Source organism: Erythrolamprus reginae, chromosome 1, assembly GCF_031021105.1.
Source record: "Erythrolamprus reginae isolate rEryReg1 chromosome 1, rEryReg1.hap1, whole genome shotgun sequence".
Classification (NCBI taxonomy): Eukaryota; Metazoa; Chordata; class Lepidosauria; order Squamata; family Dipsadidae; genus Erythrolamprus; species Erythrolamprus reginae.
The window spans coordinates 232,736,035-232,808,123 of NC_091950.1; the positions used below are offsets into that span (position 1 = coordinate 232,736,035).

At 38.9% G+C, this 72,089-nt stretch overlaps 1 protein-coding gene across 2 annotated transcripts; it reads left to right on the top strand.

Moving 5' to 3' along the window:
- The first annotated feature begins 27,450 nt into the window (after positions 1 to 27,450).
- On the top strand, positions 27,451 to 45,788 carry LOC139156650 (uncharacterized). 2 transcript variants are annotated; one of them, XM_070732526.1, is made up of 9 exons: positions 27,451 to 27,574; positions 29,262 to 29,301; positions 36,009 to 37,556; positions 39,446 to 39,505; positions 40,078 to 40,178; positions 40,960 to 41,048; positions 41,410 to 41,555; positions 42,348 to 42,509; positions 45,098 to 45,788. In XM_070732526.1, exons 1-9 carry the CDS (start codon positions 27,566 to 27,568, stop codon positions 45,430 to 45,432), a joined length of 2,490 nt encoding a protein of 829 aa, XP_070588627.1. In that variant the 5' UTR covers positions 27,451 to 27,565; the 3' UTR covers positions 45,433 to 45,788. The 2 variants fall into 2 exon arrangements, with proteins under 2 accessions (XP_070588627.1, XP_070588626.1); XM_070732525.1 differs by lacking the exon at positions 27,451 to 27,574 and adding an exon at positions 28,432 to 28,812.
- Positions 45,789 to 72,089: the final 26,301 nt, after the last annotated feature.

Consider the following 72,089-nt stretch of genomic DNA (forward strand, 5'->3'; position numbering starts at 1 on the left):
CCAAATATTTATAACTGGATTATATGGTAGTAAACTTCTAATTTCACAATTTGGTCCATCATGGTTTTTTTTCTTCTACTCCAATTTTGTCTAATTCTTGGCAACTTCCTGAACAATTTTGTTTTATTTTGCAGTTTTATGGTAAACTTCTTCAGAACTGGTTCTCCATTGCCTCCTTCCTAGGGCTCAGAGAAAGTGACTGGCCCAAGGTCACTCAACTGGCTTTGTATGCCCAAAGCAGGATTAGAATCTTCCTGTCTCCAGCTTGATGACTTACCAAACTGACTCTCCCAGACATATTAGCACCACCCAAATCTCTTGATTAATTATTAGTGTTGAAATGTCCTTTGGGTTCTCCCAACTCCACAGTATTTGAATACACTGCTGAATAATATTATTAAGGAAGATACAAGTTAGCAAGCATAATTAAAAGAACAAATGAAACCACTACCCTTCTAAGGTGTGCCCAGAATGTTACTATGGATAGAGTTTTGGCAACCATGTATTAGGAGTTAAGAGGCAGAACAAGAAAACGACTCATGTGAAGAACATCACTGTTCTTTATGGGTGCTCCCAAATGATCACTGTTTGCTTTCATAAAACCAAGGGCAACAGTTTTATTTTTCAGCTAAATTACTTTTTTTTTTCCCCTGTCACCCAGAGGAAAGAAGTGCTTGGGAAAGTAGTAGTCTTAAGAATTGCTGTCTCCTTCAGTTAAGAAAGAATGTTATTCAAAGAAAATCAGAGATAAGGAAAGACAAGCTCTCCAAAAATCAACTGCATCTCTAGTAGCTAGAGAAGAATGATCTAGCTTATCAGGTTGACTCAGCCTTCCAAACTAAACTCACCTTTCTCCAATCTAGCCTTCCTTGTTGATTAGCACTGCTGCTAATGAAAAGCTGTTGTACCAGTCAAAGTTTTCCTGCAATCAAGCTGTGAAGATGGAAGAGGTCATAAATGGAAAACAAGATTGTTAGGATCCCACTATCACATTCTATTGAATGACACAAGGCAACCTTCTCCCAAAGGTTACTAACGTACTATGTTGCAAATGTGGCCTATGCTTTCAAGGTTAAAGAATGCAATCAGAAACAGGGAAATAAGAGTTCCAAAAACACTACATGGAGCAGACATTGCAAATCTTCAGGCAAAGCAGCTGTTGTTTTATAAAAATATTTTAATCTAACCTTAAATTATTTCCCAGCTATTTGATGCCCCCCTCCCCCAACTCGGAGGCCATTTAATCTCATTTACCAAGCTCATCTCATAATCAGCAATTCTCATACAAGGAGATTTGTCATAGTTTTTAAGTTCAGCTCATGTGGGAAGATGATTGACTGATTATATGTCATCAAGTCAGTGTTTATTCTTAGCAACCACACAGATAAATTTCCTCTGTGGTGCTCTGTTTCTAGGAGGAGAGCTTGGTCATTTGTACCTCAGGTGGGAACTCTAGATTGAGTTATTGAATAATCTTCAAACTTTTTCCCCTTGAATATACATGGTATTTTCAGTAGTTTATTCCAACAACAAAATTCAAAAACTTCCTGCTTCTTCAAAGTCTACATTTTCCTTCCATTGTCTACATTAGTCTAATCTTTGTAGGTACTGTATGAACACATCCCCACACCTGAATATCTTTTCCAATGTTTCATGGCTACTCTACCAAGGGCTAGTCTGATGTTTTTCTTAACTACTAGTTCCCTTAGTAATGATAGTTTATCATTAAAAAAAATCTTTAAAAAACCACTTCTGTATCTTCATTGCTAATTTTAAATCTGATTGCTGTGGCTATTGTGATTATTTTGGTCTTTATATTTAACCTTAGTCCCATTTCGCTCTCTGATCTTTTGTTTTTTATTAGTAGGGCTTGCAGGTAATCGGCATTTTCAGCTATCAGAATAGTGTCATCTGTATACATCAGTTATTTTTTTCTTCTCTCAGTTTTAAAATTACATTCACCTTTCTCCAATCGTACTTTTCTTTTATTGGTAATGAATAAGGGGAAAGAATACCTCCATGTATTATTCCTTTCCAACTCTGTTTTGCCAAGCTGTGCCTGTGATATGGATTCCTGATCTGTCTGTGCATTCACACATGGACAATCACCCCTAACTCACAAAGAGGGGGTCAAATTATTCTCCAAAGTACCAGAGGGCAAGACAAGAAACAATGATGGAAACTAATCAATAAGAGAAGCAACCTGAAATTAAGGAGAAACTTCCTAACAGTGAGGACAATTAACCAGTGGAACATCTCGTTTTCAGAAATCGTGGGTGCTCCATCACTGTATGGTTTTTTAAATAATATTTTTATAATTTTGCGAAAACAAGACATTACAAACAAACATTAGAAAACAAAACAAAACAAATAACATGCAAAGGAGCTACAGTTGCTCTGCTCAAAAGTAGAAGTCTTCTTTATACAAATAGGAAAAACTAATTATAAGTTAGATCAAATCAGAGAAATAAATTGTAATGTAAAGCATCTCTACATAGCTTGTTCTTCCTAGTAAGTTTAACTCTTTGACTTTATATTTCAACATCCGTATACATTTTTTTTATCCCACCAGATATATACCATCTGCCAAATATTATAGAATTCAGATTCTTCTTGGTTATTTAACCACCTCGTCATCATATCTAGCTCTGCACATTCGATAGTTTTCCTAAGTACTTCTTTCGATGTTTCCATTTCTTTCCATCTTTGTGCAAAAACAATCCTAGCCGCTACTAATATATGAATTATTAAGTAATATATTTCTTTTTTGTATTTATTATTTGAGATACCTAATAGAAAAAGAGTCTTCTTAATTTCTTGTTGCGTAATTTCTCTTAACCATCTTTCCACCATATTCCAATAACTTTGCTTTTAAGTAAGTCCACCATAAATGATAATATGTACCTATTTCTTTTTTACACTTCCAACAGTTAGGTGATTTGCTGGGGAACATTTTTGAAATTCTATTAAGTGGCAAATGCCATCTATAAAACATCTTAATTTGATTTTCTTTGAAAGAAACTGATTTGGTTATTTTCCAATTGTGTGTCCAGACCTTTTCCCAAGTATTTAAATCTATTTCTTTACCTAGGTTTCTACACCAACTAAATCATATTATCTTTTAATATCCAATCTACAGTCTTACAACTAATTAGATATTTATATACTTTCCCAATCTATTTTCCTTGATTTATAATTAACAATTTCCCTGAGATGTTGTTATCTTTCCTAAATATATATGTTCTTACGTCTTTTTGGAATCTGGACTTAATCTGTGCATATTACCACCAATCCATTACTACACCTGTTTCCAGTAATTCTTGTCTCATTTTCAGATTCCATTGGCTATATAATATATCCTTATATTTCCATATTTTACCTTCTTGTAATAAATTAGGGGGACATATAGCTTCAATCGGAGATATTCATTCTGGCATTACTAAAAAGTGGTCTTTTTAAATGTCATTCCAAACCTCCAGTAATGCCTTTCTAATTGTATGCCTCTTAAAGTAGGAATGAGTTTTATACTTCTCATACCATATAAAAGCATGCCAGTCATGGCCTTCCAGATTTAATAACCTTCTGTTTTCCAAAGTAAGCCATTCTTTGATCCAAGATAAAGCTGCTGCTTGATAATATAATTTCCAATTTGGGAAAGTGAGGCCAGCCATCTCCTTCACATCTTCTAATGCGCATTGTTTTATTCTAGTTTTTTTCCCTTGCCATATAAATTTTTTTGTTATCTTCATTAATTCTTTTAAAAAGTTTCCTCTTGGGTTTATAGGAATTACCTGGAATAAAAGCAAAACTTTGGGTAAAATATTCATCTTAATTGTGGAAATTCTTCTGAGTAATGATAGCTGTAAATTATTCCATATTTCTAAGTCCTTTTTAATTTGGCTTAAAAGTTTCATATAATTATCATTTTTTAATGACATAGATTTAGCTGAAATTCAAATACCTAAGTATTTTACTTTCTTTGTAGTCTTCATTTTTGTCAGTTTTTCTAATTGTATTATCTGGAAGTCCATCATATTTTTGATTAGTAATTGTGTCTTATTTTTATTAATTTTCAAACCTGCTAAACTCCCATATTCTTCTATTAAATCTATTAATTTTGATATTGAAGTTAAGGGATCTTCTATTATAAAAGCGACATCATCTGCAAATGCCTGTGCTTTATAGGATTCTTTTTTAATCTCTAATCCTTTAATGTTATTATTTATTCTTATTTTTATTAATAACGTTTCTAATGTTAAGATAAATAACAATGGTGAAATAGGGCAACCCTGTCTAACTCCTCTTTGTATTTCAAACTTTTTCTGTTTGATCATTGTTTAATATACACTGTATGTTTTTAAGACAAATCTAGTCACTTATCTGAAATAGTATAGGTTCTTCTGCTTAAGCAGGGAACTGAACTAAAAGCCTTCCAAGGCCCCTTCCAGCTTCTGTTCTGTTCTATTATTTTATTCTATACTCTATTCTATATTCTATTCTATTCAACATGTTTGGGGGCTCCCATTTTTTCTGCAACTTGATATGAGAGACAAAAATGAAGGCCCCTCCATGTTTTTGACCTTTGCTGCTCTGTGCAGGGGAGGATATTGATTTTGTCCTATGCATTGCCCAATATTGACAGTCAATATTAGATTTAGAGGTGAATGTCAGTACTGTAGTAAACTCTACACAGGAGAAACAGGGTTGTCTATCTCTTAAGTCCTATCTTTAGATTTTCTTGAATTCCTGGATCGCTACGTTTCCAAGCATTCTCAATTTGAAATAGCATAGCAAAGAGAGATAGAATTCTCCAGTTTATCAAAAGATATGGTCCAAATGCTGTATTAATTATGCTTGTTTTCATTTATTATTTCCTAATATATCATTCAAAACTGGAATTGTCAAGAACCTTTTGTTTCAGAAACAATCCCAGTGCAAGTGTTCTCTATAAACAAAGTGACATGTCAGAAGACCTTACAGCAGTCACATCAAGAATTGGAGACAATACAGTGGCTTGATGTTTAGTGCAGTAAGCACTTGAGTCACATAGTTAAGTATTTATTCAAGCTTTTGTCTGGAACTTTGATTCAATCCATGTGAGGCTGTCTGAATTTTTTTCATTTTCCCCCAACATTTTCTCTCTGGTTACCTGCTTATTTTTGTCATCTCAAGATTGCTGAGCAACAACCTCTAACCTCACCTTTGGAGCTGAACCTGGTCACCAGTAGTGGTTTTGGAGCTGAACCTGGTCACCAGTAGTGATTTTGGAGCTGAACCTGGTCACCAGTAGTGGTTTTGGAGCTGAACCTGGTCACCAGTAGTGGTTTTAGAGCTGAACCTGGTCACCAGTAGTGGTTTTGGAGCTGAACCTGGTCACCAGTAGTGATTTTGGAGCTGAACCTGGTCACCAGTAGTGGTTTTGGAGCTGAACCTGGTCACCAGTAGTGGTTTTGGAGCTGAACCTGGTCACCAGTAGTGGTTTTTTGTAGAAGAGATTTGTCTTCATCTAGGCCTTCTGTGATTCTATCGCCATTCCTCATTTCTCTGTCTTTCCTATGCAGTTCGGTATCTTTCCTTTTTTTCAGTTTATAACAGTATGGTCAGGGAAGTGAGTACACCTCCTCACATTTTGTAAACGTATTCACTTTTGCTGCCAGCAGTTTAGACATGAATGGGTGTGTGTTGCATTATTTTGAGGAAACAATACAGTACATTTATACTGCTATACAAGTTGTATAGTCACTGCTTTACATTGTAGCCAAGTGTCATGTGTGTCTTCAGTGTTTTCACTTGAAAATATATACAGTACTTAAATATTTACAAAATGTGAGGGGATGTACTCACTTCTCTGATATATGGTATACAGCATTTATAGTTGTCAAAGCCTTGGCTACTACTATTCATTTTTTGGCTGAATTAAAAGTTTAAACTTCCAGCCAATCCAAAACCTAAAATGACTCTGAAACCCTAATACTTAAAAAACAATCATCCGCATTCATCCCATCATAGTATACATTCACATCATCGCCGGAGTAAGATGTTAACACTCAATGGTCAGTGGTGGACTGCTGCCAGAATGGCTAACTGCGCACAGCTCCGTTGCTCTGGTGCTCGAGTGTGGGATCAAGCGCAACTTTGCTTCCCACACCTGTGCGGGTAGCAAAATCTTGCACGGGGATGCATGAGTGCGCCATTTCGGCAAAGCTTTTTGCTTGCAGGGAAGCAAAAAAACCTGCCGAAACACACACACTCGTGCATCCCCATGTGAGATTTTGCTACCTGCACAGGTGTGGGAAGCAAAATTGTGCTCCATCCCGCACTCAAGCACCAGAGCCATGGAGCTGTGCACAGTTAGCCATTCCGGCAGCAGTTCACCAGTGTACACGGCCCCAAGCCTGCCTGCAATGGTGAGTTTTTAAAACTCTGCCAAAGGCCAAGAGAGAGGGGGCAGTACAAATCTCTGGAGAGAGTTGATTCCAAATAGTTTAATGAAAATGGTAGTTCAACATTTTAGGATCTTGGCAACCTTAAAATCTGTTCCCAAATATTCTAATATGTAATCATATATGCATATTTGAATGCTACCAAAAATTTTAAATGTACATAAGTTGATTTTTTGAGGGACATTAAATGTCACGTTGCTGTAATGCATTTTCAATTAATGCATCCTGCATGTAAATTTAAAAGCAAACTCATACTGTAAAATTGCAAAATTTGAGGTTGCTAAAACTTGTCCTTGTTTGTGGGTGAGGGCAATGTTTAAGGAAATGTTAGCACCAAAGAGCTAAATTTAGACCATTACAATCACATGGCAGAAGACAATAAGGAAAGAGGAACATATTGAGGAAACGGAAAGTTTTCTGCAAAAATGAGGAGGGAGAGAAGAATTATTGTCTGATGTACTTTACATGGAAACTATCTGAAATTGATACAGTACCAATTGCCTAACTAGGACTTTTACAATATAACAAAACGATCAGATTTTGCTTCAGTAGGCTAACAAAGCTATTGCTCTGGAAATTTTAGGGTTTTCATTTGTAACATCATCATATGATGGAAAAATGCATTTATTTCTGGAGACTAGTCGACTTGAAGAATTATTGTTCTTTATTATGATTAACTTGTCTTTTATTTTTAACTTTTCTATTGAGCATTAACAAAAGAGCTATGTTTCTCTTTAACTAGATGCCTACAGTTTAAGTATAAAGTCCATCTTCATTAACTAAAAAAACATTGTGTGATTCAATGTGCAATAGTAGTTCAATGAGTTGAATATCTGTATATTTGTATGCAAGCCTTTTTCTATTTCAAATTGTCATTATGACATTCTATTGGTGGAGGGGATATTGAATAGGTAATAACAGTTGGCCTAAGGTTTGGGTTTTTGCTTATTTCTAATTTACAGCATTCCACTGTATTCAGTAGTAGCAAAATAGTTGTTGGAATCAGCAGAAAGTCGCAGCACTAAAGCAAAACTTAAATATTATAGCTTTCCCTAAGGTTGAAAATTATACCGAACAGGAAGAACTTACTTGGCAGTTCTTTCCATTTTTAAAAAAATTATAGCTCAGATAATCCCTCAATATTGGCTAAGGAGCTGGTAGGGATTGAAGTCCAAAATGTCTGAATGTACCAAATTGCTTGCTCCTTTTATCTTTAAATAAAAGATTAATCACTCTGATAATTTGACTCTCTTGTCTTTTTGCAATGCCATAGTATGATTTAACAAGGCTGTACAGAAGTGTATTTGACATCAGTCTGGTGAATCAAGCAGTGCAATTCAAGCATCTTATGTGTGTATTGTCTCCATTATGTATGCTTATGCTAAACTTTTCCATAGGATATGCAAACAGGAATGGCATATGATTCTAATAGTAGTAAATTACATATTACATCCAAAGGCAAAGTGCCATAGAAATTCTTTAGTTCCATGGCAACAGAACAGGAAAACATAAGCTTTAGACCTGGGCTCTTCTGCCTTCGTCCTAAAATTCTATAGATGTTGGCCAATTTGTATCAGTATATACCCCCATATATTCATCATAGTCATGTATTTAAAAGAAGCAAAGTACGAAATGAATTGGAGAATGAGATCATGGTTATTCTGAAGTTATTAAAATGTGTAGAATATTCTTCACTTGACTGTTTGTTTGTTTGTTTGTTTGTTTATTTTTTTATTTATACTTCTGTGCCACCCTTCTCGAAGCAACTTACAATGTATTTTTTTTACCTACCAATTATAGTAAAGGGATATATCCTATGATGTTTCACATATTCTACCCAGTGTATAATATACATGGGGGTTTTTAGTGGAAGTGTCATCAAAATGGCACGAAATGCTGGAAAACATACTGTATTTTTCAGACTACAAGAGGCGCTGACGTATAAGACACACCAAGATTTTGAAGAGGTAAGTAAGAAAAAAAATCTTTGTTCTCCTCAGCCCCTAGGAGCACTCTGCAAGCCTCACAAATCCTCTGTGTGCCCCATTTTTCACCAATTTTTGCAAAAAACAGGGTGTGCAGAAGGTTTGGGAGGCATATGGAGTGCTTTTGGGTACTGGGAGAAGGCAAAAACACCGCCATTTTTGTAAAAAAACAGCCTGTTTTTCACAAAAATGGGGGTGTTTTGCCTTCTCCCAGTCCGCAGAAGCAATCCGCAGGCCTCCCAAAGCCACTACACACCCTGTTTTTGCAAAATAACTGGTCAATTTTAGCAAAAAAGTGATGCAGGGTGGGGCTTCGGAAGGCCAAAAATGGCTGTATTTGGTGTATAAGATGCACCAACATTTCTACCTTCTTTTAGGGGGGGAAACGGTATGTCTTATACTCTGAAAAATATGGTATTTATGGTCCCAGACAGAGTGACTATGCTTCCTACAGGCCAAACATCTATGCAATTTATAGGTATACAGGAACAAACAGAGAAAGAAGTGGACCTTTTCAGAGATGTGATGCTCACACTACCAATTTGTAGGTTGAATTTCAGTAATTTCATATTTATTCAATAAATAAATATGGAATAGTTAATTTAAATAAAGGTACTGCTCAACTTCCAATTGTCCGCTTAGTGACTATTTGAAGGAATTGTATAATGGCACTGAAAAAAGTGACGTATGATCATTTTTCACATTTATGCTCATTGCAGCATCTCCATGGTCATGTCATTAAAATTCAGGTGTTTCTGACCTGCATTTATGACAGTTGCAGAGGCCTAAGGTCATGCAATCACCTTTTGCAACTTTCTGGCAAGCAAAGTCAATGGGGAAGCCAGATTCACTTAACAACCGTGTGGCTAAGTTAACAACTGCAGTGATTCCTTTAAGAACTGTGACAAGAATGGATGTAAAATGGAATAAAACTCACTTAACAAATGTCTCACTTAGCAACAGAAATTTTGGGCTTGATTGTGGTCATAAGTTGAGGACTACCTGTATTATCACTTACCCTCATACTATTTTAAGACTGAAGCCTAGAAGAAGATACGTTACAACAACTTGGGAAGAGAACATTTTTTTTGTGGTGGTCCATTTTAGATGACAAATTTCTGAAGAGAACAATTTATAAATGTGTAAGTGTTCAGGGATAGCAATAGCATTTAGACTTATATGCTGCTTCATAATACTTTTACAGCCCTCTCTAAGCGGTTTACAGAATCAGCATATTGCCCCCAACAATCTGGGTCCTCATTTTACTTAGCAACAGAAATTTTTGGCTCAATTGAAGACTACCTGGATAAAATTCTGTAATATATCATCATCTATTGCTATTATCTCCATCATTCAATCTATAGGGGGGGAAAAACTGGGAGGAAATTATCTCCTTATAAGAATATTTAATTTCACATTTGGGGGGAAACAAGTACAGGTTGTATGTATTTATGGCAGTGGTTCTGTTCCGAATCATTGGTAACATTTCCAGCAAGCAAAGGCAACGGGGACACCTGATTCATTTAACAATGACATCATTCACTTAACTGTGGCAAAAGAAAAGATCTTCAATAGGGTCAAACTCACTTAACAACTGCCTTGCTGAGCAACAATTTGGGGCTCTATTGTGGCTGTAAGTTGAGGACTACCTGTAATTTTGCTCAAGTTATTATTTCTTCTCTAGGATGTTCACAGAGAATAAATGTTTCGACTTCCAACAGGATTCTGGGCTCCAGTGACTGAAGCAAATATGCAAAGAGAACCATATCATAGATGAGACAGAAGAATAATTCCCTGCACAACTAAGGAAAAGGTTACAATAATAGCCATAAACTTCTCAGAAATGGTAAGTTTCAGCAGATGCAGAAGGAGAAGAATTCCCCCTCTATTTTCAAGTGGATGAAAATAATGCGGAAGTCTCAAGGGATTGCCCTTGTGCTAGAGAAGAGAGAGCAAAGAGCCTGGGATGCTGCAAAACCACAGAGCAGCTGGGACAACTGTCTCACAAGCAGTGATTCCATTACTGTGCATTTAAGGCATTCTATATTAAGCCAAAGACGTTGGGAAAAACCCTTTCAGACTTTCATGAGAAATGATTCTCAGCCTCCAGAGGTTTCAGGAAGCCGTGCAATAACCATCTGGAGAAGAGAAAGAATCTAAATAAAATTTAAAAAAATATTGCAAGTCATCATGGAAAAACTACACATGCCTGTCCATCAGTGCTTCTCAAAATTTGGTCTAAAGATCGCCAGGCTGCCTTCTGAGGGCCGTGCAAAATCAAAATTATTATCCAGCCTATATTAAAAATATAATGCAGGAAGTCCTCGACTTACAACATTACATTTAGTGACTGTTCAAAGTTTCAATGGCACTAGAAATGCCACTCATGAACCTTTTCCTACTTACAACCACTGCAGCATTCCCATGGTCACATGATCAAAATTCAAATGCTGTGCAACTCATATTTACAACAGGTGCAGTGCCCTGAGTCACCTCCTGTGTTTGTAGGACTCAAGTCTCAGCTGGATTAAATGTTTTGATTAGATTGTGGCGGCTGGCAGCTTGAAGGGAAGGCCTGGATCAACAAGGATATTGTAGGTTTAGGGCTGTCTTGTTGGTGTGGGACAAAAAACTTAAATGTGTCAAAATTTGGAAGATCACAGAACTCAGTGAATCCATATTCTCTATATCTGAAGTATCATATTAGAAAGGCATGCCTGGATACAAGATTCACTTAAAGTGCAAGATCAACAAATAGGTTTTAATGTAATCAAATTCAAAAAGTTCATATAAGTTCACAGTATATCAGATTCCACATTGCTCCTAATGTTTAAAAAACTAACACAATGAGTTTTGGTGTAGTATCAAAAAACCTATTCACAATTATCTGAAAAATACACAAAATATCTCTCCCTTTTTCCAAATGTATCTGTGTTGAAGCCAGGTGACACACTTCCACTAAAAATGTATTGCAGTAAATTAATTGCAAAACCAACCATGAGAAACTAATTTTCTTCTATTAAGCCAGATAACAGGCAAACATTTAAAATGATGTCTTTCATTTGCATTTTTTATTTATTAAAAGGTTTCCTGTTATGAAATATATTTTGTGTCAACTCAGGAAGCCTTGCCCACCTGCTTTCAAATTGCCATAGGCAGGGGGGTTGAGGAATCGAGACTTGCAGCTCTATCAAAGAGTTTGCACTTCAGTCAAAACAAAGCACATTCCAGCCGGCAAATGTCAAGGCCATCTCCAAGGAAAACCACAGTGGCTGGAGGAAGTGACTTCTACAATCTGCAAAATTGGTTCATTGGGGATTATGACTGATGACACACCTTGGGGGGAGAAGGAAACAGGGTCAGAGCCAAGGCGCAAATTAAGTGATATCAGAGTTTGCTTTACTTGGTACATGCCAACATGACGCTTCTAATAAATAATAAAGAGCCGGGGTGGCGGAGCAGGTAGAGTGCTGTACTGCAGGCCACTGAAGCTGACTGTAGATCTGAAGGTCAGTGGTTCAAATCTCATCACCGGCTCAAGATTGACTCAGCCTTCCATCCTTCCGAGGTGGGTAAAATGAGGACCCGGATTGTGGAGGAAATATGCTGGCTCCGTTAAAAAGTGCTATTGCTAACATGTTGTAAGCCACCCTGAGTCTAAGGAGTAGGGCGGCATAAAAATCAATCAATCAATAAAATAAATAACTGGATTTCTGGATTGCTTGAGATTCATGTTTTAATTAGGGCATTGGTCAGAACCCTGACACTTCGTTAATGTTAATATCAGAGAGTTAAATATATATTTTTATACAATTCAGTAAATACATATTCTACAAATGTGTCAATTTTATATTTTCATACTATATTAAATATATTATATTAATAACTATAACCCATAGAAACAAAAGCTTTTGTGGAGTCCTCCAAAATTTTTAAAAGTGAGTAGGTGTCCTGAGGGAGTAAAAAGATTTAAGAAGTAGCAATACAATGTAAGAAGAAATATGTTTTGCATTTATTTTAAATTCTTTATTTTAAATTAAATACAGGCAGCAGAAACGAAAGAGGAAGCAGGCAGTTATTTTGAAATGCTAACTGGCTTTCAAGACTGTAATCTGCCAAACATTTAAGAGCAAGAAACTGGTCTCAGTCAATAATCTACTTTGAAGTTTAGGCAGAAAGAGAGGGAAGGTTTTGCATGCATAGGTTGGGGATCATTTGCAACTCCCTTAGGAAAGGGAGACTAGACTAACCAGTTATACTACATTCCCTCACTTCTCCGCAGTGTCAGAAAAAAGCAATACAATGTCATATCAAAGGGGCTATAAAGCGTTGTTGGCCTTGATTCTGAAGCCGCTTCAAATACACTAGGAGTGTATTGAATTAAATAATTGTAAGTTTATCATTTACTTTGCAAATGGAGAGAAAAAAAGAAAGAACTAACCTCAGCAGGGAAAGGCTTGGTAAAATTGCACAGTGCCATTCATTAGGCAAAGGAAAGGTTCTCTGGGATGGAGATTTCAAGGCAAGTCAGCTTACAGAAAAATATACCACAGAGAAAGGGTGTAACACAAGACTTAAAGGCAGTCTCGAACAGAGGATTGCTTATGGGTAGCAACCTCCAGGAAAATGGACCGTTTTAATTAAACTGTGCAAGAGACAAAGCAAGGGCAGGAAATAACTGCAACCACAAATGACATAGAAGAATTGAGGACAGAGATCTAAATGCTCTACGCTCACATTGGCAAAAAGAATCTGAACCTCATATATAAACTGAATGAACAAAATATCACAGTCCCCACTCAGTAAAATACCTTGGAATACTAATATCAAATGGCCTAAGTGTCAAAGCCCACTGCAACAATATCGCCAAAAAGGCTTCTAGAGTTGTTAACCTGATCCTACGCAGCTTCTGCTCCTGCAATCTCACACTGCAGAGCCTACAAAACCTTTGCCAGACCCATCCTTGAATATAGTTCATCTGTCTAGAACCCATACCACATCTCGGACATCAACACCCTCGAAAATGTCCAAAGATACTTCACAGCCCTTCATTCCTCCTCTCGAAACAGAATACCCTACAAAACTAGACTCACAATCCTGGGTCTAGAAAGCTTAGAACCACGACGCCTAAAACACAATCTAAGTATTGCCCACAAGATCATATGCTGCAACGTTCTACCTGTCAATGACTACTTCAGCTTCAATCGCAACAACACAAGAGCACGCAACAGATTCAAACTTAATATTAACCGCTCCAAACTTGACTATAAAATATATGACTTCAGCAATCAAGTTGTCGAAGCATGGAACTCATTACCTGACTCAGTAGTGTCAACCCCTAACCCCCAACTTTTTTCCCTTAGACTATCCACGATTGACCTCTCCAGGTTCCTAAGAGGTCAGTAAGGGGCGTGCATAAGTGCACTAGTGTGCCTTCCATCCCCTGTCCAATTGTCTCTCCTTTATCTCCTTTATCTTTTCTTTCTTTCATATATCTTCTCTATTTTTATATCTTCTATCCTTTTCTTTATATATATTACTACTTGTCTATTCTCTTCAATGTGTATTGTGTATTGGACAAAATAAATAAATAAATAAATAAATAAAACAATAAATAAATAAATAAAAAATAAAAAAAATAAATAAAACAAATAAATACTGTACATTAAATAAATAAACACTGTTGTAAATTAGAGAACATAGACAAAGGACCAAAGCTGTAGACATGTGTGAATTGCTGCAGGTGTGTCAGAGGTCAAAGGTATAAATTCACCCTTATGTGAAGGGAAAAGAAAAACAGAGACACCATTGGAACTAGGTCAAAGTGCCTTTTGAAAGCTGAATGGATGTCACCTCCCAGTAAAAGGCCAACTGCTGCTTGACTATTTACCATAGAAAAGAGACACAAGGTTGTAGAACCTGCCACAAGCCATTAACATACACAGCACTACTTATTTTGATAAGATGGGAAAGATTATAAATCAAAGTTCTATCCCACTGTATCATTGGACATCTAAATTTAGTATAGTCTAACAACAATTGCTCAGAAATAATTGCTACAAAGTTATCATTAAAAGAAATATTAAACCTTTTAGTCCTGGTGGAAATTCCAAAGTACTTGTACTCAGTGTTCCCTCTAATTTTTTTGGGGGGTGAGCGGAAAAGTATAGTGTCTGAGCAGCAAATAAACAAACAAACAAACAAAAAACCCACCCTGTTTTGCCTCAGAGAATTTCAAAATAAAATACTGTACTGTGTGTCTATAACAGTGAGCTCATAATAGGGCAACTCTATCAATATCAAAATGCCACTTAAATAGTTGAGCTAGTTTCAAACTAGATTTTGATTTTCTTTCTCTCTTCCTTACTCCCATTGTTTTTCTTTCTCTTTTCCTTCCTCTCTTTTTTCTATCTGTTTCTCTCTCTTCCTCTCTTCCTCTCTCTCTCCTTCCCTCTCACTCTTTCCCTCTCGGCTTCTGGGCAGGTTTGGAAAACTCTGAGTTGATGATGATTTTTAAGTGAGCGATTGCTCACTGCTCAGCTTAGAGGGAACTATGCTTGTACTACCAACCCATAGCAATGGCAAAGTTATGTTTTAACTGAAGATATCAGGAAACCAATTCTCTTGAGGTCAAAAATCCAGAAATTGAAGGTTTGTTTACCTGTCCTAAAAGCTTGTACAAACATTTCCCAAGGTGATTCAATCCAGGTAATTCACCGGACAGGAGTTAATGTAATTAGAACAGATCACTGTTCTGTTGCAATGGTCTTGCTGCACTGCTTCAAAGGATCAGGCTACCAGGAATCTATGTAACTTAATTGAGATGCAACTACAATAATTCAACTGCTGAAATCAACCATTGGCAGACCATTTGACCAGCCTGATAAGAGTACTAAACACAATATACTGTAATAGGAGAAACATGAACTGATCAGACGTGAATTCTGGATCATATTAACATAAATTTTAATCACCTCCCAAGAAAAGCTGCAGCCTCCTGAAAACACCAAAATTCATTGAGAAATCAGACTCAACAAGACATTCTAGCTCTAGCATCCATGTATTAAAAAAATAACAATCACACATAACTTCTATCATCCAATTCAAGTATAAATAACAATTCTCAGTCTTTAGAACAAATAGGAAACCAATTGGGAAATTTTAATGCAGTCTGTATGTAATTAGTAGAAATTGGTGAGATGTATATAAACAACAGCCTTAAGCAGAATTTAGTTTCAGTTGTGATTTCGAAGTCAAATGAATAGAATTATTTCCTTGCCATGTAGTCCAATTTTAAAAAGACAATTCTTCATTAGCAAAACAAAAACAAAAACCAAGATGCAAAAATAGAAGTGGAAGCTTATTCTATAATGCTATTTTTTTATTAATTGCCATAAAGGCTATAAAGGAATATCATAAGTCATTCAAACTGAGTCCTTGATGTTCTTGAGTTTTTCTTGATTGCAGAGGAGGAGGAGGAGGAGGAGGAAGGAAGAGGAGGAGGAGGAGATTATTGCCAGATCATGATGTTACTAGTTAGGTAATGAAACACCTACAAGCAAATAACCCAGCTTCAAAGAGTATCAAGCGTTCTGCAATTCAACCTTGAGTTACAGATATTTTCTTTGGTGAAATAACTACGTACATTACATCTAGCGGTCAAATTATCCTGTGGTTACTTTTTGCTGAATATTTCAAACGTTTCCAAGAATTCTGAAAGGAAGCAGGACTGAAAACATTCCTTAGATTAAGAGTCTATGTCATAGTAACAGGAAGGTTTTTTGAAGGCCAGTTTGCAATCTTGTAATATACCTCTAAAATTCTTGTTAAACTAGCCCTGCATGAACGTCATATTATTTTCCCTTTGTTAACAGGGTTGAACTTCTTCTGTTCCTTTTCAGCTCTTCAGCTACTCTGACTCAATAAAGAATCTATTTATGATGGTCATTTTTAACTTATATGTTAGAATACACAAAGACAAGGACAGATCTAAGGAGGAATCAGTTCTGCAGTACTGCAGTATGCATGTATATACTCTAGCGGAAAGTGATAGGAGCATTTATTCAGGGAAGCCATTGTTGTCAACATAGTCACTGAATGTAGCATACATGTATTAAGGACATGTTGCAAGTTGCAAAATATCTTTTTCCAGCAATTTTTTAAAAAATATATTGGCTGCTCAAAAATGATCAAGAGAGACTACTTTTGATCACTAAGGAAAGCAAAGAAACCAAATCTATAGTTGACTTATAGCTTTGCTTTACATCCAAGATGGCTCAACAACATGAGAGTTTTCAAATTCTCCAGAACACTTTAACACAGTGTTGGTGAACCTTTTCGGCACCAAGTGCTGAAATGGGAGTACCGGGAACCGGAAGAGGAACCATAGGGGGCACATGGGAGCACTAGGAAGATGATCTTCTGGTTTCTGGCGTGCACATGTGCACTGGTATGTACACCTGGTATTCTGGTTTCTGACATGCATGTGTGCATGAAGACCAACCGAGCAGTGCACATGCATGCACCGGAAACCGCAAGAGCAGCCACCCATGCGCGTGCCAGGAAGTTGATCACCCGGTTTGTGGCACATGCATGTGCATTGGGAGACTGCTCTTCTGGTTTCTGGGGCTCTTGCATGTGTGAAGACCAGCTGGCCGATGCACCAGAACCCAGAAGAGCGACGGGTGATGGTTCGTGTGCCGGAGAGATGGCCCTGTGTGCCACTTCGAGGAAACATGCTATATTATTATTATTATTATTATTATTATTATTATTATTATTATTATTTAGATTTGTATGCCGCTCGGAGTGGCTCACAACAATAAAACACAGTACAAATCCAATTATTAAAAAACAGTTTAAAAACCCTTAATATAAAACAATCATACATCCCAACATACCATGCATTAAATGGAACGGCCCAGGGGAATCAGTTATCCCATGCCTGATGGCAGAGGTGAGTTTTAAGGAGTTTGTGAAAGGCAAGGAGGGTGGGGGCAGTTCTGATCTTCGGAGGGAGATGGATCCAGAAGGTCGGGGCCACCACAGAGAAGGCTCTTCCCCTGGGTGCCACGAGACAACATTGTTTAGTCGACAGGACCCGGAGAAGGCCAACTCTGTGGGACCTAACTGGTCACTGGGATTCGTGCAGCAGAAGGCGGTCCCGGAGGTATTCTGGTCCGATGCCATGAAGGGCTTTTCAGGTCATAACCAACACTTTGAATTGTGACCAGAAACTGATCAGCAACCAATGAAGACTGCGGAGTGTTGGTGTGACATGGGCATACCTAGGGAAGCCCATGATTGCTCTCGCAGCTGCATTTTGCATGATCTGAAGTTTCCGAACACTCTTCAAAGGTAGCCCCATGTAGAGAGCATTACAGTAGTCGAACCTCAAGGTGATGAGGGCATGAGTGACTGTGAGCAGTGACTCCCAGTCCAGATAGGGCCGCAACTGGTGTACCAGGCGAACCTGGGCAAACACCCCCCTCGCCACAGCTGAAAGATGGTTTTCTAATGTAATGGCTTTACTGAAGGCAAATCATGTCAGACTAATCTCATTGATTTCTTTGACTATGTCACAAAGGTGTTGGATGAAGGTGGTGCCGTGGATATTGCCTACCTGGATTTCAGCAAAGCCTTTGATACGGTTCCACATAAAGAGCTGATAGATAAATTAGTGAAGATTGGACTTAATCCCTGGATAGTTCAATGGATTTGCAGCTGGCTGAAGCGTAGACATCAGAGAGTTATTGTTAATGGCGAGTATTCTGAGCAGAGTCAGGTTACAAGCGGTGTGCCACAAGGATCTGTTCTGGGTCCTATTCTTTTTAATATATTTGTGAGTGACATAGGGGAAGGTTTGGTAGGGAAGGTTTGCCTATTTGCCGATGACTCTAAAGTGTGCAATAGGGTTGATATTCCTGGAGGCATCTGTAATATGGTAAATGATTTAGCTTTACTAGATAAATGGTCTAAGCAATGGAAACTGCAGTTTAATGTTTCCAAATGTAAAATAATGCACTTGGGGAAAAGGAATCCTCAATCTGAGTATTGTATTGGCAGTTCAGTGTTGGCAAATACTTCAAAAGAAAAGGATTTAGGGGTAGTGATTTCTGACAGTCTCAAAATGGGTGAACAGTGCAGTCAGGCGGTAGGGAAAGCAAGTAGGATGCTTGGCTGCATAGCTAGAGGTATAACAAGCAGGAAGAGGGAGATTATGATCCCACTATATAGAATGATGGTGAGACCACATTTGGAATACTGTGTTCAGTTCTGGAGACCTCACCTACAAAAAGATATTGACAAAATTGAACGGGTCCAAAGACGGGCTACAAGAATGGTGGAAGGTCTTAAGCATAAAACGTATCAGGAAAGACTTAATGAACTCAATCTGTATAGTCTGGAGGACAGAAGGAAAAGGGGGGACATGATCGAAACATTTAAATATATTAAAGGGTTAAATAAGGTCCAGGAGGGAAGTGTTTTTAATAGGAAAGTGAACACAAGAACAAGGGGACACAATCTGAAGTTAGTTGGGGGAAAGATCAAAAGCAACATGAGAAAATATTATTTTACTGAAAGAGTAGTAGATCCTTGGAACAAACTTCCAGCAGATGTGGTAGATAAATCCACAGTAACTGAATTTAAACATGCCTGGGATAAACATATATCCATCCTAAGATAAAATACAGAAAATAGTATAAGGGCAGACTAGATGGACCATGAGGTCTTTTTCTGCCGTCAGACTTCTATGTTTCTATGTTTCTATGTAAGCTGTGGATCGAGGAGGATGCCCAAGTTGCGGACCCTCTCTGAGGGGGTCAATATTTCCCCCACGGGTGATGGACAGACAGATGGAATTGTCCTTGGGAGGCAAAACCCATAGCCACTCCATCTTGTCAGGGTTGAGTTTGAGTCTGTTGACACCCATCCAGACCCCAACAGCCTCCAGGCACCAGCACATCATTTCCACTGCTTCGTTGACTGGCCATAGGTTCACCATCCCAGTTTTAACAGATGAAATGACATTAAAGCCAGGAAGAAGCAGAAGATTTTAAAGATTAAGACCAATGTTTTTGTTTGCCCTGAGAGCTGTGGTAAATAATTGGTCTCCAGATGCAGACTGTAGACCTAAGGCATTACTCACCAGCAGAGTTACACGAATCAGATTATACCTATCATTCTGGGTCAGAGAAGTAATGAATGGCCTCCTGATTCTAACCTTGGGCAAAGTACACATGCTCTGCAATTAATAATTAAACCATCCCTTGAGAAATAATTGCCTTGAGTAATGAGTTTAGGAATCAACAAAATAGTTTCTAACCTACCATTTCAGCAGGGAGTTAACTGGTGATGGAGGAATCTTTTCAGATTTTAGGGAAGCTATGCTTCTTTCCCCTTAGTTGGTATTTGTCAATTCCGTATGAAGACAGCTTCAAATTAATTTCCTTTGTTCTGCCAGATTTCATATATAAAGGACAAAGCAGAGGAGAACTGTAACACTGTCAAGGCAAGTGCTCCTTTGAGCTGAGCTTTGGGTGACTTCAAGGATATTTTTGAGCATTTTCTTACAAGATATTCAATTCCCAGCATTTCCTTTCAGTGCCTCTCTGCAGCAGTGTCTCCTTGGTGATAGGGCCTGAGGTTATAGAATATTTTTTTTTACAATGAAGTACAGCTTTTTATATTTTTATTCTGATTCCTAATGCATTGATTGGGAATTGATTAACCTGAAAAAAAGGGTGTTGTGGGTCAGGAGCTCAACAGGTAGTTATATTCAGTCACTCTGGAAAGGAGTTTTTTTTCCTTGGGGGGGAAAAGAAATCAGAATCAGACTAGGAAATTATGCTAAATCTGACTCTAATGGCCTTCATGGAATTATGTCATAAGCCTGTGAACAAGGTTCTGCGTGACTTCCACTCTTCTTGGGAGTGGATGATGGAGTGGAATCCCCTCTTTTTATACAGTATACCCTGTGTGATTTGGGTATCACACAAAGCATATAAAAAAAGAGAAGGCCCATAAACATGTGGCAGACACGGAAGAAGATAGAGAGACGACATCAAAGATACTCTCTTTCTGGTGAGAAAAAACGTTCCATGAGGCTGGGCTCCAGCCAAGGTTGGAAGACTAAACCTCTGGTCCTGATGACTGACCCAGATTGGATCCTGCAGCATTATCCTGGGACATGTATATTTGCCTTCATTCATCTTCAAAGACACACTACAACAGTATCAAATTGCAATGGCTGAGTCCACCAGAAGTGCAAGAACCAGAAAGTAGTAGTAGTAGTAGTACTGGTACTAGTGAAGGAAGCTGGGGAAGAGATGTTTGCTCTTATGTTGACCACCAGAAGGCAAGATGTGACAAGTTTTATCCTTATTGGGAATCATTGGGCTTTCTCAAAACTTTTCTTGGCCACTAACTATTGTATTCTATAATGCAACCAGTCTTGGGTAATTGTAGTGTCCTTTATACCTAGAACAAGCTAATCTGGCTTTGCCCACATATTGGGCAGATGTGGGAGGCAGCCTCCCAAGAATGGGAAATATTAAAAAGGCAGAATATTATATTTCCTTAAAGGAGAAAAGGAGAAACATGCTCTTAAAGACAGAAAGCAGACTCAGACTTTCTTAATGGCTCCCAGCAAATATTTTGTGTCCATTAAGAAAGATTGGGCCAGCCTATTCAGAAATAAAAGACCTTCAGCTCCAGTGATGGGATTAAAAAATTAAATTATCAGCTTCCGGTGGTGACAAGTTTGTGGTGCGGGCAGTGGGAATGGGACTCTGAACCCACAGCATGAACTTAACTTATTTTAATTTATGAGATTTGTAAGCCGCTCAACTCCTTCCGGACGGTGAGCTGCGTACAGTTTCTGCACTCGGGAACCTGATTGGGGCATCACAGATCCCAGAAAGATCTGGGAAAGTGTGGGGACACTCTGGAGAAGGAACAGGTGTGAAGCAGACACCTGTTCACATCCAGTCAACGAAGCAGTGGAAGTGATGTGCCGGTGCCTGGAGGCTGTTGGGGCCTGGATGGGTGTCAACAAACTCAAACTCAACCCAGACAAGACGGAGTGGCTGTGGGTCTTGCCTCCCAAGGACAATTCTATCTGTCCGTCCATTACCCTGGGGGGGGAATTATTGACCCCCTCAGAGAGGGTCCGCAACTTGGGCGTCCTCCTCGATCCACAGCTCACATTAGAAAAACACCTTTCAGCTGTGGCGAGGGGGGCGTTTGCCCAGGTTCGCCTGGTGCGCCAGTTGCGGCCCTATTTGGACCGGGAGTCATTGCTCACAGTCACTCATGCCCTCATCACCTCGAGGCTCGACTACTGTAACGCTCTCTACATGGGGCTACCTTTGAAAAGTGTTCGGAAACTTCAGACCGTGCAGAATGCAGCTGCGAGAGCAATTATGGGCTTCTCCAAGTATGCCCATATCACTCCAACACTCCGCAGTCTGCATTGGCTGCCGATCAGTTTCCGGTCACAATTCAAAGTGTTGGTTATGACCTATAAAGCCCTTCATGGCACCGGACCAGAATATCTTCGGGACCGCCTCCTGCCGCACGAATCCCAGCGACCGGTTAGGTCCCACAGAGTTGGCCTTCTCCGGGTCCCGTCGACTAAACAATGTCGTCTGGCGGGACCCAGGGGAAGAGCCTTCTCTGTGGGGGCCCCGACCCTCTGGAACCAGCTCCCCCCTGAGATTAGGATTGCCCCCACCCTCCCTGCCTTTCGTAAACTCCTTAAGACCCACCTTTGCCGTCAGGCATGGGGGAACTAAAACACCTCCCCCTTGCCCATGTTGTTTTGTTGATTGATTGACTGTGTGCCTGTTTTTATATATACTGTTTTGTTTTTGTTTTTTTTATGAGATTATTAATTTCAATTGGAATCTGGATGGGTGGGCATTGGATTTGGTATTGTGTACTGTACTGTTTTTTATTATTGTTGTGAGCCGCCCCGAGTTTGCGGAGAGGGGCGGCATATAAATCCAATAAACCTAAACCTAAACCTAAACCTAAACCTAAGAGAACTTCCTCAAACCAACGGGAGGAAACTGGCCATTTTGACAGATTTGGAGCAAACGGCACCTACACAGAAGGAAGCTGAAAAATGAATTAAATAGCAAAGATAAGAACACAAAGTATCTTAGAAAACTCTTGACAAAGTGGCGGAATTGATATCAAAAGATTGAGTGGTAAGATATACGCTCTAAGCATGGAAGAAAGTGGTGTTAGAAAAGGTGACAGAATGGAGAAATTGCATGAAGAGTGACAGCTCAAAAAAAAAAGCAGTGGAAGAGATCAGTGAACAAGAAACTTGAACGGCATCCCTATTTGATGTGAGTTTTCCCCCCCAGAGGAATTAGCAATTAGCAGTGACCCTCGTATTCGGAAGAGTGAAATTAAAAGCAATCAGTAGTGAATGCAAGAAGTGAGAGTGCAAGGTGCAAGTTAATCTTCCAGCAGGGAAGTCACAACATTAAAGAGCTAAAGTCTATGGAGAGGGGCAGCATACAAATCTAATAAATAATAATAATAATAATAATAATAATAACAACAACAATAATAATTAAAAATAAAAATAAAAAAGGAAGAATACAAATTGCAAACATTTGCTGACAATCTGGTTTTTATCTTAGAAGAACCATTAGAATCTGGAGTAAAATTAATCAAAACGATTGAAGAATTTGGCAAAGTGGCAAGACTAAAACTAAATAAAAATAAAACAAAAATAATCACTAAAACATGTCAAAAAAGCAAGAATTAGAACAGATAACAAAAATGCAAATAATCAGAAAAATAAAATTCTTAGGTGTATGGTTGTCGGCAAAATATTCTTCAATTAAGGACAATTATAATAAATTCAACAAATAAAAAAGATTTAGAAAATTGGAACAAACTTAAATTTCTTTAATTGGATGAATATCAGTGAAAAAGATGAATATATTACAAAATTTTTGTTTTTATTCCAAGTCGCTCTGATAAATCTAGAAAAAAACATTCTTTTAAAACCTTCCTTAATTTTACCCCACATTCTAATGATTCTTCTAAGATAAGAACCAGATTGTCAGCAAATTAAATTATAATAAATCAATTAAGATACAAAGAGATATTGGCAATTAACTTCATATCACAAAATCCCATAAGAGAACGTCAAAAACATGTTTAAAATAACCCAGAAATTGGACATATATGGAGGAAAACTGAAACCACAAATGTACAAAAAATGTTAAAACTAAATGATAAATGTAAACAAACTAATAGACCTATCTAGAGCCATTGTATAATAGGAACTGTGTTTCCTATATATGTGTGTTTGTGTGGTTTGTGATGTCTATTTATAGATAATAAAAAACTTTATTTAAAAAATTAAATTCTCCTCCACCAGAATTCTAAGAACAGGACATGATCATTTAGGATTAACCCACTACCATTTAGCAGAAGTCAGAGAGCTCACTACATTGCACAATTTTCTAAGGGCATTTCAGACATTGCACAATCACACACACACCACTACCCAGTAGCATTTCAGAAACTGTATAAAAATCTTGACACCTGATTCCATCAGAAAATGTGTTGATGGACAAAATATATAGGTGTACTGTGATGGATATGTTGACTATGGAACTTAAAGGACAAAATAATTCAGACTACTATGAAATATGGACTAGATTGTATGATTGGATTAAAAAGAAAAGGAAAGATTGTGAGACAACGTGAGATGAAGACAAAGATATGACAATATGTGAACACAGAAAATATTGTATATTAACAAATAATAACTGTAAGAAATTGGGTGTAGATTTGTATCAAAATAATATGATGTTTAAAGACAAAAACCAATAAAAATAAATAAATAAATCCTGGAACTCATTTAGCTAGTTGTTCAACTGACCCAGAAATGCTGTGGTTGGGTTCTGTTCATCATTAAACTTTATTTCCAATCAGCCTCCATGTTGTTTCCAGCGTCTTGGAACTGCACCAGAGGGATTTTCCTTGCAACAACATAGATATTAGCAACCCAGATTCCCTCACACTGTCAGGACTAAATTCTACCCAAACTAGAACAGTCACACAACATTAAATCTTGTGGTTTGATAAGGAATATTGTTGAAGTAAAAAAGGGATTGGATTTTAATTTTCCTTTCAAATTCAAGTTATGAAAATTGGGAAATTTCTATGTGGTATTATAGTTCTCCTTTGAATATTCACTCTGAAGCTAAAAAGAAATTACAATGTTTAAAGTAGTATATATTAAATTTATCTTTTAGAAAAACAGTTCTTCCTTTGGCTTGCTCTAAATTTCAGTGCCACTGTTATTGGATTGGTCTTAGTCTTTTTTTATATATAAATATAAATACAAATACATATAAATACACATATATGCACATATTCATACATAGACACATTTTTTCAGCATTCCATTCTCATGTGCCATCTTACTGGTTGGATCACGCATCTCACTAAACCAGGTTAGCTTAATGTTTAAAGTATAAATGGTGTAATTTATACCATGAGGTGAATTCCTAATCCACAGTTTCCTAATTCCTAATCCACTACAGTTGGTCATTTCACAGAACATACTAAATTAAAATTAAATCACACTCTGGCTTAGCATAATGTGTGCACCCAATTTAGAAATGGAGCCAATCTAGTTTAACCAGAATTACCCAAAAAACACCGCCTTTCCATCCGTAGTTCAGCAAATTTGAAAAGCTGGAAGGGGGGGGGGGCTCTATCCTCATTTCTGGAAATTCTCCACTCGATCAGCCTTCAAACAATTCATTCACCCCATAGAGTTTCAACATATTGAAACTTGCCTTTTTTCTTCCCTCTTTCAGGAAAAATCCCCCCTCCCGACAGTTCTCAGATCCAATCACTTCCACACTGTAGTTCGCAAAAAAAAAAAAAAAAAAGCAACGCCCTCTCAGATTTTTTTAAATTTTTTTTTGCAGTGGTACCAAAACATACGAGAGAGGCAGGGATATTAGTAATGTCCCCCCCGCCCCCGCCCCCACACATATACACCCTTTTGCTTGGAGATAGGAAACATCCTTGTTGCTCCAGGATCTGTGATAGCTTAAAGAAACTAGGATGCTGATTGGATACTATTTCTTGCAGTCATTTATTGGTAACCTCCGACTTGCTTAATACGTGTTCTACATATTTCAAGATTGGCAAAACGAAGACAAAAGCTGAAGATGCTTCTTGGACGACAAGCGAAACGTCTTCAAAAGAAAACGAGACATTCCAGTTGCCTCGTGAAAAAGCACCGACAACGAAAGCAAATGGAATTCGGCTTTAAATTGCGGAGGAGGAGAAAGCTGCTTGATGTGGAAATGTTCCCATTTACAGATTCTAATAGAGATATATTTGCATGGGGAACACCCTTATTTGCATTGAAATTAATTAGAAAACAACAACAAAACAAAGCACGACTACCTCAGAGCGTGAACAATCCGGGAATGATTTTTGAGCACCTGATTTAAATGCTAGAATGCAATGGCGACACCTGCTGGCCTAAAAGGAAAAGGAGAGAAAGTACCGGCGCTTTGAGGCTTAATCATATTCATAAATATAGCACAGATTTTCCTACACTTTTATATATGTATATATACATAGTATATAAAGTGAGGTATGTCTTCAGGAGTGAAGATCACTAATCAAGACCTATGTAATGAAGGCCTATGTGTCTCTAAATAGAAACACCCACACCCACACAAACACACAAATACATTTTTATTAAAGCGACTTCTAACAACATGAAAACAATACAAATGTTAGAAAATAGAGAAACATTGTAAATATATTAAAAAAAGAAATAGAAAAATATTGTTTTGTAAAGAATCAACTTCTAATCTGCTTTACATCATAATTTCCCCCTTTCCATAGTCTACTTTTCTAATCTTCAAACCCATAAATTACAACTTTATCTTTCTTTTCTTTTTTCAGCATGAACATTAGCCTAGCATTTACACTCTTTTTTTTGTCCAGTTGAAATAGATGTTTAAAATAGTGGGGGGAATGTGCTGTGTGATAGCCACCTTGGAGCAACCAAGGTAATATGTTACTATACTCTCACTTCCCAGAGATTACTGAGGCACATCAATGACTAACCAGGTGCATATTTGCAATACAACTACTTAGTTTGTTCAGTGGTTATTTAGCCCTGTGAACCTACCAACATATTAACATTGTGAGACTGCTTCCACTGAAGAGCCACAACTTTAAAAGAGGATACAGGACTCCAGTGCAGCCACAAACAACCTTAGGCAAATTATTATTTACCAGCAAAAACCAGCACAGAAACTAGAACCTCTCCTGAGACTGGTATCCAATAAACTGAGATTCATAATTAAGGAAACCCTAGTTTCTTCTTAGTCAACATTTGCATGTACTTTTTCTAAAAGGAAAAGAATTTTCAGACAAACTGTTACAGTTGATCTCTTGAGTACAGCTGTGAGTCAAGTGGTGTATAAATGTAATAATCACAGTGAACAGTGAAATCACAGTTGCCACAGCATTGAGTTTTCCTAACAATCTAGGATGTTGTAATACACCAGCATAGTATACATGCAGATCCAAATAGTGTGGCCTTATGTAATTGACAGATGTAAACTTTGCCAATGTGCACATTTTCTAATTTAATAATTTTCATTGTGTATTGGACAAAATAAATAAATAAAAATAAATAAATCATATATCTTTCTCAACTCCTTATCAATTTCAGAGGCATTTACCTTGGATACTATGTTAACAATGTTTCTGTTTGAGCACATCCGTTTGAAAAGGAAGAAGAAACCAGGGCATTGACCATAAATAAGCCCCCCCCCCAGTTTTGACCCTAGTTCAGTGTTTTTCCAGTTTGGTTTCAGCGAATGCTATACAATGTGGAATCAAAGTTAAAAGTATCAAATCCCGGCTTCCTGCTTGGTTTAGAGCAAAGGTTATGACCCTTTAGAATTCCAAGTAGTAACTCACTCTGTTTTCCTTCTCCCCATAAGATTTTAAAAGCAAGAGTTGCCATGACTCACTTCTGGCTCCAGGCCATAACGTCTCACCTGAAAAATACGTCTTCCAAGCGCAGCTAAATTGAATAAGCTGTTATTACTCAGCAGGATGGGACAGGTATTTTTTCTTTTATTATCAACATAATCTAGGCTTCAGCATTGCCATTACTGTACTAATAAGCTGCTTCAAGTACAGCTCTGTCCTCAGCATGCAAGCCAATAATTGGGTTCAAACAACATATTTGGGTTGCTTAACCATTGGCTTCTTGATTATGTGCCATAAAATTGGTCCTGATTCAGCAATCATGATCTCTCCCTAACCTGATCTTTTAGATCAGGGATCTTCATACGTGGCAACTTTATGCCTTGAAATTTCTGGGAGTTGAAATCCACAAATCTTAAAGTTGCCAAGTTTGAAGACCTGTTTTGACGTCTATGCTTACTTCATGATTCTTGCTATACTGTATAGCAGACAGCCACAAGAGTGTGCTACAGGGCCACTTCCTATTCATTTGTGTGTGTGTGTGTGTGTGCCATTTAAAAAAAATTGACCCATTCACTGCCATTTCACACAATTGTTTGATGGGGTTTTAATATTGATTAAATATAGGTTAGCAAAAAATTTGATTTCATGGATTCCTAAGAGGGTCTTGGGTCTGCTTTAAAGTCATGTATGTGAATATTCTGATCTTTATTATTTACTGAGCAAATTTTACTAAGCATTTTCACCTTTCAGAAGGCATTCAGAGAATCTACTTCTGTTATAAGTCTTCACCCTAAACTTAATCACCATTAATGGATTATAACCCAAATCACACTGGAGTTCCTTATGCTTGCTAACCTATTAGTTGGGCCTAATTAACCAATAAAAGCATAAAACTCCAGAGTAAATGTGCAAACACTTCTTTTCCTCCTGTTTTAAGATCTTCCACAGTAAAGAGGCCTTTACTTGTTAATTGGGGCACCTTTAAATCTGATGAGATAATAGGGAACATTTGAGCAGAGGACATGCTCAAAGAGAAAGACATGCTGAGAAAGAACAGTCTTTAAAGTTTCCTTTTTTCTACCTTTCCCTGCCTAGCTAAGCATAAAGTTAAGAGCAAGAGGCTGGGAAACAAAGGAAGATAAATGCTCTAAATTTAAGGAGCAGAATATATCATGAATTCTGTAGAAGGAAAATAACTGAATTCATTCTATCATATATAGGCATCTATCTTCAGTTAAGGTGCTAGACAAATGATTGCAATGCTGTTTCTTCTGTTATTTTTTGCTTTTTTGTTGGGAAATTGTGCCACCACTCAAGTTTCAAGGGTTTTACAGACTCCAAATGTTGATGGAGTAAAAGACAAGGAACTGGTAAGTAGAGCTATAGCACTAAATGTCAGAACAAAGCACATTTTTATATGAATCTATTATGAACATTCCAAGCATCTAGGAGACCCTTATCTCAAGTACAGGCTAAATAAATGCATCAGTTTGTTGGCAAATGTGGTCTAACCTGACTTTGTAGTAAGCCAGAATAAGTTGAAATACTATTGCCATGAGTGGTATCAAGGAAAAATGCTTGGATCTTGTCAGGGGTGGGTTCCTCTTGGTTCAGACCAGTTCACCCAAACTGGTAGTGACCCACTGATGATGTTATTGACCCAGTTCGATCGGTGCCAGTCTGTGGGTGCCGCCATTTTAAAAATAAATTTTTATTTTTATTTTTTTAATATATTTTTTCTTCTGAGCATGTGCAAAAGCAGAATTTCTGGCATGCCTAGATAAGAACATGATTTAATTCTGGGCTTTTACTTATACAGACAAAGGTTTCTCTTGAAGTACCCCAGCAAGTCCATCCAGGTAAGCTTTAAAATCTCTAGAAATGAAGCATTAAGTGGTTGTTTTTATATGAATTAGCTTAAACTTGAAGTGTGGCTTAGACATTTAAAACATATGAACTCCAGCAAAGCTTTTTCCTGTTCCTAAACTACTTGGATTCAGATAGCAGGATCAATTATTTCTTCTGATTTCTATTAGAGTAGTTCTTTCCTAACTAAACTGTAAGTTTGGCATCTTTTGAAATAAGTACAGTATATAAGTACAGTAAGTACAGGAGGAGTTTCCAGTCTAAATATATAGGCAAGAAGGAGAGGCTCTTTTCTGTATTTATCAACATTCACCTAAAACAGGGGTAGGCAAAGTTGGCTCTTCTATGACTTGTGGACTTCAATTCCCAGAATTCCTCAGCCAATCATGCTAGCTCAGGAATTCTGGGAGTTGAAGTCCACATGTCATAGAAGAGCCAACTTTGCCTCCAGCACAGAAATGCTCTCAGTACAATTATTTCACTCAATCTTTCTAAACTCTCATGCCACTTTCAGGTTACAAAGCCATTCATCATTGCCATACAATCTCTGGCCCTTCTTATGATCTTGGTTTTTTGGGGTTTTTTTTTGTTAGTTGGTTGTTTTTTCAAATTGTACTAATTCCTCACCATTTTCCTGTATTGCCATTCATTTTCTTTAAATGGATCCTATTAGTAGAATAAGCCAAGGAGAACTACCGTATTTTTTGAAGTATAAGATGCACCATAGTAGACCTATCTTAGTTTTGGGGGAGGAAAACAAGTAAAAAAGGCCTCTGCCTCCTAGCAATTTGCCAAATAGCAAACAGAACATGTGATATACACTGTTTGCTGTGTATTTCTGTGCATGTGTGCCTGACCCATAGAAATAGCAAAAAATGGGAGAAATGTATATTATGGCAGTATATTAATGGCAGAAAGTTTTCTTAAATGTAAGAAATTATTACTTACCTCCCAATTATTTAAAAATATCTACTTCAAACATGACTAAATCAGGGTTTAATTCAGCTGCCTTATCTTAATACAAAACAGGACAGTGTTACATTTCAGATTATACTTTTACAGATCTTTAAAACTGATGTGGCTTTCTTGAAGTATACCAAGTTATTTTCCATGATCTTAGGAACCGAGACACTGTTCCTCTATCTGTCTCCATGTAAATAGATTGCTGCAAAAATAAAATAAAAAAATCTGTACCCTAGGAACTTCTGAGCATGCACGGAAGCCACATTTCTGGCACTGCACATGCATTGCCATCTTGTTTTCAGGTTTCTTTTTTCTTTTTAAAAATTGGTACTGTGCATGTGTGTGCGCGCAAAGTGCAAGAGGAACCAAACTGGCCGGCAGTTAAGTTAGAACCCACCCTTGAGTTTCCTAATACTGTAGTTTTATTATTTTATGGTTGGAGGTCACCACAACATGAGGAATTGTATTAAAGGGCCACGGCATTAGGAAGGTTGGGAACCACTGGTGGGACCAAGACAGAGGGCCTTTTCCATGGTGGCTTCCTCTCTATGGAACAACATCCCTACAGAGATAAGATTTGGCCCCCATCTGGATACTCTCTTCAAATGACCTGAAGACAGAGTTTTGTCAGGCCAGGGGATCCCAGGTTGATTCACAGCCCATCAAGTGATTTGTCTGAATGTTGTTCCCAGGAGAGGTAATATCAGGTACAAAGAACCAAACACCACGCATGAAGGTTCAATTTAACTTGATTTATTGCTAAAAGACTAGGCCTATTTGCCTCTCTTCAACTAGGTCAGCACCTGGTTAGAATTAGATAAGGATCAATGGTACTCAAAGGGAGTTGGACTTGCCAATATTTTTCGGTCTATAAGACAGACCAGACTGTAAGACACACCTAAATTTACAAGAGGAAAACAAGAAAAAAATAGTTTTGGGGCTCCACATATCATGTTTTTGCCCTCCCCGACCCCCAGAAGCACTTTGCACTGCTCCACATGGCCTATTTTAGTAAAAAAAGCAGGCCTGTTTTTGCCAAAAGAAGAGTCCATTTTTGGCATGCAGAATGCTTCTGGGGGTCTGGGAGGGCGCAAACATGATGCAGGGAAGTTTCAGAAGCAGTAGTGGGTTCTACATTCCGTTGCTAACAGTTTATGCACATGCTTTCTGCTTCTGCGCATGCAGAGGTGAGCAGAGCCTCCCGCCATTGCTATTACTGGTTTGCGGAACCGGGCTGAACTGGCAGCAACCTACCGCTGTTCAGGAGACCAAAAATGCCTGTATTCAGTCTATAAGATGTACCTACATTTTCACCCACTTTTAGGGGTGAAAAAATTCATCTTTGACTCCAAAAAATATGGTAGTTTGCTTGTTGGCTATACAGGGATTCTAGACTGATCCATCTGTTCACTTGGCCCCCAGGTTCTGCCATTCTTCTCCTACAGGTGGGAATGTACTGAGTCCTACATTGGGGTCTTTGTAAGTTGTCTGGAGTTCATAAGCTGTCCAGTTGTCCAGACAACTTACAAAGATAAGACTCCAAATGCATGAGTGAGTTGGGCAGTTATATAACTCTTTTAAATAAATAATAAATTTGACATAGAAACTTAAATAGCCTGTTTTGACAACATTCATTGTGGTATCTACATGCCAGTGTTGCTTAAACTTAAGAAAAATTTTGTTTATGTGGTACATTAGTCAATATTAATATGCTAATATAGGTTTGTCAAGAATAACAAAATAAATATTATACACCTCCCCATGCTTTTTTCCAAAAACAAATATCTGCAATAATATTGAAAAAACAAAATAATTATATACAATCAACCACAAAAAGGCACAAATAGAGACAAACACACATACTGTAGATACAAATATAGATAGATTTATCTGCATATTTAAAAATCTAATTGCTTATAAAATGTATTTAGTGGTTTGGGAGTCCCAATGTGAGTGCCAAAGATTAGATAGCTTTTGTCATCATAGCAATGTTTCATACGTTATACAGACATTTCTTCAGTGAAGTGGAAGGAATAAAGTTCCACCCAAAACAGAATACCCTACGAAACTAGACTCACTATCCTGGGTCTAGAAAGCTTACAGCTACGACGCCTTAAACATGATCTAAGTATTGCCCACAAGACCATATGCTGCAACGTTCTGCCTGTCAATGACTACTTCAGCTTCAACCACAACAACACAAGAGCACACAACAGATACAAGCTTAATATTAACCACTCCAAATTGGACTGTAAAAAATACGACTTTAGTAATCGAGTTGTCGATTACCGGACTCCGTAGTATCTTCCCCTAACCCACAACTTTTTACCCTCAGACTATCCAAAGTTGACCTCTACAGATTCCTAAGAGGTCAGTAAGGGCCATGCATAAGTGCACTGGCGTGCCTCCCGTCCCCTGTACTATTGTCTCTCCTATATCTCATATATCGTATCTACTATTCTTCTATTCTAATCCTCTTATACTACTCTCATAATATCCTTCTATTCTCTAATTGATATATTCTATTCCTAAATTTTCACTTCTATTCTTTCTCTAATATATTTTACTCGAGTATAACCTCTATGACCTTCATTGTGTATTGTTGTGCATTGGACTAAACAAACAAACAAACAAACAAAAACAATTCTTCAGTTTCTGGCAGCAATCTCTAGATTTTCATTACTTCTTCTTTAAGTGTCTTCTGTAACTAGGATATGTTCCTCTAATTCATGCTTCCTAGCACCTCTAACATCATATTTATTTACAAGTATGCCTCTGGCTACCGAAAATTAAAATGGGAGGGGTTTGTAGCTCGGTGCTAAAGCTGGAAATGTCTTCCTCTGTCCAGGAGAAAGTTTAGAGTGAAGCTTGCCAAGCCCATCTCTGGCAGTGCTATTAATATTTATTCTGATAATAGTAACTTAAAATTATCAACCTTAATCAAGTCTCCCAGTGCCATACGAGAAATGGAATTTAGAAGTCAAATTATATAAATTCCAGTTTGGAATTATCATAATCACTTTATTATGAACCACCTGTGATCAAGTAGCAAATTGGCACAATTGGATTGTCTTACTTTGGTTGCACATTCTCCATCCCCCCTGAAGGGAAGGAATAAAACGACTAGCTCTCAGAGTTTTGAACCAGTAGGGCTGAGAAGTTCTCCTCAAAATGTTCTATTTCATGAAACAATGAGCTGAGAAATTGGCTTGCATCTTGCTACCAAACATAGAACAAAATTGGAGAGTTATAAAATTGCAGTTATTCTTGTATGAAAATGACTTACTTTTCTCTTTGGAGACACACACAAAAAAGTGAATTGATAGGTCAGCTGTGTAGAACTGTGCCAGTTTTCAGTAATGCCAAATCTGCTACTGAATGGAAAATTGGAATTGAACCCATCCTTGATGATAAAGCCACTATCATGTTGGATAATGTTGGTACTATTGTAAAAAGCTTTGCGGAAGCAGCCAGTCTTCTAAAAGTCATTTCATCTCTGATACTGCCAAATAATAATCTGAAAACATTGCATTCGAGTCCCAGTCTTCTAGAACTGATATTTCTCATATTTAGCATCCAAAATGACACATGGATCAGACAAGTTTAGGTCAGAAGTGAAAAGGAATTTCCTTTGGAATTTAGTTACCAAACTCAGGGATGGGTTCCTACCGGTAAGGACCAGTGCAGAGAGTCCAGTAGCAGTCCACTGATGATGCAATTTAGGCATGGTGGCTCCAGCGCCATCTTTCCTGGTCTGTGCGTGCCGCCATTTTTTTAAAAAAAAATTGGCACTGTTTTCTTGGTTTTGGCTTCAAATATCTTTCTGCGCATGTGTGGAAGTAGAATCTTGCAGCAGGATGTATGCGTGCACATGAGTGTAATAGCATGCACACACAAAACACGGCGATGCACACCAGGAGCTAAAAGTAAATGAAACCCATCCCTGACCAAACCCAAACCATATGTTAACCTTAGCAAAACCACAGCTGCTCCTTTAGTTATAGAATTAGAAAGTTTCCATTTTATTTCTTTAAGGATGGAAAGCCCTTGTCTTTTCCTAGGTGAAGGATGAGAACCTCCATTTTCTCATAACCAGAGCAGCTCTTCTGCTTGCTAACTGCAATCTAGAAGATGGCCTATTGGCATCAATGGCATACATGCAATCAGTAATGGACAGCCAAAAATTTTACTGCCACATTGTGGGTGTGGCTTATTTTGTCGGTGTGGCTTAGTGGTCATGTGACTGGATGGGAGTGGCTTGAATGATCATCATCATTCAAATGAACTGTTAAGACCTCGATTTACAACCTTACCAGTGTCGCTCACTGGGGCGACAATTTGCTTCACATTTCCCGTGCTCTCCTTCCTGGGTCGTCCCCCTCCACCTCAGGCTGGGTAGCTAGGTGAATAAATGCTGCCAACGCTGCTTCCACCCATGCCTTCTGCTTGCACCTCTGGTGGGAGGTCGCCGCGTGAGGCTGGAGGGGAGCCGGGCAGGAGAGAGGGAAGCTCGTCTGAGGCCAGGAAGGAGGAAAGAGGAAAAAAGCAAGGAGTGCAAATGCAGCAGCAGGGGAAAAAAGGAGAGCTGAGCTGACACTAGTAATTCAGGAAATGACAGCCGCCAAACAGCTGGAGCTGCGCAGGCATCTTCATTTCCGCCGGTGGAACTGTGTTCCACCCCATCCTGCCTGCTGCCCACCCCTGCATGCAATGTATACATGTACTGTATTATTCAGGTGCTTATTATAATTCTTCCCTGGTTTTCAGCTGCTTAGAACTCACCTAAAAGCAATAGGAATGAAAATGGTAAATGGAAAGTAAATGGACAAAATAAGAGATTGTACAGTACAGTGTTCCCTCGATTTTCGCGAGTTCGAACTTCGCAAAAAGTCTATACCACGGTTTTTCAAAAATATTAATTAAAAAATACTTCGTGGGTTTTTCCCCTATACCATGGTTTTTCCCACCCGATGACGTCATGTCATCGCCAAACTTTCATCTGCTTTTAATAAATATTTTTTTAATAAACTTTAATAAATAAACATGGTGATTAATAATCGAAATGGTTGCTAAGGGAATGGAAAATTGCAATTTACGGGTTTAAAGTGTTAAGGGAAGGTTTGTGATACTGTTCATAGCCAAGAATAGTGTATTTACTTCCGCATCTCTACTTCGCGGAAATTCAACTTTCGCGGGCAGTCTCGGAACGCATCCCCCGCGAAAATCGAGGGAACACTGTATTAGTCTGGACTCTGGCCTGTTTTCTACCAGTTTGTATCTTCTTGAAAACTGCCAGGATAACTTGTCCTACCTAAAAGAGGTTGTCACATCATTATTTTTCAGATAACACGCACCTTTCTCACACTGAGTTGTGTCTTGTCTTAAATGTTATGGTTTTGCCTGATTTGTGCCTTGTTTTTAACAAGGGAATTTCTAGTCAAATAAAGGAAGGGATAGTATGCATATACTATCACATTAGGTTTCTAGAGGAAAACCAAAGTATTTAATCTAAATACCAATGAGAGTCTGATTAATTTATTTCTCTAGTTCTAACATTCTTGCCATGGGGAAATATTATTTGCAAAATGAGATGAGATAAAGTCAATAACTGTTGTCAAGGTTGCTACTCCTACGTGTGGAATATTCCAACAAGGCTAACCTATGTTTTCTACTAGTATTAACCAGACTTGATCAATAAAATGCTGGTAATGTCATGTCTTTGTGTTTCCTACCGCAGAACTGGGAATTCCTTGGCTATCTGTGTATCGTCCTGTAAAAAGTTGCCATGTTATTTTGAAAGATAAAACTGGATTTTTCTCTCCTCCATCATTAATCAAGGCTGAAACCAATAACTGGTGCAACTGGACCATATGGGCTGGTCCTCAGAAGCATATCCTAATTTACATAAAAGGGTTTGAAGGAAAGTCAAACTGCGATGACAATCAGGATAGGATCTTATTCCAAGGAGTTTTGTCAAGTACTGAAAACAAAGTAGTTTATGCCTGCAGAAATCATGGCACTCTGATTTTTGCTACTCAAGCAGTAGCAGTCTATGTAATATTTTTGTCAGAGGTTTCTTCTCAGAACCAAAATCATAAGCATTTTAAAGGACGGTATTATATATTTGAAGATTATGTAAATTCTACAAGTGGTGAAAAATCAGTTTTGAAATCTAACAGCAGTTTTGGATCTAAGTCAGATGAATTGTATAGAGGACACAATTTGAGCTCTACGGCAACAACCCCAGCGCTTGGCAAAGAGAATTGGATGTCTGTGACAAATGAAAAGATTATTAAAACAGAGACAGAAACATTTTTAAAACCAGATGTTGGCAAGCATGTGCGTTGTTTTCTCTTGAAATCAATGAAAACAGTTAGCTTGAATCCATTTGATTTGAAGAGAAGGCAAGTTACAGAAGCATCTGTCTACAACAGTAGGACTTCGAACGAAAGTCCTACACTGGTATCAGAATCAAATGATGCAGAGAATGAGGAAGAAGCTTTTACACGCAAGCCAGATGTTTATTCAACCTCTGCACACATGACTCATAATCCTCAAATGATCACAACATGGGAAGCAACAAAAAATCATGGAGCCGCCACTGAATTTGTCGGTCCTCAGAATGATGGCTCTGCAACCACACAATGGATGACAATACATGTGAGAAGTACTGAAGGAGAAATCACAAATGTTATTACTGTTCCTCAAGACTCCTTGGAAAGAGAACAGATAATTCCAGTCCAGTCTCTTAAAAATATCCCACTAAAGATGCAGAAACAAAGACTTCAAGTGCTGCTTCTTAATTCTGAGGTCTCCAAGAAAAAGGCAGATCCAACAGAATCTCCACAACACTTGGAACAGACCAAAATATATAAAAGAGAGCAGATGGACAATCAAGTATACATAGTAGAGAATGGCAACACTGCTGTGCAAATAACTGTAGCTGAAGGAATGAAGGCAAGCCCCTCCAAGTCTACTATGGGAACCGTATCCTATCATTCCCTGACTTTAGCCTCTACTGATATTCCTACTCCTACTCCTTCTTTGAAGTCATTTAACGATTACTTGATGAGTACTTCCACAACTGTGAATCCCAAAGTTATCCCTTCAAATTGGCCGATGAGAACTTGGATAAACACAGTTTTTACTACCCAATACAAGAAGCCAGTAAACAGGAATGGAGAGCATTTGCAAAAGAAGTGGCCCAAAACAACTCTTTCGTATTCCCCTTCTAGTGGGTTATCAACCAGTAGCATCCTCTTGAAAGTAAAAAATAAATCCTATGGTAAGTCCTGTTTTTTAAATTGTTTATAGCCAAACTGGATCTGATAAATTACTTGTGCAGCTGAACTCTGTTGGAAGAGACATGCAGAAATAATCCAAGAGCTTTGAGTTGTTTATTTAAGAAAACATTGCTTAATTATACTGAAGTTGGAATTCTCCGATCACAATAAATGTGGTACATGTTTTGGAAAAGTATATTTTAAAAGATATTATCAAGAAAACTCAGCTGCTTCATAGAAGAATTAGGGGTGACATGATAGCAATGTTGCAGTACTTGAGGAGCTGCTACAACGAAGAGGTGTGTCAAATTATCCTCCAAAGCAGAAGAGGGTAGAACAAGAAACAATGGTTGGCCGTCCATCACTGGATGTTGTTAAGAAGAATCTAGACCAGTGATGGTGAACCTATTGCATAGGTGCCACAGATGGCACGCGAGCTATTGCCCTAGCTCAGCTCCAATGTGCATGTGTGTGCCAGCCAGCTGATGTTTGGTTCACACAGAGGTTCTGAGAGGCCATTTTGTGCTTTCAGAGACCCTCTGGGGGGATGGGGGAGGGCGTTTTACCCTCTAGGGAAGCATTTGGAGCCCAAGGAGAGCAAAACACGAGCCCAGTGGGTCCACCAGAAGTTGGGAAATGGGCCATTTCCGGCCTCCAGAGGGCCTCCGAGGGACAGAAGAAGCTGTTTTTGCCCTCCCCAGGCATTAAATTATGGGTGTGGGCCCACACAAATGTGCGATAGCACATGCCCATGCTCTTTTGGCACCCGAGGAAAAAAAGGGTCACCATCACTGGTCTAGACAGTCACATATCTAAAATAGTATGGGTTCTCTTGCTTGAGCAGAGGGCTGATCTGGAAGATCTCCAGGGTCTCTTCTAGTTCATTCATTCTAAACCAGCAATGGCTTTGTTAAGGATGACTAATGATTACAAAAGGGAGATATTAAGAGCCTTGAAAGAAACATTGGTCTGGACCTTCTTAAGAGGCCTGGATCCTAGAATAAAGGTAGTCCTCAATTTATGACCACAATTGAGCCTAATATAAGTGAATGTTGCCCCTTTTAATGACCTCTCTTGCCACAGTTATTAAATGAATCACTACAGTCGTTACATAAGGAATATGGTTCTTTAGTGAATCTGGCTTTTTCATTGACTTTCCTTCTGAAAAGTTCACAAAAATCACAGGACATTGCAACTGTCATACGTATGAGTCAGTTGCCAAGCATTTGAATTTTGATCAAGTGACCATGGGGATTCTATAAGTGTGACAAACGGTCATAAATCACTTCTTTCATTGCTGTTGTAATTTCAAACAGTCACTAAATTAATTGTTGTAAGTCAAGGACTAACTGTACTGGTCAAATATTTTTCTGTCTCCAACTTTCCCCTCTCTGGAAACCACTAAAGCAATGGGTGACTACTGCAAAGAACCATTATTAAAGCTGTAGTCAGATTTCAGTCTGGGAGGTAGACCCGATCTGCATTAGTTACCTCCATGAATGATCTGCGGTGGGACTTGGATGGGAACAGTGGTCCATTTATCTTAGCTACTGGAGTGATCAGCCATTGTTTGAGTTGAGTTAATATCAGTCCAGCTTCTCTTTCATCAGCCATGGAGACTTAATTAAAGATTTTGTCTAGAAGCCAAGTCATCCCAGCTTATTTCACAGGATAGTTGGTGTAAAGGAAAATATAAAGAAGAACTATTATGTACGCCATTTTCAATTCCCAGAAAAGAGTTGTGATATAAATGAATAAATTTGCCCACATGGTTCTTGCTAACTGTTAGCAATGGAAATATTTCTGAGTAGCAAATTATTGTATTTTAAGATGCTGGGGGGAAAACAGTCCTGTGCAAATACTAGATTGATATCTTGTTCTTCTTCCATAGAAACAGATCCTAGATCTCGTGAAAATTATTTTGGATTAAATTCTCAGCACAATCCTGGAGGTGAGGAGTCTCTCTCTCTCTCTGTCTGTCTGTAGTTTCCTCCCCCTCCTAAGTTCTTAAACTTTGCTTTCTTCTTTGTATAAAGACTCTCAAATGATTTAGCAATTGATTGTTATTAGCAAAAGCTATTTAGCTTTAAAGTAAGTTCTTTTGAATAGGATATTCTGATTTTTGCATACATGCACAAAAAAAAGACAAAATTTTTGGCATTTATAACATTTGTTATCTCAAAGTAGGTCTATACAAAAGTCAGCTTTTCTGTTAGCTCTAACATTAAATTAGCAGGTAAAAAGATTTCCCTGTTAAATAACGGAGTACCCTTACTATTACTGTCTGCGGAGAGGGGTGGCATACAAATGTAATAAATTATTATTATTATTATTATTTATTACTTTAGTCTCATACTCTTAACCATCCCCTATACTACCCATGCCATGTATGGTTAGAACATATCATCCTAGGTGTAGAAAAGCTATACTAGCCTGCTTCCTTATAGACTTTTTAAAAATTGTGTATATCATAAATGTATTATCTGCCTTATTGTGTTTTAGCAATTTTGTGTTCTTCTACAGATCTTTTATTTGAAACAGTTTTTGAAATAGAACAGAAAGGACAACTGCCACCTTTTGGAAGCTCTCTGGAAAAAGCTTTCATTGATTCCATTAAGCACCAGGTAAGAAAGTCCATGATGCAGAACTTATTTTAAAACTGGATTGGGAAGTCTAAGTGGGAGTGAGTGTGTGTGTACATGCACTTATATATATATTGTGTGTATTGTTGTTAGTTGAGAAGTCGTGTCCAAGCCACCATGACCCATGGACAACATTCCTCCAGGTCTTCCTGTTCTCTATCATCCTCTGGAGTCTTTAAACTCACGCTGACTGCTTCAGTGACTCCATCCAGCCACCTCGTTCGTTCTTCTGTTGCCCTCAACCTTTCCCAGCATTAGGCTCCTCTCCAGTGAGTCCTTCCTTCTCATTAGGTGGCCCAAGTATTTGAGTTTCATCTTCAAGATCCGGCCTTAAAAAGAGCAGTCAGGGTTGATCTCCTCTAGAACTGACCAGTTTGATTATCTTGCAGTCCAAGGGAGTCTTCTCTAGTACCATAGTTCAAAAGCCTATGTGTATATATGTATGTATATACATACACAATATATATACAATACAGAGAGAAAGATGCTCTTGCTCCATTTCAAGGTGGTCGTGGCAAATCAAAGAGATGTTGGTAACTAGAATTCAGCTGGTGGGCTGAATTTCAAGTTTCATATTGAATAAAATAATGGAACACAAATATAACATTTAAAATAATTAAGGGTACTTTGTAGGCTTCAGTTGGTATCCTACTGGCTAGATAAAAAGATGCTGACATCTCTTAAAAGATGGTACTCCATGTACACTATGTTTATTGTTTAAAACATATTTTAAAAGAATTAAGATATTTGTGTTTTTTCCCAGGTACAAGAAAGAATGAGACGCTTCCCTAACAAAATCAAAGAATTCAAATTAAAGGAAATTATGAGAAAAGAAGAAACTGAAATGGACAGGTATGACAACTGAATATAGGCTGCCCTGTGGTGTTAGCAATATACCTCAAAATCAAGTGTTATTTTCTGTCAGCTGTATTTCTATGTGGGAGAGGAATTCACAATAATATTCTTTTAGGTCTTTTGTTAATTGATTCCCTCCTATCTGGAATAAAATTAAAAACCGATCTTTATTATTTGCTTATATAACTCGACGACAAATATGGATAACCCTTAAAGTAGAACACTTGAGGCAATTTTCATCTTTCAGATCTGATTGAATTAGACTTTTTAATACTCCTGGTGAGTTACTGCTCCAAGATTTAGGGAAGTGATAGCTAACTTTTGGTTGAAAATAAAATACTTCCATGTTTCTATGTAGACACAATGGCCCAAACCTCATATTCTTGTTCTGGTTGCATTTAACATCGGAAGAAAAGAACATATCTAAATCACTTAATTTTCAACTGGAAGATCTTCATGGTACATTTGTGGCAGGTGGTAAGATCCAAACTGTTTTGGTGAGAGGTAGGTGAACAATTATTTTATTAATTAGGGCAGTGTTTTTCAACCAGTGTGCCATGGCACACTAGTGTGCCGCAAGACATGGTCAGGTGTGCCGCGAAGTTCAGAGAGAGAAAGAAAGAGAGAGAGAGAGAGAGAAAGAAAGAAAGAGCAAGAGGGAGAGAAAGCAAGCAAGCAAGAGAGAGAGAAAGAAAACAAGAGAGAGAGAGAGAGAGAAAGAAAGAAAGAGCAAGAGGGAGAGAAAGCAAGCAAGCAAGAGAGAGAGAGAGAAAACAAGAGAGAAAGAAAGAGAGAGAGAGAAAGAAAGCAAGAGAGAAAGAGAGAGAGGGGGGGAGGGAAGGTGAGAGAGAGAAAGACTTAGAGGGAGGTAGGGAGGGAGAAAGAGAGCAAAAAAGAGGAGAGAAGGAAGAGAGAAAGAAAGAGGGATGGAGAGAGAGAGAGAAAAGGGAGAGAAAGAGGGAGGGAGAGAGAAAGAGAGCAAAAAAGAGGAAAGAAGGAAGAGAGCAAGAAAGAGGGATGGAGAGAGAGAGAGAAAAAAGGGAGAGAAAGAGGGAGGGGGAGAGAAATAGAGCGAAAGGGAGGAAGAGAGAGAGAGAGAATTTTTTGTCCAAACTTTTTTTAGCCGCCCCCCACCCTCCTCATTGTGCCCCATGGTTTTGTAAATGTAAAAAATGTGCTGTGGCTTAAAAAAGGTTGAAAATCACTGAATTAGGGGATATCAAATAAAAGTAGGAACTGCTGCCATTGGAAGGTTGATTGCCTATTAATGGAAAATGCTTTGTCCATGCATAATAGATGTGGATGAATGCAACTCTGAAATTGGTATATGTGGCAATGAGGCCGTTTGTCTCAACCAATATGGAACATACTCCTGCCAGTGTAAAGAAGAGTACGAGGACCATTCTCTGACAAAATCGGGTACTCTGTGTGTTCGTAATCCACGTAATCCACAATCAGGTGGGTCCTTGTAATACTCTGTCCCCACCTCTTTGGGGGATTTGGACACTAAAACATCTATCAGATGTTCGGTGATGGTTTGCTGTTTATTTGCTAAGGCATAAAAGAATTACCTTAGCATGCTGCTTCAAAAACAAAACAAAATAGTTGATCTAGTGGTTAAAGCATAAACTAAAACCCAGAAGTCTGAGTTATATTTCTGCCTTAGGTGACCTTGGGCCAGCCACTCCCTCACAGTCCTAGGAAGGATGCAATGGCAAAGCCCTTCATGGCACTGGACCAGATTATCTCAGGGACCACCTGATGCTGCACGAATCCCAGCGACCAGTTAGGTCCCACAGAGTGGATCTTCTCCGGGTCCCGTCAACTAAAGAATGTCGCTTGGCGGGACCCAGGGGAAGAGCCTTCTCTGTGGCGGCCCCGGCCCTCTGGAACCAACTCCCCCCAAAGATTAGAATTGCCCCCACCCTCCTTGCCTTTCTTAAGCTGCTTAAAACCCACCTCTGCCATCAGGCATGGGGGAATTGAGACCCTCTTCCCCCTAGGCCTTTACAATTCTATGCATGGTATGTATGCATGTATGTTTGGTTTTTTATATTAATGGGTTTTTAATTGTTTCTAACATCAGACTACTATTGTACACTGCTTTATTGTTGCTGTTAGCTGCCCCGAGTCTCCGGAGAGGGGCGGCATACAAATCCAATAAATAAATAAATAAATAAATCACTTTTGAAATCTTGCCAAGGAAACTGCAGGGGCTCGCCCAGGAAATCACCAGGAGTCAACACAGACTCAAAGGCACAAAAATAACATGACATCACATGAAATCCTTACAGCAAATCATCATCACATTGCATTGCATCACGAAATATCACGTGACACAGCTGCCAAAAGTTCATAGTGAATGTGAGGCCGTTAGCAGGAGCCTGAGGTGATGCAATCTGTTGATTCTTCCCTTTCTCTCACCCAAGGAAACGCTTAGACTGACATGTGTTTCTGTCTGATAATGCTTCACGTGATTCAGCCTGGGATTCAGTCCTTTTATGCAAAAGACTTTGCTATCATGGGCTTCACAAGCTAGAGATGAGCCACAAGCCGCACCGCCTACTTGCCACGGATGCCTCTTTGGATTTGAAATTCCTCTCTCAGCACAGAAGTTTGTGGGGGCAGCAGTTGGCCTTTTTCTGAGAAAAAGCAGAGTTTATAGGAAAGTTAAACAGCAAGCAAGTCAGGAAGAGTTTATCTTGACAACATTGCTATGCAATGGCAGTTCAACTTGGCAACTTCCCGTAGCAGCTTCCCAGGCTGGTGGAGTAAGATTAGGCCGTTGTAGTCTGAATGAAACTCTGGAGACGCTTTGATGTAGTTACACTTATCATCCGAGAATGTAATAATGAAGCCGGACATGCTTTTTAAAGTATTCCTTCCTTGCCGTAGTGTAACACTTTTGAAATTTGACACAAGTATGTCTGTGTGTGTGTGCGTGCGCACATACGCTCACACATATTATATATGTGCATGCTAATTCAGCTGTCAGTCTAATGTTCCATTCCTGCTTCAGGTTAGCTTTCCTTATCTGTAGGGTATCAAACATTATTAAGGCCTTTTATGAACAAATCAAAATATTTTAATGATACAGTGATACCTCATCTTATGAACGCCTCTTCTAATGAACTTTTTGAGATACGAAGCCGGTGTTTAAGATTTTTTTGCCTCTTCTTCCGAACTATTTTCACCTTATGAACCCAAGCCGCTGCTGCTGGTATGAAGGGATTTCTTTTCCCCCCCCTTTTTTGAAAAAAGAAAAGGGAGGGGAGGCTTGGAGGGGGAAAGAGTTTGCATTTTTAAAAGTAGGAGAACAGCGTGCTTGCACAGGCACTGAAAGGGTGTCTTTTGAAGAAAGAAAAGGGAGAGGTGCCCCCTTGCCTTTCTTCCTTCCCACTCACCCTTTAGCCTAGCCTTGCTTCTTCCACCCGCCCCCTTTAGCTGCTCCTCCCTGCCCTCTGTTCGCCTCCCTTCTAAAGTTTGGGATTTTCCTGAAGGATTTGCACGCATTATTTGCTTTTACATTGATTCCTATGGGAAACATTGTTTCATCTTACGAACTTTTCACCTTACGAACCTCCTCCTGGAACCAATTAAGTTCGTATCATGAGGTACCACTGTAGTTGCAAAATTGCTCCAAATAGTATGCAGAGAAGTTTACTAACAAATGATGGACAGTCAGGCAGTAGTTTTCATTGAAACAATTTCAATGAAAACGTTCCAGCTGTGAACTGTACCACAAAAAGCTGCATGTTCTTTAGACTTTACACTAAGAGGAAATAATTTAGACAGCTATAGTGACTCTAGCAAGCACTCATCCAAACTGGTGTTATTTGGCTTCACCCTAAATCTGCTTTGCCTGACATTACTCAAAGATGCTTAGCCTCATCCTGAAAGGCGTGAGACACAAACAGACAATTCAGATGCTTGGTCTTCTAGAATTCCTAACCTGTGCTTTAATCTGTTGACCAACATATTTGTATAGATGAGCTATTTCCATGATTGGGTTGAACAAAACAATCTTTTTTTTTTTTAATCTGCAGGTTTGGACTTCTTCTACAACTACACCGAGCTTATTGTCGGAATCACTCTTTCTTGCATCACTCTGCTCATCATAGTGATCATTGTACTGTGCATTATTATTAAGAAAAGATGCAAGAAAAGAGATATGCGGTCCCAAGAGGCTGCTTTGCCTGGGATTCCAGCAGAGCCCCAGCTGCAACCAACCACCTTTGACCATAATAACATCCGTCAACTCCTTACTCTGGACCCTGCCCAGCTAAAGGTCAGAGTCAAGCCACCAGAACTGCCCCTGCAATTGAGGACTGGCCCCAGTGAAACATACAGAGTATCTATTGAGCAGTCTGAACGTTTGTAAAGAGGAAGAAGGAAAAAAAGGGGGGGGGATGCAAGATAAATTGCAATTAAACCCCTCCTTCCTCCCTATTGCATATTAATCCTTTCTTTGTTGTGGCTGCAACTTTTTGTTTATTGATCAACCTTACATAGATTTCTCCCTGTAGTTTAATGCAGTTTAAACTCTCCTCTTAAGTTTAATGTTTAAGTTTAATGAAAATATAATGCTGAGGGGGGAAAAATTATCTTTAGGTTTTTGAATACTGAATTTGTCTGCCTGTCTTCAGATGATAGATAGAAATGAATGTAACTACTGAATGCAACTACCGTTTTATTAACTATTGTTAATTGTTAATAAAATTGGCATCTTGCTCTTCATGCAACTCTTCACTTTGGTTAATGTTTTGGAAACTTGCATAAGGAACGGGAGAGAGTTTTTTTACGGATTAACTAGATGCAAATCTAACTATTCTGCCTTATAGAAAAAATATGGTTGATTGTCACATATGAAAGCAGCCTGTGTTTCATCAGAAGTATAAGATATAATGTTATCAGACTTTCGCTATAGCCTCAGTTTGGACTTCACTGGGGAGAGCTGTGCATTTTCTAACCCTGGTTACAATTTCATGTGTCGACTTTAGAGAATATTGCAATCAGAAGACACTGTTCTTGCTGATGCCCCTGAAACAGATTTGTTCTTTATTAATAGTTAAATTGTTGGCTTGATCAGATGCCAATATTTCTTCATATGTAGACTGCTGTATTTTTTCACTGGCCACTCTTCTAAAATGCTGAGTGTGGGCAGGTCGTGTACAACAGATTCAGACAGGTGCTGTTTGAGTTACACTTTGCTCTGCCTTGAGAGCCAATGTCTATTTCCCTTAATAATGATGCTGGCAAGTGGAACCACTCTAGGCATTTTAATAAGGTCCAGGTCGAAAGCAGTGATTGGTTGATGCCTTTCCCCTCCCAGCAGCATCACTCCACCTGCCCTGAATTGGAAAACCCATCACAGATCACTCTCCTGCGCACTACAGTGAGCCTTTCTGGCCTGATGAGAAAATGGAAGTCAAAAAGTTGGCATTCTTCCTCCACCAGGAGATATTATAACCATGCTGACAGTTTAATAATCGTGTTGAAAATGAAATAAATGCCCTGTGCCTGTCTTTCAAGTTGTCCTAATGGAAGTGCATCAGCCCAGAAGTGCTGTCATTTCGACTTGCTCTCAAGTCACATCCTGTGTTGTTTCAGAGGAGGAGCAGACATGTGCCCAAAATTGAAAAGCAGGTTGACCAATCGGAGGTGCAGTATGAATGAGACACCAGCCAAGTGCTGTCCTCTTTCACTGCCTCCTCAAGAAATCCCCCCCTTTTTTTCTGCCTGATGGCTTTGAAGATTGATGTCCACCACGGATCTCATTGCTTTTAAAGGCAAAGGAGTGGCGAGTACAGTGGTACCTCTACCTAAGAACGCCTCTACTTATGAACTTTTCAATATTTTTTTGCCTCTTCTCAAAAACCATTTTCCACTTGCAAATCCGAGCCCTGAAACTGTAACCGCAAAAGGCAGGGAGAAGTCTCTGTGGGGCCTCTCTAGGAATCTCCTGGGAGGAAACATGGCCAGAAAAGGTGGGGAGAAGCCTCCGTGGGGCCTCTCTAGGAATCTCCTGGGAGGAAACAAGGCCTCCACCCTCCCTGTGGTTTCCTCAATCGCACACATTAGAAACATAGAAACATAGAAGTCTGACGGCAGAAAAAGACCTCATGGTCCATCTAGTCTGCCCTTATACTATTTTCTGTATTTTATCTTAGGATGGATATGTTTATCCCAGGCATGTTTAAATTCAGTTACTGTGGATTTATCTACCACGTCTGCTGGAAGTTTGTTCCAAGGATCTACTACTCTTTCAGTAAAATAATATTTTCTCATGTTGCTTTTGATCTTACCCCCAACTAACTTCAGATTGTGTCCCCTTGTTCTTGTGTTCACTTTCCTATTAAAAACACTTCCCTCCTGGACCTTATTTAACCCTTTAATATATTTAAATGTTTCGATCATGTCCCCCCTTTTCCTTCTGTCCTCCAGACTATACAGATTGAGTTCATTAAGTCTTTCCTGATACGTTTTATGCTTAAGACCTTCCACCATTCTTGTAGCCCGTCTTTGGACCCGTTCAATTTTGTCAATATATTTTTGTAGGTGAGGTCTCCAGAACTGAATACAGTATTCCAAATGTGGTCTCACCAGCATTCTATATAGCGGGATCATAATCTCCCTCTTCCTGCTTGTTATACCTCTAGCTATGCAGCCAAGCATCCTACTTGCTTTCCCTACTGCCTGACTGCACTGTTCACCCATTTTGAGACTGTCAGAAATCACTACCCCTAAATCCTTTTCTTTTGAAGCATTTGCTAACACAGAACTGCCAATACAATACTCAGATTGAGGATTCCTTTTCCCCAAGTGCATTATTTTACATTTGGAAACATTAAACTGCAGTTTCCATTGCTTTGACCATTTATCTAGTAAAGCTAAATCATTTACCATATTACAGACGCCTCCAGGAATATCAACCCTATTGCACACTTTAGAGTCATCGGCAAATAGGCAAACCTTCCCTACCAAACCTTCCCCTATGTCACTCACAAACATATTAAAAAGAATAGGACCCAGAACAGACCCTTGTGGCACACCACTTGTAACCTGACTCTGCTCAGAATACTCGCCATTAACAATAACTCTCTGATGTCTACGCTTCAGCCAGCTGCAAATCCATTGAACTATCCAGGGATTAAGTCCAATCTTCACTAATTTATCTATCAGCTCTTTATGTGGAACCGTATCAAAGGCTTTGCTGAAGTCCAGGTAGGCAATATCCACGGCACCACCTTCATCCAACACCTTTGTGACATAGTCAAAGAAATCAATGAGATTAGTCTGACATGATTTGCCTTCAGTAAAGTCATGCTGATTTGGGTCCAATAAGTTATTGGTTTTTAGGTGCTGATTTATCCTCTTTTTGAGTAGAGTCTCCATCATTTTAACTACAACTGATGTCAAGCTAACTGGCCTGTAGTTACCAGCTTCTTCTCTACTGCCCTTCTTGTGAATAGGCACAACACTGGCCATTCTCAAATCCTCAGGAACATCTCCTGTTAACAAGGATTGGTTAAACAAATCAGTCAGGGGGGTAGCAATGACAGATCTGAGTTCTTTAAGAACTCTTGGGTGGATGCCATCTGGACCCATTGCCTTATTTATCTTTAATCGTTCAAGTTCTTCTAAGACATTATTTGCTTTTACATTGATTCCTATGGGAAAAATTGCTGCTTCTTACAAACTTCTCTGCTTAAGAACCTGGTCATGGAACGAATTAAGTTCGTAAGTAGAGGTACCACTGTCCTTGGTTGATAATCATGCTATTACTGCTCCTCTATTCCTGTTTCTAAAAAGATCTTTAAAATAGGAAGGAAGAAATCTCCACTGCTTCCTCACAAGTTCAGAGTTAAGCAAAGACTCCACGCAAAATCTGACTTGGGCTTTGGAAAACATCAGGCACACATTATGTAGCAGAGCTCTGTAGAATCCAGCTGTCATGTCATTCCCCCAGCATGAACTGCAATGGTCATGGGGAGCAGTGCACAGCCATCAGGGGGCAGGGAGAAGAAGCACCAAAAGTCATGCCTGCAGCAAGGCTTGTGCCAAAAGACAAATGGAAAGCATTGTTCTAACGTTGGATCGATTAAATATGAGGCAGACTTTAAAGAACACGTAGTCTGGCATGTTCAAGATTGATGTCCATTGAGATCAGTCCATGGAACTGGTGTGTGTGTGTGTATGTTTCAGAGCTAATCTATTCTCCAATTAGAACTAATTAGTGACTGTTAGAGGCTCCCATGGCTGCTTCAACTCAATCACCTTTGATTTTATACACTTTCTAGTAGAATTTTCTATTTTTTTAAAAAAATTGATTTGCTGTCTCCAACAAAATCTCAAACAGCATAGTCCACAAATAAATAAATAAATAAAAATAAATAAATATGAATACATACATACATACATACATACATACTTTTTCTGTTCCCTGGCTGAGTTCTTCATCTTTTTACTGGGATCCTAAGAACTAGAAATGTATACTTTAAAACTAACTACTGTATTCCTGCTTAATTACCGAGACACACAGTCCTTTGCCTAACACTTAGATGGCATCAGTTTAATAATGCTGTTAAGACCTACTGAAGAGTGCATCAGCTAAAATGGTATAAAATTCTTAACATGGATAGTACATTGAAAACAGCAAGCATTTCATTTTCTAAAGAGTCATTTAAATTGTTGGTTTAAAAAAGAAAAAAATGTGGGTTACAGTGTGCTTGTAACCCTGCTTTTATTTTCTGTTTGTTCCTGTTTAAGCTTGGCTTCTGTTACCTTCATCCCCATCATTTGGTCTCTGTTCACTGAACTCAGAGGGATTTTTTTTCAGAGTAAGCTAAGGTTTTGTTTCAAACAGATTTTAAAAGAGCTTAATTTACAGGGCACAAGAGGGCAGTGTTTTCTGCAGAATGAAACTTTCAGCTTTATTACAACTTGTATAGTGCTGTATAAAGCATGCATTTCAGGTAACTCTCTTAAATAGAATAGAATAGAATTATTTATTGGCCAAGTGTGATTGGACACACAAGGAATTTGTCTTGGTGCATATGCTCTCAGTGTACATAAAAGAAAATACACATTTGTCAAGAATATCCTCAGGTCTCCTATTTTTGCATTCTTAAGGTGAATATTTTTATACTCTGGAGCAAACTAAGACATCAAAGGAAGTTATAGACCTAACCTCTGCTTAAGGTTTCTGCTTGCCCAAAAAATAAATCTTCATTAAGAGAAGGGTACTCTGTGAGTTAGAACTTGATTCTGAATTTATTTACAATGTTCGTGTAGCTATTTATTCCCTTTCAACATCTATTGTTTTCAAAACAAAAACAATATATGAAACTAATGTGATTCTAAAAATCCCTAAGAACTCAAACACTTCACACCATGCCAGAATTGAGTATTTCCTGATAAAGAGGTATTCTATCAAAATATTTTGGGACTTTTTTCTGTACGTAATAAAGAATGTGTATTTTGTTATACTTCCTTCTTTCTATTTTCCAATGATTTATTTTCTCAAAACTCTCTGGAATATATTTTACCTTTGTTGTTCCATATTGGGATTGTGAGAATTTCTTTGGCCTGTATGGTTTGAAAATACAGATATAGTCCTCAACTTGCAACCACAATTGAGTTCAACATCTCTGTTGCGAAGCAAGAAGGTTATGGATAAAACTGATCCATAGCACACAATTGGTTCACTTAACTGGACCATTTGCTTAAGGACCACCACCAAAACAAAAAGCTTCCAAAATCAGGTCAGCCAAATGACCTATTATTAAAACACATTAAGACCATCACGACTTACAACCATAATGGGCAGACTTCATTATGGTTATATGTCAGGGACTCTCTGGGAAGATTTGTTTTGGGTGGGCATTGTAGAAAGAACAATTTAAATGGAGAATGGAGAATCTACTCTCCAAGTTTTTGGGGAAAAAGATAGAACACTGAAATGTATCCAATTACTCTATTCTTTTAAATATTCCATATATGAATACAGATATAATGATATACCTATGTTGGATTTTGAAATTAAAAATAAGCTAACTTTCAGAATCTTTATGCAAAAACAAATGCTCTAAAAATATATGTTAAGATTCTATAATTTTGAACATTTTTGAATTATGAATTATCCCACCATGTCTGGTCATTAGCAACCCTAGCTGAAGATGTATAATAAAAGTTAAAGCAGTGTTTCCCAACCTTGGCAACTTGAAGATGTCTGGACTTCAACTCCCAGAATTCCCCAGCCAGCAAGTTGCCAAGGTTGGGAAACACTGAATTAAAGGGATGAAAAAAAGGGTGGGGGAATCTCTTTTTTCTTTTTTCTTAGTTAATGTCATGCATATAGATTTGAGACATATATTGGAGACAAGTGGAAAAAAGTCTCAAAGACTTCTATTTTTCCTTCAGACTGGAATCAAAGTATTTATTATATGTTTTAAGGTATGTTACAAGTACTAAGTCCTACTTAGATATATTTACATTCATCCTACTTTGGTGAATAAATGATTCACTTGAAGAAAGTGTTCTGAATAGTGAAGGGCTACCAAAATGTTGCCATCTTTCACAATTATCCTATTTTTAAAAAAAAATCTGCTCTTTTCCTTGGACTTTACTGATTACTTTAAAAAAAAAAACCCACTGTAGTTGCTATAATAGGGGGAGGTTAACAAGCCACTACAACTGTGTTCTCCTCACTCAATGCAAAAGCCATGCTCAAAAAACTGGTAAAATTCTGGTGGCAAAGGCTAAGAAGCCAGAAAGCACGCATGCTCATACAACTGGGAAAACCCCCACAGAGTTCCCATACAGACAGCTGAGCCTTGCTTTTTGCAGTTTCTGCTCTACCACAATCAAGCTTGAAATAATGATTTAGATGCCTGCCAGTGACTGTGGAGTGGGATCGCAAAGACATGCTGTCTGAGGACAGACATACATTTTTCATGTGGAAATGTTTTTGGAGCAGAACTGGTGCTTATCCAAGCAAACATTGTCCATCAAGAGCCGTGGTTAGAATGCAGTACTGCGGGCTACTTCTGCTGATTGCTGGCTACCAGCAGTTTGGGTGTCACTGGCTCAAGGTTGACTCATTCTTTTAAGGTCTGTAAAACGAGAACCCAGATTGTTGGAATCAATATGCTGACTCGGTAAACCGCTTAGAGGCGGCTGTAAGTCCTCAATATCTTGTATCCTAAGATTTTTATTAATATTGATTGTTTCTTCATTGCCTATTTGACTCATATGACAATCATTAAGTGTTGTACCACATCATTCTTGACAAATCTATATTTTCTTTTATGTACTGAGAGCATATGCACCAAGACAAAATCCTTATGTGTCCAATCACACTTGGCCAATAAAGAATTCTATCCTATCCTATTCTATTCTATATATAAGTCTAAGTATATAAGCGGTATATAAACCTAAGTGCTATTGCTATCACAGATACAGGGAGCCATTACATGAGAACAGCCTTACCTTTCTGCCGTAAGAATCAGGCAAAGGAGTTCACCCTGATAAATTGCTCCATTATTATTGCAGGTCAAGTTTTCTTTAAACTAGTATACAATGTTCTAGTCCAAACGTCTTGTTCATATAACCACCACCATCCAAAATAATTCCTCTCATAGGCATCCAAAGTTCTCCTGTTTATGCCTTCTAGTGACCAGGAAATGATTGTGCAAAAATTACAGGCTTCTTTTTTGCATACCAGCATGAGGGAAAACTCTTATGCGCTCCATTGACCTGTAAGAGTTGATAATGTCCATAATCTACAGAAATTGAATTAATGCAGAGGATGTAACATGGCACACTGCAGATGGGCAGGATTACAACTCCTATTAGCTATGAACTGAAAGGCACCATTTTAAGCCAGTTAGCTGCCAGGACTAAGTTCAAGCTGTACTTGTAATGGGATATGAAGCTCTAAACAGCTTAATACCTGGATATGTTCCTGCCTGGGTATTAAACTCCAGTGGGTGGGTTCCTCGTTTTTCAGGGATATATGCTGTGCAGCCATCAAGAAAAGACATTTTATTTATTTATTTATTTATTTATTTATTTATTTATTATTTGGATTTGTATGCCGCCCCTCTCCGAAGACTCGGGGCAGCTCACAACAAGTGTAAAACAAATCATAAATAATTCAATTAATTAAAATATTTAAAGATTTTAAAAACCCCATATACTAACAGACACACACACAGGCATACCATGTATAAATTAAATGTGCCCAGGGGGAGATGTTTAGTTCCCCCATGCCTGACGGCAAAGGTGGGTTATGAGGAGTTTACGGAAGGCAGGAAGAGTAGGGGCAGTTCTGATCTCCGGGGGGAGTTGGTTCCAGAGAGTCGGTGCCGCCACAGAGAAGGCTCTCCCCCTGGGGCCCGCCAACCGACATTGTTTAGTTGACGGGACCCGGAGAAGGCCCACTCTGTGGGACCTAATCGGTCGCTGGGATTCGTGCGGCAGAAGGCGGTCTCGGAGATATTCTGGTCCGATGCCATGAAGGGCTTTAGAGGTCATAACCAACACTTTGAATTGTGACCGGAAACTGATCGGCAGCCAATGCAGACTGCGGAGTGATGGTGAAACATGGGCATACCTGGGTAAGCCCATGACTGCTCTCACAGATGCATTCTGCACGATCTGAAGTTTCCGAACACTTTTCAAAGGTAGCCCCATGTAGAGAGCATTACAGTAGTCGAACCTCGAGGTTCCATACTAATATCCCAATTGTGGTATTATTTCGGATTTTCAGAAATTAAACATGTGTTTTATTGTAAATTAAATAACCCATGACCCTTCAAGATATTTACTTATAGAATAGAATAGAATAGAATTTTATTGGCCAAGTGTGATTGGACACACAAGGAATTTGTCTTGGTGCATATGCTCTCAGCGTACATAAAATAAAATATACATTTGTCAAGAATCATGTGGTACAACACTTAATGATTGTCATAGGGGTCAAATAAGCAATGAAGAAGCAATATTAATAAAAATCTTAGGATATAAGCAACAAGTTACAGTCATACAGTCAATATGGGAGGAAATGGGTGATAGGAATGATGAGAAAAACTAGTAGAATAGAAGTGCAGATTTAGTAGAAAGTCTGTCAGTGTTGAGGGAATTATTTGTTTAGTAGAGTGATGGTGTTCGGAAAAAAAACTGTTCTTGTGTCTAGCTGCCTTGGTGTGCAGTGCTCTGTAGCGACGATTTGAGGGTAGGAGTTGAAACAGTTTGTGTCCAGAATGTGAGGGGTCAGTAAATATTTTCCCCGCCCTCTTTTTGACTCGTGCAGTATACAGGTCCTCAATGGAAGGCAGGTTGGCAGCAATTGCTTTTTATGCAGTTCTGATTGTCCTCTGAAGTCTGTGTCGGTCCTGTTAGGTTGCAGCACCAAAACAGACAGTTATAGAGGTGCAGATGACAGACTCAATGATTCCTCTGTAAAACTGTATCAGCAGCTCCATGGGCAGTTTGAGCTCCCTGAGCTGGCGCAGAAAGAACATTCTTTGTTGTGCTTTTTTATTATGTTTTTGATGTAATCTGACCATACTTCTCTTACAACTTCATGCACCTGCTAGCATCCATCTCAACCCAATGTGCATCGCGCCCAACCCTCGCTGCACTTTCCTTGCACCCTCACACATGCATTTGCACCTCCGCATGCCTGTATACACACTCCAAGCTGCACTGCACCCCTGTGCAATCTCCCTGAACTGCACAATACCTCTTGTGCCCTGACTCACATGACCACCTCTCATACACCATCTCTTACCTGTGTGATGCCTCCCCCACATCCCTGTGCATCCCTTCGGTCCCTCCCCTCCCCTGGCAGAATTGTGGGAAACATCTTTGTGTGAAACAGGCTGGGAACATTGAAAAGGTAGCTCCCAGCTGACTGTGGCAGAGTGGTGGTACAGCTGTGTGGCAGCACTTAAGCAGACACAACTTTGACATATTTCAAGGAAGTCACAGAGGAAGTCAGATGTCAAAAATCATGTGAGGTCCTTACTTACAATGGATTTATCAAACAGGTTCTCTATATAAAACCAAATATAACATATGGCTCATTTCAATGCCAGTGATAGTCATTCAGCTCTTGTTAGTGCTGGAATTAACTCTGGAAAATTTAGAAGCTTGTTCTCTGATCCACTGTTTTCTCCTCCAGTAGACAGACGTTCGAGAATTTCAGGAAGGTTATTTATCACCTCTACCTATTCATCCTGCAATAAGGCTATCACTAAGTGACATGTGACATCACACATTATGACCACATCACTCAGGGACAGAAATTCTGGTCCCAATTACCATAATAAGCCAAGGACAATCTGTAGTCCTTACCACGGTGTTTTTCAACTTTGACATCTTTAAGATGGGTGAACTTGCTGACCAGGTAATTCTGGGAGTTGAAGTCTGTGCATCTTAATTTGCCAAAATGGAAAAACATGGGCGTTATCTGATTGGGAATGATTATACTGGGGAGAACTTGGTGCAGATATTTTATCATTTGACCCTCTTATTGTTCATCAGCCTGAATATATCAAGGCCTATGGTCCATGTTGTTTTGCCTGCGTGTTTCAACTGCCCATAATTACAGGGTAATTAGTCCAAGAAGACACACACCACACGATAAAAGGGAAACCCAAAAGCTTTTATAAACAGAAAAACAGAAACAGCTCCCTTTTTAAATGTCAAATGGATTTTCTGGTACACACAAGCCACAGGTTAAATGCAAGCCAATTGCTCACCCAATAACTGGGAAATTGAGTCCAATTCTAAAGTCCAGAGCGTCCACACACAATCTTGAACAGCACAAAGAACACGATCTTGATGAAACAATGAATCAGATAAACTGCCATGAGGCTAAAACACCAGGTTGCACTTTTATCTGTAGCACTAATTACAGCAGCCCCACCCAACCACAGGTGGCCTCATTTTCTCTTGTAATAATCCTTCAGTTGTTGTCTCCTATGCATCACTCTACGCATGCGTGGATGTGTCATTAATTTTTGTTCAGAATCCAAGGACGATACAGATGATTGATCTCCTACTGGGCTGTCTGCCAAACTCCCCTCTTCCCTGTCACTCACGCTTCCTTGGTCAGAGGAGACTTCATCGTCAGATTCCATTGGGAGCAAAACAGGCCTGCGGCATGTGGATGTTTCCCCCACATCCACCTGTACATTCCTTGGGGCAGGAGCTGGGCCAGAGCTAACCACAACACATGTAGTAATATTTATTATGAATCTCCAGGCAGGAGAACTATTGAGTCCATATGTATACCTCCTGCCCCACAAGGATTTTCCTCCAGAACTCTTTTTTTTTTAAAAAACTCTTTGGTTTGGTTTGTTATTGCTGAAAGGATATTCTTTATTGCTCCTTCAAATACAATAGTGGCATTTTATCTACATTTTTCTCATTTTCTTTACCACTTAATTAGCCTTTTTAACAGTGTCATTGCACTAAAGGCAATTTTAGATGAGTTATTTACCGTTTCCCTGGATTTACGAGAGAAACCCAGGGTTATAATCTTTTACTAGCACACTTTCATGTATTTCTTACCCCAGGACAAACAGAACCGGCTGCCAGGGGCCCCTGAGATAAATGAGGAAAGAGAGTGCGGTAAATCCCCATGTTTTCTTCTCCGGCAATGTGCCTGCGCAAAGAGCCACCGCATTGTGTGACACTGTTATTTTCTCAGGCAGTCACTTGCAATGGTGCTGAATAAAAGCGCTTCAGGGCTCCTGTCAGCTGAGTATCCAGCTGCTTTCCAAGAAATGGCTGTTGATCGTCTGGGAACAAAACATACCACCAAACGTCACCAGCATATTTATTTTAAAACCCTCTGAGTGCTGTTAATTACCATGCTGTGGAATGCGAAAGGAGCAGAGGAGAGAAGCAAAACAAGAACTTGCCTAGGGCAACCCACTCACGCAGCCCCTCCCTCAACCCCCACCCAGGCCGTTTAAGAGAATTTTGCACGGCGAGTCATCCACAGGCATTTGTAGGCCACCAGGTGACTCCAAGGATTTTTCTTGGTATCAAGTGAAAACTGCCTTTTAAAGGGGGAATGGAAATCATTGCATCGCTTTTAAAAATAAAAATCCTCGATCTTGCTGGTAAGCTTCTCTGTGCCTGAACAATTTTGTCATCTGGGGAATTTTTACATTTCCTATATGTCTTTGGGGATAGCACTGAGAGCTATGGAGTCTATCCACTCCCAGTGCCATTTAGGAGGAATAAGGATAACATATCTATGCGGTCAGGTCCCTGGTCTAGTGCAGCCACGTGCTTTGGAGTGATTGAGGAACCAAGAAGGGAGAACTGGTGATGTTACCAAGTTTGGGTAATGAAACAACCAAATTTAAAAAGCACCAAGGAGCCTTTGATCAAGGAACCATTAGAAACTTTGATCCAGAGCCATTTCCGGCAGCTGAACTCGTCACCAACAATCCAAACTCCAGATAGCTGCATGCGGCAATGCCTGATCGAAATGTTTGACTATAATTTGTTAACTGTGCATTCCTGGAAAAAAGCAGCAAAAGGAGCATTGCTGAAATGACCTTGATTCCCAAATGCTTGTCAAGCATTCTAAGGCGTTTGACTTCCTGAGAACAAATTGTAAGGCAAAAGAAGCCAGCAGGTGACAGCAAAGAATAGAGATGTAGTGATTCAACATTAAGTATTTTATATGTTTAAAGTGCTTTTTACAGCAAATGTTGCTGTTAGTAGACACAAAGATACACGATGCATGATTGCCATACTTGCATACTTTAAGGATCTCTGTATCAATCACGGCACCCAGAAATACAGAGATGGGTGTATTTTAAAACGGCTTTAGAATAGGGTTTGTTTTCATGGGAGTATATTTGTTGAGTATATCTAATTTTCATGTTTGACCTCACATACTTTAGATGTTTGAATTTTTATAGTTGATGAGTATGCCTGTGATACCCAAGGGCCATGTGCATTCTCCATATTTCTTGCAGATTGTAAATTTGAATATGATGAGATATTATTGAATGTACAGGAATATATTTTTTTTAAAAAATAAAGTTGAAGTACGTTTATATTCAATACAGCCCAGTTTCTAATCTGACCCCAACAACTTTCTGGCAAGCACAACCTCGCCCCCCGCCCCCATCCCCATTCCATCTGAAAAAAACCTGGGCTCCTGTCATTTAAAAGTTAAAAGACGTTTTACTTATTAATCCATATTTTAGTAGCTGCTAGGATTGTTTTTGCACAAAGATGGAAAGAAATGGAAAAACCGAAAGAAGAAGAGGTATTTAGGAAAATTATTGAATGTGCAGATTTAGATATGATGACAAGGTGGATAAATAACCAAGAAGAATCTGAATTTTATAACATTTGGCCAATGGTTTATATCTGGTGGAATAAAAAAAATGTTTAAGGAAGTTAAAAGATAAAGGTAAATAGTCAAACTTAAAGTTATGTAGTGATATTTTATAGTGGAATTTACTTCTCTGAATTGATCTAACCTATAATTAGTTTTTCCTTTTTGTATTAAGAAGATTTCTATTTTTGAACGGAGCAATTGTAGCTCCTCTTCATGTTATTTGTTTTGTTTGGTCTTTTAATGTTTGTTTGTAATGTCTTGTTTTTTCAAAAATAATAAAAAATATTTTTTAAAAAAATAAAAGTTAAAAGACGTTAACTGAAATTAGAAACAAAGATCTAGTGTGACCCTTGCTCCTTTGCCCAAGTGTGCAAGCTTGCATCAAGAAATAGAAACAGAAGAAAGCAAATTGTGTGCATCTTGTGTAGCAGTGGGGATATGTTAACCGTACCTTGAGGCTCAACATTTCGTTCTTTTGGAATCAATGCAGTCCTTGACAGATGGGTTATTGCAGCTAAAGAAACAGAATCAAGCTCTGACAGAGAGGAATGCTGGCAATAAATGAGGTTTTAATCCCCGGTCTTGTCACGTGAGCCGATTTAAACTTAATACTCTTGCCCTATGACAGGCTGCGTAGGTCACCGTTTTGTTGCTGTCTAACAAAGCATCTGTTTGTTTTTGGACAAACACATCAGTATTTCCACTCCTTATTTAGCAGTATTGTGTTCCTCTTGGATGAAGTTTGATTTTTCTTTTACCTTTATGGGCAATCCATGGGTTCGCCCCCTTTGTAGTTTCACTTTTGCACATCAATTAAGGCATTGTTTTCAAAATAGTATAAAAATACTACTTACATCCAGAATCTGATATGTCCGGATAGCTATTCGCGTGACATTTATTCACTCAGATAATCCACATGTATAAATGACATTGCTTTTTAACCTTCCATACATAATCCAATGTCCAAATTTGTCTGTCTGTATAAGATTTTCCGTCAAAAAGCAATCAAAAAGCAATAAAATAAGCAAATTTACAAAGCATTTCTGAATCCTGTAAGGCTTCCATCCATCTCAATGAACAGAGGGCTGCAGACTAAGGAAATTCTTCCTGGGAATGTGAAAAAGCAGAGTGATCTTGGAAAGAAATTAATTGCCTCATGCAATCCAATTCAATTTGAATCTTCCACTTCTTACAATGCTAGACAATGCAGTATCAACAGTAGAGAACTTCAAATTTCTAAGTTTGACTCTATCTCAAGACCTAAAATGGATTTCAGCCATACAATTTTAAAAGGACACGGGGCAGAGGTTCACATAGGAACTGAGATATGTGAGAGAAGGTGATGCTTTGGGGGGCTTTGGACAAGGACTCAGCTCCCCCAGGACGGCGAGAGACTATGAGAAGCAGGCGGAGGAGTTCAGTGAGAATTTTTGGGAAACCATTCAGCTATGGGAGCTGTAGGAAAGAAATTTCTTATTTGGCCTGTTAGAAGCCTGCTTATAAATTGACTTTGCCGGTTTTGAAGATCATGCTTTTACCCCCAATTAGCAGTAAAGACCTTAAATCCATGTGCTTCTAGCTTTCTGTATTTGCCAACTATGTGGGACTTGAAAAATATACACTGCTCAAAAAAATAAAGGGAACATTTAAACAACACACTATAACTCCAAGTAAATCAGACTTCTGTGAAATCAAACTGTCCACTTAGGAAGCAACTCTGATTGACAATCAATTTGACATGCTGTTGTGCACATTCATAGAAACATAGGAACATTGAAAATTGACGGCAGAAAAAGACGTCATGATCCATCTAGTCTGCCCTTATACTATTTCCTGTATTTTATCTTAGGATGGATATACAGTATGTATATCCCAAGCATGTTTAAATTCAGTTACTGTGGATTTACCAACCACATCTGCTGGAAGTTTGTTCCAAGCATCTACTACTTTTTCAGTGAAATAATATTTTCTCATGTTGCTTCTGATCTTTCCCCCAACTAACCTCAGATTGTGCCCCCTTGTTCTTGCGTTCACTTCCCTGTTAAAAACACTTCCCTCCTGAACCTTATTTAACCCTTTAACATATTTAAATGTTTCAATCATGTCCCCCCTTTCCCTTCTGTCCTCCAGACTATACAGATTGAGTTCATTCTTTCCTGATAAGTTTTATGCTTAAGACCTTCCACCATTTTTGTAGCCCGTCTTTGGACCCGTTCAATTTTATCAATATCTTTTGTAGGTGAGGTCTCCAGAACTGATCACAGTATTCCAAATGTGGTCTCACCAGCACTCTATACAGCTGGATCACAATCTCCCTCTTCCTGCTTGTTATACCTCTAGTTTTGCAGCCAAGTATTCTACTTGTTTTCCCTACCACCTGCACTGTACTGTTCACCCATTTTGAGATGGTCAGAAATCACTATCCCTAAATCCTTGTCTTCTGAAGTTTTTGCTAACACAGAACTGCCAATACAATACTCTGATTGAGGATTCCTTTTCTCCAAGTGCATTATTTTACATTTGGAAACATTAAACTGCAAATTTCTACTGCTTTGACCACTTATCTAGTAAAGCTAAATCATTTGCCATATTACAGATGCCTCCAGGAATATCAACCCTATTGCACACTTTAGAGTCATCGGCAAATAGGCAAACCTTCCCTACCAAACTTCCCCTACGTCACTCACAAACATATTAAAAAGAATAGGACCCACAACAGACCCTTGTGGCACACCGCTTGTAACCAGACTCTGCTCAGAATACTCGCCATTAACAACAACCCTCTGATATCTACGCTTCAGCCAGCTGCAAATCCACTGAACTATCCAGGGATTAAGTCCAATCTTCATTAGCTTATCTATCAATTTATCTATTCAACTTTGTACAGAACAAAGATGTGTTATTTGAGTGTTCCCTTTATTTTTTTTGAGCAGTATATATTCTGGAAAGATCTCTTCTATTTATTTATACATTTTGTATTGCTTCTTTTCCTCAATTTTGGCCAGAATAGTGTCTCTTTTAAATGGTAAATTATAGGATGGCAAGTGATGCGTTAAACAGGACTAACCTCAAAGCAGGTTCAGTGTTAAGCTTGAAACCCAGGAATCATTTCTGGAGAGAAAGCTCCATTGAGTCCAGAGAAGCTTTTTTTCTCAGTAAACCAGCAGAGATGGAGGCTGAACCACAACAGCTTACCTTATTTTTCGGTGTATAAGACACACCTTTTTACCTCAAAAAGATGCTTTAAAAATTGGGTGAAGATGCATCTTATACACCGAATGTTGCCTAGGACACCTGGCAGCCCCCAGTGGGAAGCTGGCGGCTCAGCCCCAGAGATGAGCAGGAGCCTGCCTTTCCATGCAGGAACGGTGGCGGTGGTGCTCGGGAGCCTGAACGAGCCCACCCCCCAGGACCTGCCCCTCCTGCCATGGAAAGGCAGCCAAGGGGAAAAGTCTGGCAGGTCCTGGTGGAAGGGCTCATTCAGGCTTCAGAGCACTGCCGCTGCCACTCCCGCCATGGAAAGGCAGCAAAGGGGAAAATAAGCCTTTCCCCCTCAGCTGCCTTTCCATGAGGGGAATGGTGGCGGTAGCGCTCGGGAGCTTGAAGAAGCTGTCCCCCAGGACCTGCCCCTCTTGCCATGGAAAGGCAGCAAAACAGAAAATAAGCCTTTCCCCCTCAGCTGCCTTTCCATGGCGGGAGCAGCAGTGGCAGCGCTCAGGAGCCTGAACGAGCCCGTCCCCCAGGACCTGCCAGAGAAGAAAACAATGGAACTTCACACTGCCATAGAGAAAAGAGCAAAGCCCACACCATTCCAAGCACTTGCAGTCCAAAGCCAGCCAGTTTTCTCACCCGAGCGGCCCAACAGAAAAAGTGGATCGTCGTGGAAACGGAAAGATGCAAATAGATAAGAATAGATAGGGGGTGGGGGAATAGGATGTGTTCCCAGTTTATAACTTCCTGGTAAATCTTGCAACTTCTTAAACCTTCTCTTTCTTTCTTTCTTTCTTTCTTTCTTTCTTTCTTTCTTTCTCTCTCTCGAGGAGAATGGGAGTTTAGCTGAATCTTTAGTGCTCTAAAATGGGGGTCTCCAACCCTGGCAACTTTAAGATTTGTGGACTTCAACTCCCAAAGTTGCTCAGCCAGCAGAGGTGGCTGAGGAACTCTGGGAGTTGTAGTTCACAACTCTTAAAAGTTGCCAAGGTTGGAGATCCCTGCTCTAGAAACACTCCTTTTAAGGAGTATTTCAGGTTTATCATCATTACCATATATTTCCATGCACTTCATTTGTGAAAATTGGAGTAGTCAAGAAAGGGGTCTTTGAAAACCTCATAGTATAGTAGTAATATTAAGACAACCTCAGCAGGGAACTGTAATTGTAAAAGATTCTATCACTAGCCATTTCTGTGACTAAAGAAACAACTAACAAAATGAATTGTCTTCGTTTGTTTTGTTTATTTATTAGGGGTTAGGAGTTAGGGGTTAGGAGTGCACGGGTCTTCAAATCTGGCAAGTTTAAGGCTTGTGGACTTCAATTCCCATTTCTGAGCTAGCATGACTGGTGGAGGAATTCTGGGAGTTGAAGTCCACAAGTCTTGAAGCTGTCAAGTTTGAAGTTTGTAAAAAGTGTAATGGTTTAAAAAAGTATATATGGTTTTAAAAAGTATACATGACTGTAAAAAGTATTCTGCCTCACTGGTATTTTATTAAACAATATAATACTACACCATTTGGTTCAGAATACTTTTTTCCTTATTTTCCCTCTCTAAAATCTAGATGCATCTTATATACTGGTGTGTCTTATACACCAAAAATATGATATTCAATAGTCTTTTCCATTCCGCTCATGGGGTCTGTGAATAAATTGGCATGCAGAGAATCAAAGTGGAATAATAATCATCAGTAGAACATCGGCTCCTGTTTTCTTGTAGAGGAAAATGTATTCCAGAAGTATTTCTTGAGTAAATAGTACTGATTATAAACTGTCAGAGAATGCAGAATCCCAAGTGATTAGCCTTTAATTATTATGCCACAAATTATTTTTGGGTTGCTACTTTTGAAGGCAACCATTGTTATGTGTTGCTTGCAGAACCGTATCTGAATTTCAGTCATAAGGGCAATTGCTTAATTACAGATTTTATGTCCAACAAGTACTGCTGGGGGAGGATGCTGAATCGCTTAGGGGAGAACTTAATAGCTGGAGCAGAGCCTGGAAACTAAACAAGAACAAACCTTTTGAATCACACTATTAGCCTCAATCCAGTGATGGCGAACTATGACACGTGTGTCCAAAGTGATATGCCATGACATTTTGGGTGACACGCCAGGCATTCACTAATTCTTGACAACAAGTATCCCTGAAAGCATACCCGCTTCTCACTCTGAAAGGTGTGTGAGTGGCTATGCTCTTGCATGGCCTTTGGATCCTCCAAAACACACGAGAACGTGTGGTTTTCAGAGATGGCAGAGGAAGAGCATTCAATGAAGCTACTTCAAACACAAAGGCCTTCAGGCTGAACTGGAACATCTACAGGTGCCTGACAAAAGAAAGAAAACACTTCCTGAAGGTAAGTGGTACACAGAAACTCCTGGAGAGCCATGGGCCATGGGGGCAATCCTGCCATTCCCAAATGCACCTTGGTGGAAATTGTGCGAGATGGCCTTTATAAGTGACATTAGTGGCACTAGGAATGAAGTGGAGGTTTGGACCCCTGCTTTATGTCCAGCCTCGACACTGCCAGGTGCCATTGTACTAGATGGTCCAGATGGGAGATGGATAGAGAATAGTTTCTCTCTTATTTAGGTGTGTGTGAGAGACACACCGGCAGAGTCAAGGCATTTTTTTAAATGATATCTTAAAAACAGGTTTGCCATCACTGATTAAATCCATCCAGATCTTTGTCCTGATCTACAAATTCACATGAGGAGTTATGAAAATTCAAATCACTTGTGATTTATCCTCATTTTTCTAACTATTACCTTAAGCGTCAGCTTGCCATGGTCCTCTGTCATGAAAGTGTCAAAATCACTTTGGGTCACAGAAATGATTTGAAGAAATAGTAATCAAGGGGGTAAAAGGATCTGTGATGAAAAAATGCACCCATCCATCCCCTATGAAAATGAGGATACTATCTGGGAAGTTGGCGTCCTTTGTAAGGCTAATTGGATACTATTTCTTTAAGGCAGGGATCCCTAAACTTGTCAGCTTTAAGACTTGTGGACTATAACTCCAAGAATTCTCCAGCCAGCTATGCTATGCTGGCTAGAGAATTTGGGGAGTTGAAGTCTGCAAGTCTTAAATTAAACAAGTTTGAAGACCTCTTTTTTAAGGCAACATATGCAGCTAAATCTTTTAAAAACCATGCCATTTTCCTAATTAGTTTAGTTTAGTTTAGTTTTATTGGATTTATAATTGAGTTTTTCTACCATTCTCTGCTTGGGATGCAGCTGTACTTTAAACATTTTCATCTAGGAATAGAAAGAGTTGGGAAAGCCATTGCTAAAAGGTAATCAAATCAGTAAAAAACAAACTACCTGCACTTGTAGCATTGTTTGGACAAGGGGTGGCAGCATTGTCAAACTGATCATGTAGCATCATTTGTTTCTACAGGTCCTTTGATTCAGGAACAGCAAACACTTATGATCTCCTTTGAGCCAGCATTTTTGGCATGCATAGGATGCTCTGGGATCTTTAACTCACAGCACCTTAAATGTCTCTTAAGAGAATAAGGGCAAATAGATGAGGTTCAATTCAGGGACTTCCAATTCTCACCATCGGAACTTTACATAGAAAACTTTAAAAGCCCATGGAAATATTGAAAAACATTAAATGTATTCACATGCAGACAATTTTCCTCCTCCCCCTAATCTGTTCTGTAATTATTTATTGAGAAATAGATCCTTCTTGAACGAGGAATTTTCATTATTACAAAAAAAAAATTCTTCAGTATTTTATTACATCTTACAGAGCGAAAACACAAGATAAACTAACAATCAAGATAAATAAAATAGAGGAAAAAGAGAATAAGGAAGAAAGCATGAAAAAGTTTAAACAAAAAGAAAGGAAAACACAAATGCTTACAAAGAATACTTTTTGACTTCTTCAATTAACATAATGAAACTTACTTTCAATTTTTAGTTTAAAGCTATAATAAAATGCTCATTTTCTCCCCCAGAAAGAAAGGGGGAAATAACTTTAATTTAAAAAAAATCAGAAACTCATCCAAAGAGTTATATCATCAAACTAATCTTGGCTGGTCAAACAAGCTAAGTTCGGTTTATCCTGACTTGGCTAATATTGATTATGTCACTATTAAATACAAGAAAATTTTGACAGAACTCAGTTGCTACCAGTTACTAAGCATAGTTGAAAATAATGTCTTTCAGCCTCATTCTAAGAGTTAAACAAGATGCTTATTTACCATAAGTCAATTGTCATGCATAGGATATCAGTGGAATCAAGAGACAAGTACAAGAACTTTCTTCAAAGTTTTCTTTTTCAGGATAAAAAATGCAAACAGTCCAGTGAAAACAGAGCATGCTGGAAAAAATGCCAGCTGTCAGTGAAGGGAAGGAATAGGGAAGGATGGAGTAATTTGAAGAGGGACTTGATCTCTCAACAGCAGGAAGCTGTAGTGCATGTTTTGGCAAAGCCCCATATATAGCACCTTGGCTGGGCTTGAAAAGCTAAATAGGATCAGACATGCATTGATGGGAAACCTTTAAAAAAAGTCCCAAGACTGCTGGCTAAACACGGAAGTTAAAAATTAATCCCAGGTCTAGGGAACAGCAAAATGCTGCTCCATTGTTGACAAGAATATAACATAGACATACCTATGTGATCACCAGGAATCAAGCCTGATTTGAGTAAATCTTAACCTTTTTCACTTCTGAAGAAATTCATGGGAGCAATCATGGTACTGTCTTTAGTGTTAGCTAAAGTCCAAGCTAAAAAAAAAAGATTCTTTTTTAGGATCCAGAGACAATAAACATACCAAAGTGTAAGTATTTTTGTTAACATTACTAAGCAGAAAAACAAAAATATACCATACTAAGCAAGATATGTTTTACTATCAAGAGCCCCACTGGAATGATAATAGAGAAACCCCAAGATAGCCAATACACATTGCACCTGGTACAAGGCCTGTTTCAAAGCTCCAAACTGAAGAGGAACTATCAGGACCTTTTATCCCTATCTTTCACCAGATTTTGTACCAAGAGGCTGATCTACACCTGGTAACAGAATCTCATGGCCTTGTTAACATGATTGCATGACCTGATCTTAGCAAGATGGTATACGTGTTCATCATACAAAGTGACTGCACCTAGAATGTCGACTAAGATTCTGGTAACTGTCCAGATAAACAAGTACACCAGCTTCAATATTCTTGGGCTCCTCCCTAATGTACTACAGCTGTGTTAAGATTTCTTCCTTATCATTATCTGTCAAAATGAGTGAAAAATAAATAAATACATTTATATACTATCATAACTCAGATAATTCTAGAGCAGGGATCTCCAGCCTTGGCAACGTTTAAGACTTGTGGATTTCAACTCTGGGAGTTGAAGTCCACAAGTCTTAAAAGTTACCAAGGTTGGAGAGCCCTGCTCTAGAACCTCTTCTTAATATGAAGGAAATTTAAAAATGTCACTACCTGCCTCAAAATACAACGTTTTTCTGCAAAGTGATGGCAGATATGGTAGGTAGAATAGTCTAAGAAATAGACCTGACTCAAGGTCATGTTTTTTTAGCTGGGTGGAGATTTGTATCTGGGTGGAGATTTGTATCTGATTCATTGAATTGCGTACTGATTGCGTACTGGTACCCTAAGGTACCAGTTTTGCTTGCTGGGAAGAGAACATCCCCAACATAATTTTAACATGGGCTAGTTCCATGATGGTGAACCTATGACCCGCATGCCACAGGTGGCATACAGAGCCTTATCTGCTGGCACGCGAGCCTTTGCCCTTGCTCAGGTCCAGCATGTGTGTACCAGGCAAACAGGTAGAGTGTTGTACTGCAGGCCACTGAAGCTGACTGTAGATCTGTAGGTCAGTGCTTCAAATCTCATCACCGGCTCAAGGTTGACTCAGCCTTCCATCCTTCCGAGGTGGGTAAAATGAGGACCCGGATTGTGGGGGCAATAGGCTGGCTCTGTTAAAAAGTGCTATTGCTAACATGTTGTAAGCCGCCCTACGTCTAAGGACAAGGGGGGCATAAAAATCAAATACTTTAAATAAATAAATAGATGGATGGATGGATGGATGGATGGATGGATAAATTTACAGCTAATGGGGAGGCTTTTGGGGGGGGGCATTTTCAGCCTCTGGAGCCTCTCCAGGCAGTGGGAGAGAGCATTTTTGCCCTCCCTAGGCTCCAAGAATACCTCTGCAATTGGACTGTATTGGCTAACAATTGATTTCCAGACACAATTCAAAGTGTTGGTTATGATCTGTAAAGCCCTACATGGCATAGGACCAGATTATCTCCGAGACCACCTTCCACCGCACGAATCCCAGCCTCTGATCAGAGTTGGTCTCCTCAGGGTCCCATCAGCCAGACAATGTCAGCTGGCGGGACCTAGGAGAAGAGCCTTCTCTGTGGGGGGCCCGGCCCTTTGGAATCAGCTCCCCCCGGAGATTCGCACTGCCCCCACCCTCCTTGCCTTCCGAAAAAGTTTAAAGACTCATCTTTGTCACCAGGCCTGGGGTCATTAGATCTTTCCCCTGGACCAAAGAGTGTTTTTTAGTGCGTTTTATGGAGTAAATGATTATGAATGTTTTAAATTATTTTAGGATTTTTAGTGTTTTTTAATTATATTAATTGGATTAGATGTATTACTATGTTTTTATATAGGTTGTGAGCCGCCCCGAGTCCTCGGAGAGGGGAGACATACAAATCCAAACAAACAAACAAACAAACAAACAAACAAATACTGGCCTACAGAGCCTACCAGATGTTGGGAGTGGGGGGTCATGTGTGCATGCATAGGGAGCATGGAGCATGGGGGATATTAAATTATGGATGTGGGCATGCGCGTGCATGCAATAGTGTCCATGCTTGCGCTTTCGGTACCTGAGGGGGAAAAAAGGCTCGCCATCACTGGGCTAGTTGGTCCATCTTGCTCATTGGCAGTCTTGCTACATAGCTATCCTGGGGCATCTTCACCTCATCTTTCGTGGTATCATTCGTGACTCCAGTTGGTTCCTCTGTAAAATGTAGCACTATCCACAGATGCTCTCTAACTAATGTGTATTTAAGAAATAAATAAAAAAGAACAGAACAATGTTGCCTTCTTCACTGGCTTCATTTGGCCTCCCACAGACCAAACCTTAAAAGGTTACAGAGTGCAGCCGGTTAGGAAACAGATCATCTGACTGAATTTGCAGAGCACTGAACACCAAATAAAGAAATAAGAAATGATGATGTTCAAGACACAAGTGAAAGAATTCAGGAAGAAAGCTGGAAGCAGCTCTTGGGCAGCCTCTCTGAGATCCTAACTTCTTCTGAGCAATCAGTAAGCCACATATTCTCCCACCAACCCTTGAATATAATTGGTGAGAAAGTAAACTTTCTCTATGCTCTACTGCTCCTTGAGTTTGTGCCAAGAAGTCAGCAAAGGAAGAGGTTCATAAAGCTAAGGCTGAATCACACACATCCTCTGGTTTATATGAGCCATGGCCACTCCCAAATTCTGCCCCAGTGATAGCCTGGACTCCAGTGAACCAAATTGAAGGGACAGGAAAGTCCTGGAATATTTTTGTGATAATATTTACACAATGCAAATTAAGCTGAAGAGACATGCATAAGTCAGTCCTCATGCTTCAGCAGAACAAAATGCATGAGAATTAAAGGGCTGGTGCAGAGGACTTTTAACCCAGCAAGAAAAAATGGTCCTGAGTGAGGGGAACTGAGGAAGAATCTTTGGCTGGAAGATTACACCAGTTCCTGTCACCCCAGGTTAGTGCAGAACTGGCCATGGTCTGCATCTGCAGGTTTAAAATAAACAAAACCAACCCATTCAGAAATTATTGTAAACAAAAAATGAGAGCTGATAATGTAGGATTCCATCAAAGGACATATGAGACTTCACTGTTTTTATTTTGTTTAATTATAACAATTTCTAACCTAATTTTCTGATTCCCAAAGTAAAGATACTGCATCTGACAGAAGCATGCAAATAAGGGAAAAATCCATTTCATTTTATTTCCTACCTTGCACGAATGTTTTCAATTGCAACATTTAAGTAGGTTTTTCCCCCCAGATAGTTTTATTTCTTTTTGTTTTATTTGGAAAAAGATTCACATGAGGATCAATGTTGTTGATTGGTAAAGAAAACTGTATTAGCGGCAATGTCTAATTTGTATAATTCTTTTTTTAAAAAAAACCTATTAAATTCAATACTTATCCTCTCCCCAATATATCTATATGTTCTTTTAAATTTCTCTTGAAACGCTGGCATTTCTCTTCTGTTTTATACCCTTGTTATCAAACTGTTCTGAAACAGAGAACAGGGAACATTCAAGTAGTTAAAATAGGAAAGGAAAAGAGTGTTTTTCTTTTCATTGTGTTCAAAAAAAATTTTCCACTGACCCAGCCTTGATTTTAGTTTGGAACAAGGAGAGCTGATATTTCTTACATAAATTCTTAAAAATATTTTTCTCTTGGCATGCACTTTATTATATTTTCCAAAGCTGATCTTCCTGTCAGATATCAGTGGCCTTACTTTTAAAACTCGGGAACAACATGCGGTCCTTTTTAAGTTGTTTTCTGAGTGCAACTTTGAAATTTGGCTTTGAAATTAATTACAGTATACCAGTTAGGAAAAAGTTGCCAGCCTATTCAGCTGTTAAAAGCAAATGTCCAGAGCCACTATCCAGTCTTAGGATTAAAGTGCTGCATTAAGGCTGGCTGTCTATGCAGACATCTGCTGAGAGGACCTAAGTCTGTGATGGCGAACCTATGGCACGCGTGTCGCAGTTGGCATGTGGGGCCATATCTGCCGACAACGAGCCATTGCCTAGCTCAGCTCCAACATGTATGTGTGTGCCAGCCAGCTGATTTTCAGCTCACACAGAGGCTTTCGGAGGGCCTCTGGAGCCTGGGGAGGGCAAAAAATGGGCCTATTGGTCCAGAGGTGGATTTCTGCCAGTTCGGACCTGTTCACCCAAACCGGTAGCAATCCGCTGGTGATGTCACAATGACATAACAGAACCAGTTCAGTTGGTGCCAGTCCATGGGCGTCACCATCATTTTTTTAAAAAATGTTTTGCCTTTTTTTTTTGCAGTTCGTCATCACAGACCTAAGTGATGTCATGCATGACATATCATTGTGCAAACGATGTAAATAATGCAAATTATATAATCTTGTTATTTTATACAATGTCAAAACACATGAAATCCCATTGTGAATATCACATTGTTTCTGACAAAACAGTAAATTAAACTTTGTGGTAAATTCCAGAGCCAAATTAAATTGAATAATCAATCCAACAGTCAGATTTGCAGGCTACTGAGAATAATACTGTTGATTGATTTATTTGAAATTTTTTATCCCCCTATGGGGGCATTGCAGTGACAAAGCACAGCCCTTTTTCTATCAACTAGAGAGAAAATTGCAAGCAAAATTGAATCAATAAAAGGAAGATGTACCTGAGACACCTGTTGCAATAAACCATTGATTTTAACCAGATTTGTTGGATTAATAATTCATGACTGACTAGGGTGACAAAGTATGCTAAGTCATAAATTACAAACCACAGTATGTAATATTTTGGCTTAATGCAGTGTTGAAATCCTGTAGTCACAGAGTTGTCATCTTTGAGAAAGGATATTATTACTTCAAAATTTCTCCAGTGCCTTGCTGTCCTGCCTTACTCTTCTAGTTGACCTGTGAGGTCAAAATCTGAACGTTATCTCCTGAAAGAGAAAATCCACTCACTGATAAAATTCTCACAAGTTCTTATCCAGGAATTTATCAGTTACTTCATAAAGACATTCTTTAGTTGCTATTTCATTGGTTAGATGATTTGAAGCCAATAGGAGAAACTTTCCCAATTTGAAGTGCTTCAAATATGTTGAATTTTGACTCCTCCAATCCTTTGGAGAGGCTGCAATGTGTATTTCTGAGACAAATAGAAAGAAATAGCACTCCTTGACTGTGGGTATTTAGCTACATATTGTGGTGTGGATGTGAAAGATTAGAGCTCCCTTATTGAACGATGTAATCTTACAACACTGTGACTCCATCCCAACAAAGTTATGTCATTGCATATATCAACGTTTATAGCTTCATTGTTATAGTGGTGTAATTGGTGTTTCTCTACTAGGGTTTATATAATTATCTCACTATGTTGCTTTTAGACCCTGAATCAGAAATTTACTCTCAGATGAACCTGGATGGGCAGGTAGAGATAGTAAAGAGATAATGGGGACCTTTTCATTTACTTGAATGGGAGTTGATATTGGTGGTGAGTTTTCATGCCATCTTTTGCCCAGTTAAATTTTACATTGGACAAAACATGTTCTGCCTGGCTGATCATTCACTGCTCCCCCAGGGCAGAAACAGATGATATTGTCTTTCAACACAGACTGTGGAAACTTCACACTGGACTTCAAACATCTTGCTGTGTGTGCCTCTCCATTCTTCTTCCATAATCTG

Coding starts and splice junctions, on each gene's coding strand:
- LOC139156650 (XM_070732525.1), top strand. CDS start 28,693: ATGATTGCAATGCTGTTTCTTCTGTTATTTTTTGCTTTTTTGTTGGGA. Junction 37,557..39,445: donor AGTAAAAAATAAATCCTATG/GTAAGTCCTGTT, acceptor CTTCTTCCATAG/AAACAGATCCTAGATCTCGT. Junction 41,556..42,347: donor CCAAACTGTTTTGGTGAGAG/GTAGGTGAACAA, acceptor CATGCATAATAG/ATGTGGATGAATGCAACTCT.